This window comes from Kryptolebias marmoratus, linkage group LG22 (genome assembly GCF_001649575.2).
Source record: "Kryptolebias marmoratus isolate JLee-2015 linkage group LG22, ASM164957v2, whole genome shotgun sequence".
Classification (NCBI taxonomy): Eukaryota; Metazoa; Chordata; class Actinopteri; order Cyprinodontiformes; family Rivulidae; genus Kryptolebias; species Kryptolebias marmoratus.
Window position 1 is genome coordinate 22,039,673 of NC_051451.1, and position 63,655 is coordinate 22,103,327.

At 36.2% G+C, this 63,655-nt stretch overlaps 4 protein-coding genes across 5 annotated transcripts in view; 2 read left to right on the forward strand and 2 right to left on the reverse strand.

Annotated features, from left to right (window-relative positions):
* The window catches only part of bmp5 (bone morphogenetic protein 5), a 9,203-nt gene extending 4,601 nt beyond the window's left edge, over positions 1 to 4,602 (forward strand). Inside the window, exons 3-7 of the mRNA XM_017412754.3 lie at positions 1,967 to 2,115; positions 2,430 to 2,627; positions 3,062 to 3,138; positions 3,270 to 3,380; positions 3,523 to 4,602. Of these exons, the coding sequence (XP_017268243.1) occupies positions 1,967 to 2,115; positions 2,430 to 2,627; positions 3,062 to 3,138; positions 3,270 to 3,380; positions 3,523 to 3,672 (685 nt within the window). The 3' untranslated portion in view covers positions 3,673 to 4,602. The remainder of the gene's footprint in view (positions 1 to 1,966; positions 2,116 to 2,429; positions 2,628 to 3,061; positions 3,139 to 3,269; positions 3,381 to 3,522) is intronic.
* Positions 4,603 to 13,139: 8,537 nt separating this feature from the next.
* hmgcll1 (3-hydroxymethyl-3-methylglutaryl-CoA lyase-like 1) lies at positions 13,140 to 24,906 on the forward strand. 2 transcript variants are annotated; one of them, XM_017412761.3, is made up of 9 exons: positions 13,140 to 13,435; positions 14,323 to 14,400; positions 14,842 to 14,949; positions 15,195 to 15,290; positions 15,469 to 15,617; positions 15,719 to 15,782; positions 15,989 to 16,177; positions 23,096 to 23,221; positions 23,589 to 24,906. In XM_017412761.3, exons 1-9 carry the CDS (start codon positions 13,340 to 13,342, stop codon positions 23,691 to 23,693), a joined length of 1,011 nt encoding a protein of 336 aa, XP_017268250.1. In that variant the 5' UTR covers positions 13,140 to 13,339; the 3' UTR covers positions 23,694 to 24,906. The 2 variants fall into 2 exon arrangements, with proteins under 2 accessions (XP_017268250.1, XP_017268251.1); XM_017412762.3 differs by having other exon boundaries at positions 13,370 to 13,435; positions 14,826 to 14,949.
* A 983-nt stretch (positions 24,907 to 25,889) lies between these two features.
* Positions 25,890 to 30,471, reverse strand: gfral (GDNF family receptor alpha like). The gene is made up of 9 exons (XM_025005231.2): positions 30,163 to 30,471; positions 29,856 to 29,984; positions 29,342 to 29,497; positions 29,147 to 29,200; positions 28,722 to 29,037; positions 26,562 to 26,821; positions 26,392 to 26,472; positions 26,198 to 26,279; positions 25,890 to 26,133 (listed from the first exon to the last, which is right to left on the reverse strand). The coding sequence occupies exons 1-9, from the start codon at positions 30,197 to 30,199 to the stop codon at positions 26,070 to 26,072; spliced, it is 1,179 nt and encodes a 392-aa protein (XP_024860999.1). The 5' UTR covers positions 30,200 to 30,471; the 3' UTR covers positions 25,890 to 26,069.
* A 908-nt stretch (positions 30,472 to 31,379) lies between these two features.
* On the reverse strand, positions 31,380 to 58,779 carry hcrtr2 (hypocretin (orexin) receptor 2). Its single transcript, XM_017412898.3, has 7 exons — positions 58,377 to 58,779; positions 40,013 to 40,191; positions 37,363 to 37,606; positions 36,431 to 36,546; positions 35,206 to 35,426; positions 34,885 to 35,006; positions 31,380 to 34,554 (listed from the first exon to the last, which is right to left on the reverse strand). The coding sequence occupies exons 1-7, from the start codon at positions 58,591 to 58,593 to the stop codon at positions 34,385 to 34,387; spliced, it is 1,269 nt and encodes a 422-aa protein (XP_017268387.1). The 5' UTR covers positions 58,594 to 58,779; the 3' UTR covers positions 31,380 to 34,384.
* Between the last annotated feature and the right edge of the window lie 4,876 nt (positions 58,780 to 63,655).

Here is a 63,655-nt window from a genome sequence, read left to right on the forward strand (position 1 = left end):
GATAAAACTTGATTTGGGTCTGGATCTCGGTCACTGTCCATCATTTGGGGACCCTTAACTTAAAACTTGGCATTTCTGCAAGGCGTTACTATTTATAATTCAGTGATTTAGTATATTACTTTAGTGCAAGCAATTCTGGTACCTGATGACTCTCAGTCTTGATGATGCAAATGTATTTTGCTACTTAATGCTTCTTACACCAATGATGCATTATAAAAATGTGGTTATAACAGTTTTATAAATGGTAAATGTAATGTCAGAGACAAAGATTTAAATTAAAAACATAGCAGAAGAATAAAAGACCTAAAGTGGTAATTGTTGGGAAAAAAACAAAACAAACAAAACCATTACAACTACAATTTATCCTCTTACTAATAATGGTAAAACTATTTACACCCCAAGCTAATGTGTGCAGTCTTATTTCATTTTTTTAAAAGGCAAATACTTAATCAGCCAATGTTGTTCCTGCTTCCAGAAACCAGTCGTCTATCAGAAACTCTGCTCTCTTTCATTGACACCATGTCTGCTTTACAAATATAGTTCTTGGATAACGAGAAGTCCATTAGCAAGTTGGACACTTATGTAGCTTGGAAGGTCCATCAGTTATCACTCGTCTTGTGTTGCCTGCCAAGCGAGCCGTGTCCCAGCTAAAACCACGGGGGCCCAAAAAGTGGGGTTGGGGGTTGAGGAGAAGGGTCCCTTGGGTAAACCCATGATCACTGTTGTGCCCACCACCTGCCTGTCTTAACAATATACTGGAAGCTTAAAGCATGACATTGCTGAATACACAAGGGTGTACTTAAAAGTGGGCCCACATGTGCTTGCCAAAAAATGTGTGTGGGTGATTGAAGGGAAGATATGACTCTCCTGGGCTTTCAAAAGGTCCAAGTCAATGGACTTTGCCATCTTAAAGGGGAAGAATGCTCAGTTCATGTTTTCACACATGTTTTCACCAAGAATAGACCTTTTGAATTAGTGTTCTCAGACAGGAGCGAGACAATCCCACCGCTCAGAGCTCAGTGGGTTTCAACCTACCAGACTGAAGTCTATATATATTTTATATAAACATTTTATCAATACTATATATAGAAACCAATTTCTGTCAGAGTGGTTTTCTTTAGTTCATTCTCCAAAGGTTTTATGTGAGCTGACTATGTAGTGAAAAGGACAAGTAAAGTCATTTTTTTACAAAGAATTTGAATCTCTGATATTAGCTACCCCAACAAGAATCTCTTGCTGCTGTTCATTATGTTAAAAAATCATTTTGTTTTAGTTAAATAAAAGTTGCAATCACTATTAAAGTAGGTAAACAAATGAGCCAAATTGCTCAGTTGTTTGAATGTGAGCATTTTTTTACACATGCAGTATCTCTGTAAATTTACACCAGAACAAGTCAAATAACTACATAAGGTGAGTTTAAAGTTGCACTTCTCAGAGGAAGTTCAGCAGTATGTTCTTCATAAAAAATTATTCTCGAGTTTTATTTCACCTATAATAAACACATGAGCTATTGAGGCCACATGGAAAACCTCGAATGTCTCCAACCACTACGATGTGACCGCAAAAAACCTAACAGCTGCTGCCGTATCCGATCTGCCAGTCGAAGGGAATCAAATGCAAATTGTGGAGCAGAGAGTTGATTGATGCCTTCTGTCAAGCTTTTGCACTGAAAATACACAAAAGCTGACATACATGATTCATAACGCCTGAAATGTTTTGTGCAGATCTTGGCACACATTTTACCACAAAAACTCTGCAGCTTTTTCCCTCTTTAAACATAAACAGCTTTTTCAACTATAGCTGTAAAGCTTTCCTATCTAGAAAACATGATGAATCACATTGTTTTCACTTAAAAGTCTCTTAAAAAAGATAATTTCAAAAAGATAATGAGGTTAAAGTTTTGGCATCACTATTTCTTAGTTTCACTCTAATGCATCTTTTTATTCCCCTTTTGTTTTACTTTCAGAGATGCAGAGACTTTTTTGCTTGACTCCAAAAAGGTCCAGGGAACCGATGGGGGGTGGTTAGTGTTCGACATAACAGCCACCAGTAACCACTGGGTGATGAACCCACAGCAGAACTTCGGCCTTCAGCTCTGTGTGGAGACCATGGACGGCAAGTCAAGCTCTGATTTCATTTAAAAAAATTGAATTGTTTTTCCTTGAAACTTTTACAGATTTACTTCAAACTGAAAAAAAGATCAAGAAGCTTATATTTCATCACAGTCTACTCTATCTGCTTTTAATAGTAAACAAAATGTTGTTTAATATAACCTCAGAAAACAGTGATCACAAATAGAAAGACCTAAATCCACGCTAGTTTTTATGTTTGTTATAACTGAAAGCTCATCATGAAAGCAGTCATTAAAATATAAAATAAACCTCTTACTGTTGTTTTGAAAGTTGGATTTACTTTCTGTTTTTGCAAAGGACGAAGTATCAACATTAAATCTGCTGGAATCATCGGGAGGAACGGGCCCCAGTCCAAACAGCCGTTCATGGTTGCTTTCTTTAAGGCCAGCGGGGTGTTGCTTCGCTCCGTCCGAGCTGCCGGTGGGAAAAAGAAGAACCACAATCGCAATAAATCCAATAATCAGCAAGAAACATCAAGGACGCCAAAAACCGGAGGTGTGTGCACCGAGGATAGAATTATGATGTTATTCTTTGTTTTTATGATTTCTTTTACCTCTTTTATACCAATCATAGTGTTCTCAGAAACTTAGGAACTATTTTATTTAATTATTACCTTTTAAGCAAACTAACATATTCAGTGCTCACCAGAGAATTAAGTGTTTGGAAGGAGGTTTATTCTTTGTTTGTCAAGGTGCTAAATGTTTGTCTTCAGTTTTTTATTGTTAGTTTTTATTGAATTTTTTATTTTTTGTTTATTGAGTTGGCATATAATTATTAAAAAATCTGTTATCTGAACAGATTTCTTCATTCATAGCTTCATATAATTGCATTAATAGTCTGCATATCAATATCTCACCATCATTATCATTGATAAACATTATCATTATAATTAAGCCTTTTCTTTAAATGAATTTCTCTATTTTTTTCAGATTATAACACCAGTGAACAGAAGCAGGCCTGTAAGAAGCATGAGCTTTACGTCAGTTTTCGAGACCTGGGCTGGCAGGTAGGACTCGGTTATTTTGTATTTTTTCCACAAAAATACTGACAGGACTAAGTCAGTAACAAGAAACTACGAAAAATATTCATCTGGATTATAAATTATTGGAGGTAAATATTGTCTTTATTTGTGTAAAGGACTGGATTATTGCACCTGAGGGATATGCAGCATTTTACTGTGATGGCGAATGTTCGTTTCCACTCAATGCTCACATGAATGCAACAAATCATGCAATTGTGCAAACCCTGGTGAGTATTCTTTAGAGTCTGTTGCACATTTGTACAGTTATACAATCATGTTATGACTTCATATTGTTCCCACTTTTAAATGTGAACTGAAAACTCATTATTTGCTGGATCTTTTACACTTTGCACATATTTTCATTTCTAGGTCCATTTAATGTTTCCAAACAATGTGCCAAAGCCATGCTGTGCCCCAACCAAGCTCAACGCCATATCGGTGCTTTACTTTGATGACAGCTCCAATGTTATTCTGAAAAAATATAGAAATATGGTGGTCAGATCTTGTGGGTGCCATTAGTTTTGAAGGGGTTTAATTTATGGTAGTCTGATACGGGAAATGCTGGAAAACACATCTGCTGCAGGTGTGATGTGATGTACAGTATTATGTGTATAAAGTTTTCTCACTTAATTTATTTTTCATTTTTAAAATAGCACTGAATATTGTAATATTTAAATCTTTAGCTCAAAATTTTGATTATTAAGTAACATCTTTTAGTTTCTGTGTCCACTGGCATTAGCTTTTATCTACATGATATTTTCGAGGAGTAAACAGTTCACTGGAGTTAAAATGGTTTCTTTGTTTTTCTCATGTTTTTCACATTTTTAAATGTAATTGTGCTGTAAATATATGAGGACTTATATTTGGTGGTAAAATTATATACTTCGGTGCTAATTTTTGTATTAGCCAATATGCAATAATAGATTTTTCTATATTAATAGATTCAGAATAATGCCTAAAAATACATAACTGGGAGGTAATATTGAGCACATGGCAGATCTCAGCATGATGCTTTTAGGATAAATATCACAAGCTGAACAGGATGTTGAAAACATTTGAAGTCAAATTGGATCAGTGGGAGAAACAAATGTGTTTTCTATTATGAACTAAACTGCCTAAAGCTATTTTCAAGCTGTCTGTGAGCGTTTATACTGTCTCACCCTGTTCAAGTCATAGTTTCTCTTTTTAACAAGACAATATGTCCCAAGAGGAGATTTTTGTTTATTCTGCAATGAAATATGTATATTGTTGACTTTTCAATTCTGAAAGTTTTCCCAGTCATACCCTTTTTAACCAAGTTTGTGTTATTCTTCCAAAAACACTGTTTCTCATTTCTCTGTGAACTTTTTCATAACTAGAAACATTTTTTTGCTTCATGATTTGGGAAGCATAACTTAATGATAGGGTCTTGTGTATTTTAATAAAGGTTCTACTTAAAAAAAAAAAAAAGTTTTGCTTGGCTTTAATTTGACTTCTCAGCTTTCCCTGCTCCATTTATAAACCAAAACTAAATGTATTTTCAAAATAGCTCCAAGAATAAAAGTAACCCCCCACCCCTTCTTATACAGCCTTCCAGATGTAAGTCCTCCAGCCTTGGCCTTTTTCTTTTCTGTTTGGAGATCTGTGGCTGTTTAGCATTCTGTTGCTGGACTACCATCTCAGATTTATAAATGTTTAACAAGCATGACATAAACTGTTGACATGCTCTTGAGACGCTGTAATGCTAGTGGCTGAGTGCAAATACTAAAACAATGTTGTGACCTCCAAAGCCCGCCCAAAATGTTGGTTATCATCCATCCCATCGGTATTTATATTTTGTGTGTGGTATACCTCTGCTTGTTTGCATTTTGTAAAATTATAATTAGCTTTTACTCATTTATTTAAAGCCAAGACTAAGAACAAAGAGAAATCATGACCAAGATGGAGGGAAAGTTATTTCATTTTTCCATCTCACTCGGGATAAGAGTACTTCCAGTGGATTTGTGCTTGTTCCAGTAAAGAGCTCTGATTACAGAGTGATTTTCAATGGTCCTGGAAATGTAGGGATTAGGTAAAGGATTAATATTTATTTACACAACTGTGTTGAACTTCTCAGAAAACAGAATATGTACTGTGGCATTTTTACCTCCTCCCTTCGTCTGATTTTTTTTTTCTTGACATGGCAGAACATTGAGCAACTGTATTTGACTTAATTAAAAGCAGTGGCTCTGGCCTGCCCAGATGTTATGTGGGCTCCATCTAAAAGGAGTGTTGACATTTTGGTGAATAGAAGAGGCCACCTGCTAGCTTAACTCTTGGCTTGAGGCGTGATTTGCATTCCTGCGGCCTGTTGCCTGGCATGATTACGCCTTGCACTCAACAATTCCATCTACTGTTTTATTTCATGGATTCCTTCAAATTCAGCTACATTTATTCTTTGTCAGAAATGCAGTTACTGATATGGACAAACGTCTGTTTAAGTCAGCTCTCTTGGCTGTCAAATATAGGTTGCTGTGAATTAGAAGAGCCTTGACCTTCATGTGATCAGAACATTTTGTGGGCACCTCTGATCCATGCTGGAAAAGGTCACAGTCCTTGGTTGTTACTTTTTGTGAAGGATTTCTCATGAATTATTTATGCATCATACTTCTCAGTAATATTCAGTTAATATTATGTGTCAGAAAAACACAGTTACTTAATGTCAGGATGTCATTTCTGGATTTTTCTACCACAAACATGTTTATTCAGTTTTTTCTTGAGTGAGAAAGCAGACATGTTCATGTCAGCAGCTGCAAAAAACACATGCTTTTATTCAGCAAATGGGATAAATTCATTAAAGCAAAACCACCCTAAAGCTTTTAACAAGCTGGGCTTTGCTGTCTGTCACAAATCACAAATGCTTGATAATTCAGGTCATTCTGTTCTAATCTAAACCATTGCCAGCAGGAAGTGGATAAATAAGCACCACAAAGCTAATTCTAAACAATGACATAACAGCAACTAATCTTGTCAGACCACCGACAAAGATGCTGCAGGCCACTCAGCGATGTCCTAAACAATATGACAACCACAAATTCAATCACAGAAGATGGGTTTTATTGTATTTTGCTCTCTCTTTTAAAAAACGAGTAAATAAGTGAAAAAAGGATGCCTTAGTCATTCCTATTAGTGAATACAAATAACATAAGAGCCTTAAAGCAGACACATGAATGTAACGGACAAAACTAAGACACTAGACATTAGTTTACAATCTCAAGTCCTTTCTTGGTTCTGTGACTATCAATAATTTCATTAACTTGCATTTTCTGTGAATCTGTATGCTGAGTACCGAATGCTGAATGACTGCCAAAATATTTTGCAGAATAAATTGTTAACTGAATTGTTAAAGTTAAAACAAGCAGAGCAGAAGGTAAAATCAGCAAAACTGTTGCTGAAAGCTAAAACTAGCAAAAGCAATAGCTCAACGCTAAAATGACCAAAACCTTAGTTAAAACTGTAGCTACAAGCTCAGATTAATCAAGTCAAAATTAAAAGCTAAAATGACTAAAATTGTAGCTCAAAGCTGATATAAACAATACAGTAGCTAAAAGCTGAATGCAGCCAAATACTTGCTAGAGGTTAAATGTAGCAAATGTGTCACTAAAAGCTAAAATTTGTAAAACTGTTGCTAAAATCTACAATTAGCCAACAGCAGCTGAAAGCTAAAAAATAGTACCATGAGCTAAAATTATTATTACAATTAGATAGTGGCTAAAAGTTAAAACAAGCATAACAAGACAAAAATGGAATATGCTGAAGTAGATTTCAGAGAACAATGTTTTTTTTAAAGGAACTGAACAATCTCATTGTACTTCTTTGGAGAACATTTACTTAAATAAAATAAAATAGTTCAAGAAGTGTAATGTGTTAATAAATAATAAATTCCTAGCACACTATTCCCAATCGAAGAGAATGTTTTGAAATAGATTTATGAATGGGTAAAATAGGACAGAGTAATTTGTTTGCAAAAAAGTATGAAAAAAAAAACAGGAAAACAATAATCAGATGTAGCTACCGTTAACTCTCATTCAGACATCTTCAATGAGTGACATGTAGATTGTTTAAATCATGTTTTGATTAGACATATAAAAAATATAATCAACTGTCTATTTAGTTTATTGATACCATACTGTATTGTATTTTCTTGTGCTAACCAGGGATCCTTTTCTGTCCATGGCTGTAAGTTTATTTTCACAGTGTCACCTTGCAGTCCATCCACAAGGCAAGTGAAATTGTATCTAATAAAAATGTTGTGCAGTTTACCTAATTCATCTCCCCACATATGGTTCTCCTTATTCTGATTCTGTGGGTGGGCTGCGACTTCCATACAGCTCAATCAGTCCCTCTTGAAAAAGGAAACCCTATGGGTCACATTTTTTCATGTTGTTTGGTATGACAAGGCTGCGGCAGGACAGCGAGGAATGTGTCCTCACAGAGAGCAACACTGCAAAAGGCTGCAATGTTTGCTTGTTATTCACATATGCACATTAACATCCAGAGTCAGAGAAGAGACCATTTAGAGTCCTCAGGGTTACAACAGGCTGTTTGTGTAACAAACTGTCACTTCTCATTAACATTAGAGCTGGCACCTGTGGATTCAAGCAGCTTCTAACTATAAAAACATGTAATATATTTGCATTCCTCAGCCAATCTAATAAATACACTACAATTAAATGTCAGCTTTTTGTTTTTCTTGCGTAACTCTATAAACTGGATTTAGAGTTGTTGTTTTCCGTCTTTCTCTTCTTTCTTTCTTTTTTTTTTTTCCATGCATGCAGCCTTTTGTAAAACACATTTTCCATGACAATCCATAAAGCATGCAAGTCATTTGCGATTCTTTGTGGTTTTCTCTAAGCAATAAAAGCTCCTAGCATTAACTATGCCGGGTCTTTTCTTTATATCATTCAGGTTAGTCATGTCCTTTTGTTGCCAATCTTTGGAACAATTTACATCAAAGAACACATAAAATTAAATAAAAGATTAAGAGGTCAAATATGAACCAAAGCAGATAAACAACCGGGACATTTTACTGTTTGTGAGTCCAAAGATGAGTCCAGGGTATATTAGCCATAATGATTTATAAACATAAGCATCAAGCTATCAGGAGTTTTTGTTTTGTTTTGTTTTGATTTTCATGCTGGGCTGTTTTAGAAGAACTATGACACGTTTGGACATAATTATGAAAAAAAGGAAAGCAAGAAAGAACAAAACCAAGCCTGAAAATTTACCCAATAAACACTTGTTTAGTTCATTCAATTATGAAAACAAGTCAACCACCAGCTCCTAGTTCTTACCTTTCAAATCTTCAAACCTTTCAATCTTCAGTGTGTATTGACCTGTCATTTCTGGTACCACAGAGTTCTGTTTTGGGTTCTATTAAAAATACTCTCTCTAGGACATATTTTTAATAAATTCCATATTATGTTTACCACTTTAATGCTGACAACATCCAGCTGTATTGCTCCTATAAGAACTGAGTTCTTCAATCTGGCTGTCAGACATTACTAACTGTAGCCACAAACTATGGCTTCAATTAAACTTAGACAAAACAAAATGTCAGATCATTGATAGCATGGATCCTCTGATCAGACAGCAAATTGGTCATTTAAACTCTGCTGTTAAATCAAACTTGAAGAACTTGGGTGTTGTTGACCAGCTGAAGTCCACTCCAAACAGCTGGTCTGAATCAGTTTTTATCATTTTAGAAATATTACCAAATTAAGAAAGTGGGTGTCAAGACACAAACTGATGATGGTTATCCATGCTTTTATTTCCTGTTGTTTAAAAGATTGTAATGCACGTTTTACCATTTTTAACAAAGAAAGCCGTTGATCATCTCCAGCTGGTCCAAAAGCCTGCAGCAGGACTCCTAACTGGATCAAACAAGAAAAGCCCACATGACTCCTGTTTTAATTCTTCACTGCATACCTGTTAATTTTAGAGTTCATTTTAAAATCTTGGATTTAACGTTCAGGGCTCTGTATGGACAAGCTCTTTGCAGAATTGCAGAATTGTTTAAACCCATACAGTTTAACTGGAGCTTTCATGTTTTTATTTATCAGAATTTACTTTTCCTAAGACCCAATATGACCCAATAAAAATAATCTTTCTCAAACCTGTGAAAGATTGGTTTCAGAGGCAAGAAACAAATCTCTCTAGTAGTAAGTGTATCACCGTGAAACACACAAAGATGTCAGCAGCTACAACTTCATGCAGTTCATGTATTTTCTGGCAGCTGGGAAATTAAATTTCTCCCACCAAGTTTAAGAGCAAACTGAAAGAAATCTCTGTACTTTATGATCCAGGTGGAACTGTAATCCAACTGCTGTAAAATGTAAAACCTGCTCAGAAAATATATAGTTGCTTAGAAACATCTGCTTGAGTACCTTTGTGAAAAAGAGGTGATGTGATAATTTTGCAACTGTTGAGATTTTCTATCTTGATCTCTAGTTGCTGTAAACTATTGTTCATTGTTATAACTCAGTAAGTCACACAATCTTACTTTGCAGAAGAGGAAAATTTGTATTTTACAAAATGATACTCTGCAGTCCTTTAAATGCTCTTAGACACAAACTAAACACATCGATCAGTGGTGACTAAAAGCAAAGGGGTGCTCGGTGCTGTGATTATTGCAGAGATAATCTTTAACACACATGCTGTCTCTAAGGGCGCTGTGGAAAGTTAGCTCGAAGATGCCTTCTTGAAGGTACGTTATGTTCTGCTTCTATTTTTACACGAACCATGCATTTTTTTAAAGATGGTCATTTTTTTGTTGTGCCAGATATATATAAAAAATAGGAAAAAAGATTAAGCTTTTTTTTTACATGCATTCTTCTTTTACTTGTCTATGAAGCATCTTTTGAAACAGTTTCAGTTTCAGTTACATATGATTAGGTGGTCCTTTGCTACAGTACTGAACTTACCAACTGTATACAGCAAACTCTTTCATCTTTTCTACAGATAACTACTTTCATGGTGATAATAAAGTGCAATTTACTCAGTACCAGGTCTCACATGTTGTTATAGTTCGGTTAAACCTGTGATGTTCTGAAATGTAGAAATTGAAAACGGATGGAAGATGAAAACTGATTTAATCTGGTTCCTGGGTTTTTTTTTCTGGTGTATATCTGAACCCTTAAAACATCTTTCATGCCAAGCCGAAACCTGTACTCCATAAAGTATGGTTTGTCACATCTGTTTCTTTCTTATTACAGAAAGAAAATATTGTCTTGCTTTTATAAGCATTTTTTTCCCTAATTTTTGAAACATATTACGACTTTTGCAGCACTGTCATACCTTAAGACACTCATCTTTGCTTGGTCTCAACATTTCTGTGAAAAATCAATATTTCTCTATACTTTCAAACTACAGACATATTTACTTTTTGGGTCATGTCTGTTTGCCTAATTTACAAAACCTCTGGGACTATGTCGATTTAAAGTTCATGTTTTTTCTGCAGTAGTCTGTGAATAGAGCTAAAGTTGCACTTTCATTCATTTCACTTCTATTTGAATTAAAGGCAAAACTGTCAATCAAGAAAAAATTAAAGACAAACGTGTTACTTTTGAACAAAAATCCTCTTTTTTATTTGCTGATCAAAATAGTAAACTTTGATGCAAAGAACCACCATTTTAATTTGTGCAATTCTGTTCTTTACAGACATATAAATTCTTTGTGTTGGTTCAGTCTTTGCATACTCATCATTACAAACTTTAGAGTCTTTACTCACCTGAATAACGCTGATTTCTTCAAGACGGAAATCCCTAAAGGCCAGTGACTGCATCTGTTTTTTGTCAAGAAATCCCAGTTGCAAAAGCTTCTTGAAAGAAGAAAAACTAAAATGCTGCTTTGGATTAAGCGACTAATGAACTGACTTCAAAAAGACATCGGGAAAGCAGCTTTTTTTTTTTTGAAGAGTTTAAAAAATTTTAAGGGCAGGGAGAAAAAAACAGTTCAGTTCAGTTTAATTAACAAGTCATGAGAGTAAAGAAAGTAAAATGGAATTTAAAAGAATTGCCAATTTGTAAAAAGTTGTCTAGTCAAGAAAACTTGTGAGTTTCCCTGAATGTTCAGTTCATGTCTATTGTCTGTCCTGAGGATCGTCAGAGAAACAGAATAAGAGAGACAAATATAAAGAATTAACAGCAAGAGAGTCAGAAATATGTGGCCATTTGCTTTCAAGTATCGGTGGGTAAGAAAGACAAGAAAGAGTCACAAGCATAAAAGCACCCAACCAGATATACCTCATATGTAAAAGAAAAAAAGATAAATGCAAAGCTATCGTCAAAATGTCTAAGATGTAAAAGGAGTAAAGACAACAGAATGAGGAGAAGTGATCAGTTTGTCACAGAGCATCATAACCTAACAGGCTACAGGGCAGCCGAGGCAGCAGGGCCACCAACACCAGAGGGACTTTTTTTTATCCCAGAATGTATTTTTTCTTCCCAAACCCAAACTTGGGGCTGACACCACAAGATAGGAGGTAGTTATAGCTGAAGGCTCTACCTTTGCCCAGACATATACACCAGCAGGTGCAGAGCAGTTCATTCTGTATTATTACCCCACTCACCTGTGGATTGTTTTAGTCTTTCACCTCAGGTGGGAGAGAACAACAAGGCTGATGCTCAAAATCAGCTTCTACCCAGAGGCTGTCAGGCTTGTCTCCTCCATGCTTCACTGAACTCACATGGACCTGCTCTGTTGCCCTGTTTCTCCTCTATTGTATTTTTGTATTTTAGATATATGTATTATTAATTTTAAATTGTTAAACTGTTATTAATGCCACTGGCTTTCAAAACCAAATTTGTTTCTACGGAAACAAGAAAACAACAATTATAATAATTAAAAACAAAATTAAACCTTGAATCTTGCCTTACATTCTACTATAAGCGACTAAAGGGAACTCAAGTATAGTATTATATGAATACCTGCTTGGATTTCATGAAAACCATAGATTTTTGTATTTTGAAATAACAAACAATAAATACTCTTTGTAGTACTGTAAAAAATCTTTTTAGTAGAAATATTTTATACCAACTGATTGCATCAATAGGAATAGGTTTTTGTACAATCATGTATATGTACATGTACATCACAGGTTTGCATTACTTTAAAAAAAAACTTAAAGTAGGGCTCCTCAAACAGCAAACTGAAGCCCATATCTGACCCTAAGATTTTTTAATTTTTTGAAAATTTTTCAGTATCTACTTAAATGTCCATTTAAAGCTACTTTGCTTTATTTTTTCTGCACCTCACTGTAACGTCTATAAGTGATTAAGGGCTATGTGCAGAAAGAGATGTTAAAATTTTAGGTTTGGCAACTATAGATGTAAACCTTGAAGTCTGTTGGAAGAAAGGTTTTTTCAAGGCTGGTCATATGAGTTGCCTCCCTCCCTTCAGAAAGAAGTTGAGGTCTCTCATCACAGTGCACTTTTGTGTGGTGAAACGGGGTGAATGTGAAGGCTTTATTAAGTCCTCTATTGTTAACATCTGGGTTTCAGAATGACTCTTTCTCCAGTAAATGTTGACCTGCCTTAACGCTAGATTTTATTACATCATGAAGTTCACATTGGCAGCAGTGGCACCTCTGGCAATGTTTTGTTTTTGATCAAGCAGGCTGTTTCCCTGAAACCTTCGGCTCTCAACGGAATAAAGACGAAAGGTTAGCACTGTTGAATCAACAAGATCACAAAAACTGGCAAAATTAGGAGAGCACTTAGCCCCATTTCCTAATGAACAAATTTGAGTTACAGCTGAATGAAACCTTCTTTTTCCTTTGCAATTTTCTTCTGTTCAGATTTTTTTGTAATATTTTTCTCAGTTAGCAAAAGAAAATTATTGTATTTAAAATTGTTATATTATTTCTTGCAAACCTCCCCCACAGTACTGATTTGCCTAACACAGTTTCCTGTCACTCCCCACCCCAACCCAGTTACTCTGTTGCACCTTCCTGCCAGAGATGTGGTTGCCATAGCAACTGCTGAATCATTGTTCGTCGTCTGCAGCCTTCCTCTTAATTTAATCTTTTCATGCAGCAAGGAAGTCCAGCACACAGACCGGAATTGGCACACAGATGTGACACGCTGATTTGCTCTGTTAGTTCCATCAACCTGTGCTGTTTATCCTCTGAGGACTCTGTGGTGAAGCAGGCTGAGCAGCAGCCGTTCTGATGGGGAACATTCCCACCACAGTGAAGCACTGTCTGAGCTATGAGCAAATCATCGAGGACTACCCTTGGCTGAGACGCTGGCTGCAGGAAGAAAAGGTGGGCATCCGTTTCCTTGTTTCTAATCTGCTGCACATGCTCTGCCACGCCTCACCACCTCATGACAGAAAAGGCCTAGAAGCAGCAAAGATGGTGCTTTTATGAGAACTAGCTTTAACTTAAATCTGTGTTTACGGTCTAATATATTCATAGCAGATTTATTTATTTGTTTATTCCCAGCTACTGAAAGGTGTGCAATAATGTAATTGCCTGTGTTTTTGTCTGTCTTTTAGCAAAATATTACATAAACCACTGGATGGATTTTAATGAAACTCTCAGAAAATAATCACAGAATGTACATCCACAACTAATTAACCTATAGAATCAAGGTGATTAAAGATGGCCGCCACAGCTAATCAGTCTTAACAAACATAAAGATATCTCCAACTTAGTCAATTTTACAAACACTGAGCTAAAATTTAGTGTAGTAGTTGAGAGTCCTCCCCAACACATACTCTGAGCACTAACAGACATGCATGCCATCTTTGTTTAAAACTTTGACTTTAACTGATGGAACTGATTTGGTTGGTTTGTTAGGAAAACATCTCATTAACCGCAGGGCAGATTTTATTGAACATTTCAGAAACTAATTATTGGATGAACATTAAAAAAAGCCTAATTGAAGATGGCCACCACAGTTTATTGGCACTCTGGCAAACACAAAAACGGCTAAAACAAAGTCAATTTTACAAAGTCTTTCCAAACACACTCTGAGAACAAACAGACTGTATGACAGTTGGCTTTCAGATTTCTTGTGGCTTTGAGTTGTAAAGTTTTTCACGCTCCTGGATCACCCCACGCCAACAAGGTGGCTGCTTTTTTCAGGGTTTATTATCTTGTTGAGTGGTATTTCACTTCTTGTTCTCTGTCTCATTATATTTCTCCAGATCATTACAGAACACGAGTATCCAAAGTTTGTGAAAATTGTTGAAGTTGGACCAAGAGACGGGCTTCAAAATGAAAAGGTACATGCTGTCATTTCAGTCCCAAATTGTATCCACTTTTATAGATACCTCTGTTTACCTATACACAATAAGTCCAGGAAATTCGCTTTTTTTTTTTCGTACATAAAATAGCTCTGAACATATGGATTTTGTGCCATATTTGCTGGAAACATCTGCTTTATATTTTCTTTGAAACAGAACAGAAAAGATGGCACAGCTTCTGGCGGAGTTTTATCATTGTCTTGTTGCATACCAGATGTTAAAAAAAAACAAAAAGGGAAATTCTATCTGCACAACATGTTAGGAGAAATATTTGAAATAGTTTTAGAACATTCAAGGGCAAGATTCTGCATGTCAGATGTGTAAGAGCAGTATGACTGGCATTCATCAAAAGTAAAAAAAAAGTGACATATCGCTCAAATCAAACCCAGAGCAATCTGTTTCAGTTTTATTGTTCCCCAGGAAATTGTTCCAACAAGGGTGAAAATCGAGCTGATAGACATGCTCTCTGCAACAGGCCTTTCTGTGATCGAGGCCACCAGCTTTGTCTCTTCAAAGTGGGTACCACAGGTAATAACTCTTCTTTGTGCACAGCTACAGAGTGCTGAGTGATTTATTAGGAACCTGATTTTTTTTCTCTCATATATATTGAGATAAATCTTTTCCTGTAGTATGCTTCTTAGATGGGCTCACAGTTTTTCTCCTGTATGTAGCTGTCTTTTCATTCCCTGCCATGAATTGCACTTCATTTTTGCCTTTAAAAAGTTGTCAGATGTTATTAGGTTATTTTAATACATATTATGTTTTGTGTTTAGATGGCCGACCACACTGATGTTCTCCAAGGAATCCAGAGAGCACCTAATGTTCGGTACCCTGTTTTGACTCCTAACATGCAAGGTTTTCAGGATGCCGTAAGATTTTATTATCACTACATTGTAATTAACGGAACTATCTATATGATTTATCACTACTGGTCATGCATGTAAGATTAATTATTTTTTTTAGTTGTTGTTGTTTTTGTTTGGGCTCATACAAAAGTGATGCCTATACAGCCATAAATATTTATATATATTCAATGTCTGTTTTCAGATTGCTGCTGGTGCTACTGAAGTGGCCGTGTTTGGGTCAGCGTCAGAAACCTTCAGCAGAAGAAATATTAACTGCTCCATAGATGAAAGCATGCTGAGGTTTGAGGAAGTCATTAACGCTGCCAAAGAGCAACAAATTCCAGTTCGCGGGTTGGTATTCTGAAAGTTTAATGTCATCAGCAACAAGCACAAATCCAATATTTCACCAATTCTTTGCTTTCATGCTGATTAAAATAATAATTTTCTTTTAGTTATGTTTCCTGTGCTCTTGGCTGCCCCTATGAGGGATGTATTGAACCTCCAAAAGTTGCTGAGGTAAGACTGGAATTAAATTCATGAACTTGTTTTGTTTTGTTGCTTTTTTGTACATGCTTTTCTTCATACTTTAGAGTAGAAGTCTTTGCTTATTATGAGATTTCTTAATGTTAGTTTAACTTAACTAAATCAAACCCAGCATAATGTTAGTCTTTATTTTACCATACAATTTCCTACTAATAAGAGTGTTTTTCTTTTTTTTTTAGGTAGCAAAGCGAATGTATGAAATGGGTTGTTATGAGATTTCCTTGGGGGATACCATCGGTGTTGGGACTCCTGGATCCATGTTTAAGATGCTACAGAAGGTGATGAAGGATGTGCCTGTTGATGCGTTAGCAGTTCACTGTCATGACACTTACGGACAAGCACTTCCCAACATTCTTACTGCGCTTCAGGTAAGAACTTCTAATAGGTGACATAGCAAGTAATCGTCAAAGCACTACTCCTGTTTACCATAATGATTGGATTTTCTATGGCATGATGGTTTCATTGTGATTCTGGTAGTAGAAGCAGCCGTCGTGTGCAGTTCTCTCTGCTGTGCTGCTGGAAGCTCAGAAAGTGATGGAGAATAGCTCCTTGATACAAAAGTTGGGCAAAATAGCCTTTAAATTCTGAGAAACAAAATTGAAGGAAATGGAAAATTTCCAAATATGAGCAGTATTATAAATGCAACCTTGAACACAGCACCCCCATGACTTTTGGTGTAGTTGTGGTAGTTCCAATTGAAATGAGGAGGACCAGAGGTCAGATCAGTCTGGGCAAATAAAAACTAGTCTAACTCTTGCTGAAAGAATTTGAAAGACGTCAGGACGTTTTTCATGTTGAGGTATGTTGATGGTTAAGCACACTGATATGGTTGGAAAAGCAACACATTCACCCCACGGAGCTCTACAACATGATACATCATCATGTTGCATTATCATGTTGATCTCCACATTTAAACATTTAAAAACGCTACATTTGTGCTTTCCTTGTGACTTGGAAGTGATTTTGTAGAACATTTGCCTTCATATGCACATTCATCTTCCATGATGAATATGAATATTCTAGTAAAGAACAACAGGCCAGTTATAGATCAGTGCTTATATAAATCGACATAGTTACTCATGATGACATAAGGATGAGCAGCCAGATGTGAAAGCAGGATAACTTTCAACTTTTTTTAAGAACTTGCCAACATTGTTGAGATCACAAATCTTTTTTGAGGTTTGAATCACTTTTTCCTGCTGGAAACCATCATAAATTAATCTGCTCCCCATCCATCTTGTTAGACAGTTTCTGAGGCACAAGTACAAGTACATTAAAAGACTCCATCATTTCTTTATGGTTCAAAAGACAAATAGTGTATTTTCCACTGAAATCAGGCAACATGAAGGTAAATATTTATTGGCATTGCAGTTACACTGAAATGCATTTACTTTGAATCCAGGGATGTTTGAATGCCTAGCAAATATTTTGGAGACAGAAATTTTAATTGTTTTTGTCTGTCAGATTAATGTTTAACATTCTGCCTTGTTCAACAAATATTGTAATAACAACATTGTAATGACAAAAGTAATTTTCTGAAGTTGTTCAAAATTCAGGTGAAAAGACTGTGGGCCTGTGCAACTCAAGGGAGGAAATTGAGAACCTTTGCAAATACCACAAGATTTTCTAGAGACTCCTCAAATTCTGTTTTCCAACTAGTCTCCAGCAGTCACAGCCCAGTAAAATACTTCCTTTACTTCAACTGATGTGAACTACTAATTACTTTCAGCTTTAATGACAGTGTGTCACTTTATGACATAAATATATCCTTGCATAAGTCTGAATAGGTCAACAGAGGTACAAATAGAAAACTAGCAGTCAACAAGAGGGAGTAGGGTTAAGAAACATGATCTGAGCCTCACCTCAAAGTGAGCCGATTCACAAACTGCCAGTTGATTGAGAAAAAAAACAAAAAAACAAATATGAATGAGATATTTCCAGTGGACCCTTCCATCAAAGCACACAAGTTACAGGAAACAATGACAGTGATATGCTCACTTTCCAGACTTTCACAAAAGTGGAACTGAGCCGTGCACCTCTGTGGAAGCCTCACCGGGGGGAGTTTTTCACTACTTTGCCCGCAGCAAGTGCAAACCTGACATACACCCAGACATAAAGCAGAGGTAACTCAGATATGGCTGTATCAGTTCTCTGGAGCACATTGTCACTGCACATGAGGAAGCTCATTGGGGGCTGGGTGGGTCAGCAGATGTGAGGGGGGGCAGCACAAAGGCTCACCTATTCAGTGTCTGTTGGACAAAGCAACCGAGAGCGAGGTGGATAGAAGGGCCCTGGGGGGCTCCTAACTCGTCTGTCGCTTGGCTGTTGAACTCTGACAATGCTGTGCTTAAAAGCCAGTGGAAAATGATCCTTTCCTCTCTCGATGCTGCGGAGCATGTGATGAATGGCACTGCAGCCGCAAATTCAGCTCCAGAAGTGTTGGGGTCACCGTCATTTTTTTACATGACATTTACTAAAAGTGCAGAAGATCAAATGCATTTTTTACTGCTTAACTGCAGTGCTTAGCTTAACTGCTTAATTCCCCCTTTTTCTAGTTGATTTAAATGTTTTCTCATGTTAAAAAAAAGTGTTCCAAGATATGCTGTTGAAAGGTTTGACAATGTCCTCATTGAAAGTGGCTCATATTTTTATCATCCGCAGCCAAAAGCTTAAGGCAAATAAGTTTGAATTGATGTTTGCATGTGTGTCTTGTTTATCTGTAGTGTTAGCAAAATATCTCATGAACCAGTGGACAGATTTACATTTACAACTGATTACCATTTATCTTCTAGAGTCAACCCCATTCAAAATAAATGCTAAATGGCTATACCTCAGTCAATTTTACAGATACTGAGCAAACATTTGGTGTGGTAGTAGTAGAGCGTTATCCCTAATATATAGTCTGATTGCTAAGATTGCATACGCTGTTTTTAAAATATGATATTAGCTATTAGAGTCAACTCTGTTATCAAAGTATCTCATGAACCACAGGCAGATTTTAATGAAACTCTCAGAAAGTAATGATTAGATATGCATCTACAACTGATTAACTTTTGAAAACACTCCAATTCAAGATTACCCCCACAGGTAATCAGCCTTACCTTACACAAAAAGGGCTGTAACTCAATCAGTTTTACAGCTACTGAGATAAAATTTGGTGTGATCGTAGCTGGAAGACATTTACAACATATACTTCAAGCGCTCGCAGATCTTGTGAAATTATGCAAGATACTGAAATGTTGCATATGATTACACATACCATTATTTTCAAGGTTTGACCGAAATGGCTACAACTTTGCCGTTTTAACATAAGGTGAGATTAGTTCAAAACTCTGGTTTGAAAGATGACAGACAGCATGCATTCCTTCAAGGTGCTAGGGCTGTAATTTAAAAAATTGTTTTGAGTTTGGCCATTAGGGTGCAAAAGCAGAAGGAGACTTTGAAATTCTTCTGTGGATCATTTTCAGAATGATTCATCACAGCTGCCCCGTAGCAACAGAGCATAATAGCAGCAGAGGATATTTAGCCTACCATTTGCTCACCCATAAACAAGAAGGAAATGAAAGATTTTATCATAGTTTTTCATTACTGTGTGCCAGAACTCTGCACCACCAACTGGGAGAGAAATGAATTCCCCCAGTGCTGTCAGCCCTGAGTCACCTCTTTTGTTCCTGATAAAGACATTCCTCAGTCTTTGTAACTATTTTTTCAGGAGGTCTGTGGGGGGCTTTGTTAGAAACCTATTTGGGTAGGTCACCCAATGACAATGTATGTGCTTAGATTTCACAGGCTTGGCAGAAAAAAAAAATTCTTTCCAACAATTTTGGTTTATTGTGTACCACTGCATCTGGGGGATACAGTAGAATCTGTTTGGATCCTTTGTGACAAAAACATTCAGTCTGAAATATATTTTCTTTCAAATTCATCCATCAGGTAATGTTCAACCAGGATGTGCTGTGTGTGAAAAATACCTTTGTTTTACATTATTCAGTAATGTTGTATACTGTTTTGGTCTCAGGAACCAGTGATAATATAATGTGTGTATCTTATAATTTTGCATTACAAAAAGGCAATAATGAAAATCACAATTATTACTTCTTTAACCTTTATTTAACCAGGTAAATCCCATCACAGATCTCTTTTTCAAGGGAAGCCTGAGCCTGAAGGCAGCCTAAACATGCATGTTTTTGGACTGTGGGAAGAAACCCACACAAACACGAGGGGGACATGTGAACTCCAACCAGGGTCTTGAACCCAGGTCCTTCTTAGTGTGAGGCAACAGTCCTAACCACTAAGCTGTCATTGATGATGGAGCAGTTGTAAAATGTCTTTTTTTTATCTAAAAATAATCTCCTAAACGTTTAAAGTCCCATCATTCTTTGAAGAAATACATATTGCTCACCTCCTTTCATGCCAGAATTTTAGACTAAGATGATCTTGTAGTCTGCTGACAAATGATGAAGTTGTAGTCATTTTAGTCAAACCTTGAAAGTAACATTAAGCACAATCTCATGCAATATTTTACACACAGACACACAAACACACACAGACAGGGGCAAAAACATTATTGTCTGCCTTTGCCTTTCAGCAGTAGGAAATATTAATAACTCTAACACACTGAACAATAACACTGAACAAGAATAATTGCATACTGTTTTAAATTAATGTAAATGTGTCAGAATTATGTAAAACATTGTTTTAGAATGACTGACACCAATATAAAATGGCTTAAATGCTTTTAGAGTCAATTTTAGGTCATTTCATTTTAGTCAATATTAAAAACAAATGCATTTTATGGTAATTAGTAGACAAAAAAAAGAGAAAAATAATATTAATCACAGTTTTTTCCCAAACTATGTAGGCTCTATAACTAAGTTTTTTTTTGTTTGGTTGTTTTTGTTTTTTGTTTTTTTACAAAATTATAACTATAATTCAATTTCATTATAACTATAACCTGGTAAAAGAAGGTGTATTTTGTGTTGGTTTTCCCACAATTTTATGTATTAAAAAAAAATAAAACTGCAGTTTATTTTGTTTTTAAATTGTAGGCTTGTTTTTGGTGGTTCTCTTCACTGCCCTTCGGTGCATGAAGGTTTGCTTTTTTCTTTTTGCAAGCTTTTTTACGCATTCCTGGAAGGAAGTGATACATGTGTCAGTGGTGGATCTCTGTCAGGTTTCTTTTAGCCCCTCAGTTTATGCAGTGATGGGTGAAGTGTCAACACTCTGAATGCTCGCTCTTTTTGTTTGACGCAGTTTTCAAACCAATTTGGGAGCATGTCCATCTCCAGCCTCCTTCACTCTGAGTTTAAAATGCCAACAAGCTTATCCCAAATCATTCAGGTTTGAAAATGTCCCTTGTCTTTACCCAGGGATGGATTGTTTTTACATGGCCACAGCTCAATTATTATAATTTTTTTAACGCTGTGTACACATCTGGTTTCTGGGCAGTGTAAACCTAACTGAGCATCGGAAAGCTCAAGCTGCTGACCACCAGTTCCTGTATGATTAGAGTCCAGGAGTACAGGACAGACACGCTGCTGAAGAGTAACCTTACAGTGGTGGAGGGTGAAGCGAAAGGATTGGCATGGGAGATTACAACTCTGTGTTTATACTAGAAAAAATTCTGCAGAGTAGAATATCCTCCTCTGGCTCTCTCCAAGGTCTGGAAATCTCTCGCTCTGCACACACCAGAGCAACACACACACACACACCTCCTCCTCTGCCTTTTGCCAACACAAACAGCAATTACGGCTGGCTCAGACAAGCCCTGAAAGAAGCAGGTTTTTGTCTGGAGAAAAACAAGGAACCAATTAGCACCATTGTTCCAAAATAGCTGTAGAGGGTCTTTTTTTAATTTAGCTCAACTGGTCCTGCACCACAGGGTGGACGTCCTGCTGGTCTTGCACCACAGGGTGGACGTCCTACATGACCCGGTGCCACTGAGAGGATCAGTGCGTTCATTTAGTCTCTTGGTAGGATCCTCTGACATCTGGCTCTGACATGGAAGCTGGAAAACAACTTTAATATTCTCATGATGACAGTCCCAGGGACATGTGGAAAACATCCTGAGACGTTCATAATGACTCAAAACTGGAGGTCTGGCCACAGAATACAGGACAAATTCTGCTGTTAAGTCTCCGATTATGAGACGTACATTCAGGCAAAACTGCATGATGTATTTTTATTATAATGTTATCTTTTGTGACTGTGTGTGTTCATTTGCCTGTACCATTGCCATAATATCTCATGAACCAGTGGTCAGATTTTAATTAAACTCTCTGAAAGTAATCATTAGATGAACATCTATGCCTGATTAACTTTTAGAATCAACCTCATTTAATGTGGCACTTAGCAAGCTAAGCTAAAAATGGTTGTAACTCTACCAATTTTACAAATATTGAGCTTAATTTGGTGCAATAAGAGTCATCCTCAACACATACTTTGAGCATTAGCATATCTTGGGGGGGGGGGGGTATGCATTCCCTCAGAGAATGCTAGACTTTAAATTTACAAATTTTGGTGCCAAAAACATTTCAGCAGAACCCTCAAAGCACTTCCTCGGGTAGTATTTTGAGAAGTTTTTAAAAGCAATCAGTTCAAAAAAGCAACTGAAAACACCATTATTATGCAAGTAAAGATGAAATACATCCCCGTAAAAAAATATATATGTATTTGACCTCTGACTGTTCACAATCAACATTTGATTGATGATCTTGATTTTGATCTCTCAGTGGGCTAAATATACAGTAAAGTAAGCAAAATTTAAATTACACATTACTACATTTTTGTTCCCAGTAAGATCTTTAGAGAATAGATTCAATTTTAGGCAGAATAAACTATTTAAAAAGCTCTTCTGCGGCAAGAGCTGATTTGTGGAATATTTTTAGGAGGAAAAACTATGTGGGAAGAAAGTAAATCTGTACGGTTAAAGAGCAAAGTAGTCCTGTAAAAACACAAAGAACCAGATGGATCAGAAGCATATGAAATGTTCTGTTCCACATTTATAATATTCTGCTCTTAGGAACAAGGCCATAATTATGTAGTGCTGGTGGTTAAAGCTGACAGAGAGGATGACTAAGCCAAACTGTGGGACTTTCTATGCCCACTCATCTTCAACACCAAAGCCCACAATTCTCCAAAACAGCTGTAAAACATGACCGCAGGTCTGGCAAGGTGCTCTGCATCGGACAGAACAATTCCAACAGAACAAGGATCCTTGTTCCTGAGTTTAACAGGCGGTGAAGTCTGCTCGGAGGTGCTGAATGTCCCTGTTGTTTGCCTCTCAGATGGGAGTCTCAGTGGTGGATTCGGCAGTGGCGGGCCTTGGTGGTTGCCCCTACGCTCAGGGTTCAACTGGCAACGTTTCAACAGAGGATGTTCTTTACATGCTTCATGGCATGGGCATTCAAACAGTAAGGATGTCTTCACAGTCCACTTTGTTGACAGATTTGGCATATTTTATGTGTCTATAATCCCAACAAAACCAGAGTCATACAACTTTTTAGAGCTTATTTACATAAACAGATTGCTCTGCAAACATTCTGCTTCAGTAATGTTTATTTTATGGCTTTACACAACTTGTGTAAGACTATGGTTGCTGCACACATGGTGCCATGAACACTTTAACAATTCCTACCCCTGCTGGTGAAATATTTTCACTGCAGTTTACTTTTTTAAATGTACTTATTGCACACATGCTTTTAAATTTAAGGTGAACCATGAACTTTTGAAATTATTTTACTCTGGTATTGCAAGATTTTTCCTTCTTTTTCCCCACAGGGTGTGAATCTTAATAAAGTGATAGAGGCTGGTGACTGCATCTGCAATGCTTTGGGCAGACAAACCAACTCCAGGGTTGCCCAGGCAAAAGGCAGGACTTTGTGATGAGTCTCTCTGCAGAAAACAAAAACAAACAAACAAAAAAAATCTGATGTTTGACTCTGTTTTTTTTAAATGACTTCCTCTAATTTTTTTTCTTTCAATTTTATTGTTAAAGCTTCTCTATTTGAATTTTAATTTTTCTTAAGTTTGACCTGCATCAGCCCCCTAGATATTTTAATTTCCTTTTTTCTGTTCATTGTTGTAGTTGTACAGTTTAATTAGAGATAGACTGATTAATTGGCTGACCAATCTTAATCAGATGATATTGGCCACTTTTATAAAGTTGGCAGTCACTCATGCCTTTATATTCTAAATCAATTGCCAAAAAAGAAGAATGAAGATGCAGCAGCTGCTGCTACAACCAGCTTACTGTAGCCCACAGTTTACATTTTTTTTTTTGAGTGAAAATATTCTTTTATATATTCTCTTCTGTAAAATATTTTTGCCACAGTGTACAAGGTTTTGTAAGGGTTGTGAAATATATATTTATTTAAGTTAAACATGAGTCCAGAAACCAGAGCTTTTTATTTATGATGAATCTTTAGATTAATGACTTGCAGATGAACTCACAGAGTGTGACCTTTTCAAATGCTGCAGTATCTAATTCAATTTTGGGACCCTTTCACATTAATTCATCTTTGACAAATGTGCATTATAAAGGTCTTTCACTTTTATAACTGTGCACAGCTCAGTGGCCTTATGCGACACAAAGCAGACATATTTTGGGTGCTCCTTTATGCACTTTAAATGAGAAAATGCTCCTATATCTGCTCAGAAAGGGGTTTCCACAAACTACCACAGCTCAGACCTGAGAAGTTTTTGCCAAAGAACATACATTATTTGTTATTTATGTATCCACCCTAACTGAAGCTACTGGCAGGGATGATCATATTTTAGTGTAATGTCAAGTATGTTTTAATTTTTGCAAACCCTTTCTGTCTGTGCCCTGAGATGGACTGGTGACTTGGTGTACCTCGCCTCTCACCCAGTGACGGCAGGAGACGGGCACCAGCTCTTTATGCCCCTGACAAAAACAAGCAGATAAAAAAATGGATTGATGAATGTTCTGTCTGTTAACACTCTTCTGTCTTATCTGTAAAACATGATGAAATAACATGATATCATAAAGGAAATCTGTCTCTGGCCTTTAATTTGATTTTATCTATAATAAATTCGGAAAACTCAAGTTTATGGTAAATGTGGATGAGAAAATTAGGTAAAGTGGAAGTTAATAAAAATCAGAAAATTAAACCCATTTGACTTTAATGAATAAATTTGACATTTTATGGGAACAATTGCAAAATCATTTAAAAGAAATGTATAAGGTAGTAAACTACTGGTGTTCTTACAACAGTTATCTGACTAAATAAGGTTCTTTATGTCACGTTCAGAAATATATTTTGAAGAACACTGTTTTGTGCCTACATTGAGTTTCAGGAGATTGTATTTGTATTCAAAGAGTTGACTCAGCTGGAAAAATCTGACCTGGGTAATGAGCTGGGGACTTTTTCTGAGGAGTTTCCATGTTTTCCTTGTGCCAGTCTGAAGATTTGCAGGTTAGGTTGAGTGATAGATGTGAATGTAAGTGCTGTCTTTCTCTGTGTGTGTGTTAGCTTTAAAATGGATCGTCATCCTGTCTGAGGTGTACTCAAAAAGAGAGAGAATATCTTGGTAAACAAAAATATAATCTTGCTGCTAAGAAGAGCTTGTTTTTATGAATGAAACTAGTATTCTTTGAAGGAACACATATTGCTCGCCATCTTGCACGAAAAAAGTTTTAAAGAAAATGATCTTGCACTATCTGTTAGCACCTGAACTATGTGATGAGGAGGACTCTTCAATACTGCTGTACTAATTGACTTGAAAACTGAATTATAGTCATTTTTTGTTTGCTAAGGTCAATGTACTGTCATCTTGAATTGAGTGGTCTGACATTGTATTTTTTACAGATATTGAGCTAAAATTTAATGTGGTAGTAGCTGAGATACATCCTCAATGCATACTTAAAGTGCTGATTTGTTGTGGAACAAGTTTATTTAAAATTTTAAAATGCAAGGTGGCAGGCAGTATACATGCCTTCAAGGAATGCTACTTTTTAGTAAATATATTTTATTCAAGCATAGTCCATTATTCTTGGTGGCATTGCCCTGTGTTACAAAAACCAGGGTACATTAAATAATGAACATCATCATAATGCTCCTCAAGTGAACAATTTATTATTACCATTATGTGGTGCAAAAGTAAAGACATTATCAAGCAATATCAGTGAGTTTATTCAAGAAAATTAAACTTTCCTTAAACTCTAGATTACACTTTAGATTTGACATTGTGAATAAAGTTTCTTAACAGGCGAACTAAATCAACTAGAAGACATTTGCATCACAGGATAACAAAATTCCTCTTCCTCGAATGGCCAAGTTTTATTTTACAGCTCCTTTTTAACCTGCAAAAGGTAAAATATTAAAACATAAAAGGAAGTTGCATCCGCTAAATGTTGAAATACTTACCAGATTTTGCTGACAACAACCAGAAGCAATAATATAAGGATTCCTGCAAGTAGCAAAGCTGCAAGAACATACAACAAATTATCTGAAAAGATAAAATAATGAGGATTAAATACAATCATTTAAGTTTGATAAATGATCATTAATATGAACATGCTAAAACTAGCTTCAAGTGCTGAATTTAGAGATAAATGTACCAAATGACCATGTGGGATCATCTTCAGATTCATTGCTTTCAGGTGGTTTAGAAGAAACAACAACATTTTCCCCCAAGCTCACTGAAAAACACATAAAATCCATTCAATTTCTTCCAGTAACAACACACTTATTCATTAAACAAGCTGCTGTAGATATCAAAACTACTAACTGAAGTGCCTTCTGTTATGAAATACATCATGAATCCTGGTGCACATCAGGAGATAGTCATCGTGAACTCCTTTACATGTACAAGGCTGGTGAAGCACAGTGCCTAAAGTATTCAGGAAGGCCTTTTTACATTCAGAATCTGCACCAAGGATGTGAGCTGGATTCATCAGGGTGAAACATTCGTCCACTTGGAGATTTCTGTCACTACATTGTGTTTCTTCAAGGTTCCAACATTTGTCTTGGAATGTTTTTAGCAAGTGTCTGAAAAATTCAAAGAAAAAAAAAAGATCATGGTTTCATGGAGCTATTGGATCTTAGACTTATTACAGACAATCATATCAGACTTTTAACGGCATTTCTTAGTAAAGATAGAATTAATAAGGTCTGAAATAAAAAAATATTTCCAGCAAAATTATGTCTTCAACTGATCACACAGCTTTTAATATTGTCATATAATTATTTTTCCAGTTTCTTGATCCTGTATTATCAGGACATGCTGGAGCTTGTCTAATTAAAAGGTTTTCAGAAGGTTAAATGTCCCCTCATCAAATTATGTAATAATGTGCTTCAAAAACAATTTTCAATCAAGAAAACATTTGGAATATGTGAAAATAAATACTATGACTATTGGTAAAAAAAACATTACAAGCCGAACTGCTTGTGATGCTATCAGCTGCTGCCATTTACATATAAAATGTAAATTAAATTTAAAATTGTTCGTTTAAAAGTGCTTCTTAAATCTAGTTCTGTACAGTAATAAACTCCCTGTTCTTCACTGCTTTGCTGCATCATCTGAATTGGACATCTTTCAAAACTTCATTAATGACAGGCAGTTACAAAAACAGCCACTCTTCCTAATCTCACTAATCTTCCACTTATAACATTCCTGCCAATCTGTTTCCTGCTGTAAACATTTATCTCACAAGACTCTTTATGTTTCTAGTTTTTTAAGTTATCAAAGAATTTTCTAATTGCAGTTGTGTAAAGATGGTATCAGCAGCAGCTATCATCTTGGATCTCCACAAGGAAATGAGAAAATATTTTTATTGATTCCAGCAATCTCACTATCATTGGTACTTTTAACTAAAGCCCAGGTAGGCACTACAGCTCAGAGTAGTGTTTTCTCTGTTGTAATGGCTCTAATAGAATTGTCTTTTAAAGTCAAATATGCATACAGTTCTCATACAACCTTCTTTTAAGCCAGAATCATGGGTACTAGAATATTGGAGCTCCTATACTAGATGCTTTCTGACCAGAGGAGACCACTTCACAATCCATTTAATCAATTGTGGTGGTTCACATCCCCATGTTTTGGTTGATTGTAGCCCTTTTATTCATGTTTATTGGGTCTTTTTAGCTCCTGCTTCAGTAGCATTCTTGGATCAATAGGGACTCTCAAGTGATATAAGGGGATGTGACAGACCCATAGATAAAAGTACATTGATTGGCTGAGCTAACTGAATGCTCTTCCAGCACTAGCACTATTAAAGATACATTTGCATTGCTAAAGCCAAAGCTACTTAGCTGCCTTTGTTGTCTGCTATTATGTGTTCTTCTACAGAGCAGACTGATCTGTCAGATGAGTTTTGGCTCTTGTAACTCCTTCTGAATGTTTAGAGTTTTCTCAAACTCTGCTTTAAGACTTAAACCAACAACCCACAACACAGGTAAAAGCAAACATGTAGACCATTCAAACTGCACCATAGTGGAGCTAGTAGACCCACAAAGAGTTTTTAGAACTGTTTGGTATGAAAGCAGGTGTTGGAAATGAGTTGTCATCTCCCGTCCTCTTGAATCCCTTGTTAAGTTGATTTTTGCTGCTTGATTCAAGACATTTTTTTTTTCATACCTGGCTGATGCAATTTAGCTCTTTCAGACTATGTTGTGGCACAAGCATTTAATCTTCATTACACAATTTGCATTTAATCTGACCCGTACCCTGTTTACCATAGCTTTTTTAACACTGTTTAGTTCTTTTGTAAGTCAGAGATGTTAGATATGTAGCTGCCAGGAGAAAGACAAAGAGGAAGGCGAAAGAGGAGGTATTTGGATGCAGTTAGAGAGGAGGATGACTCTCTGTGGCGACCCCTGAAAAGGGAACAGCCAACAGAAAAAGAAGAAGTTTTTGGTTGTTTTTTTTTTGTAAAACTAAAGAACATACCTGCATGTCCTGTCCTGGACACACTGATCAAGTCTTTCCTGGCAGACCAGGGTTTCGACTCCACATGTCCCACTCTGCAGACCAGTTTTCATGAGCAAACAGTTGGGATCTGAACCCTCACACTCACACATCACTAGCATCTCTGCAGTTTTTTGGGGCATGTTTCCATAGAGCTGCTGAATTTCACGCTGACATCGGTCGTTGTCACACAGCTCCACTGTACATGCCCGAAGAACCGGTGTGAGGTGCCTGTTGCAAATCAAATCACTCACACAAGCAGCAAATCGGTCCACGCAGGATCCAGAACCGTCATGCACTGCAAGGAACAAGAATTAATTTTCAAAACACTCAGAAATACATTTGCTGATGAACATTTCTATTCATTATTTTTGTAAATGATGTTCTCATAATTGCATAATTATTACCATTTTCTATGAAACTGCTTGACTTCCAGTCTGTGCTCCCCTTCTGATGAATTACTGTTTAAATAAGACAACACATGACAAGCTCAATTGACTCAAACTATAGCACAGGAGTCTTTGCTCACATATCAGATCACCTTCAGTAAACAATATTGCAGGCATGAGTGCTTAAACCAAACACAACAGAAAGTTCTGCACCTGGCTTTCCGGAGCATTGTTTGGCCAACTCTTGTACAGAGTCACAGAGCTCCTCCTCCCAGGAGCACACACACCCTCGCAAGGATGGAAATTGGTCCAGCGCGGTGTGGAAGGTCAAGTTACAGACCTCTGAGCCCTTTATTTGACACGCTTCATCTTAAATATCACAAACACAAGAGGGAGGCAGAAAAACGGGATTTTCCATGAGCTGGTATGACATCTTATTTGTGCAACAGATGTTCATCTTGTGATGGCTGTACATGTTTGCAGCTTTTTCCAGTCGGTTGTTGTGGTACATAATCTAAAAGTCAAAACACCTAAATTTTTCTATTAATATTTGCACATATTTTACTGCAGGCTGTTGTCACATTTAAGTCACGCTTCATTTTTTTTATGAGTTGATCTACTTGAGAAAATGAATTCACTTTTACAATGTCACTTGAACAATTTAGGCATAACAATAACATTCAATTTGCAGCAGCAGCAATTTAAATGACTAAATTGGTATTTTTACCTTCACAGCTGCCAGTCAAAACCGTTTGTTCATGTCTGCATAAATCTGACATGCATGTTTCTACCAAAGCCAAACAATCAGAAGTTGGAGATGAAATGCTGATGCTGGATATCTGCAGGAAAACAAACCCTGAAAAACACATTCCAATCATTTATGTTTTTTAATTAGACATGTTTTGCATTGCTCTCTAACTTACATACAAATTGTTTCAGAAAAAGTATTGATGCAGAAACACTTCATTAAAAAATAGTCTGATATACACCAGATATAGAATATTTATGCATTGTTTCCACTTATTGGTACTCACCAAAAATGACCGCAGCCTCCTGATGTACCAGCTGCATGTCGGCTGTTGTACGAGAACTGAAGCTTCCTTCCCTGCACCTGATCCGGTCCTCTGTGTGGTTTCACAACTGAAGCTGTGATTCACCCACAGTCAACAGCTCGTAACACATTTATAGGAGGTTGTGCCCTCACACAGTCTCATAAAATTATATCCACCAAAAAAAAACGACAACACAGACCTCAGAGTACATCGTTCTTAGGCGCTTCGCTCTGGTGAAATCACAGAGCCTGTGAGAGTTTCTCTAAAAGCCACTTTACCACTGATTACCTGCTCATCTGCATATCCCTGAATAACTATTATTTTCTCCTCTCTGTTATTCTCCAAACATTTACGCATCAACACAAATTTAATCTCCTGATTCACCAGTTACTGATTTTCAGAGGTCAGTGCTGTTTGATATAATATTTTTCTATTTTTCTTGTCTTCTATCTTTTCTCACTCTGTCCAGTTTAATGAAAGAAGCACTTTTTATTGTTCTGTTTTTTCTTTTAGGAGGAGAAATTGTTAGTTTTCAATACAGTGATTAAGGAACATTAAATCATTTATTCTTCAATAGAAATGATTAAAGTAATCAGTCTAGTTTTCTTTAAAGACAAAAAATGTTTTGTATTTCTCATATCGATAACTGCATTACCTGCAACTTTTTAATCTATATATTGTTTTGGCCTTGAGGCGGGGGTTGGTCTTACAGCATGTGGTTTAGGTTTTGTTTCAGTTTTTCAAATATGTCTTTAAAATTAGTGCTTATAGCTGTGAACCCAATTTGAGATCAACCCACAAATCCTTTGTTTAACATTTAATCCATTTTTATGATGTTTTAAGTTTCTTTTTAATGAGAAATGATGGGCTGGATGTTAATTGTATTAAGTAAGCAGTGCTTTGTTTTGCCTGCTAAGGGCTAAAGTTACAGTTTAACAGCTTAACAAAAAAGTTTTTATTTTTATTCTATTTATTTAGTTTGAATGTCACTCTTGTATCTATAGTTATTTTTGCTGGGAGCATTTATTTGCATTTGGAAGTGTAGACTGCACACCTCCTGTGCACTTTTAAGTCATGTCCTGTTATGGGGTGAATAATTTACAGCCAAGGACAAAGTTTAAAAAAACAACATATTTTAAAAATATTTTATGTTTAACCTACAACATTGAAGGAAAAATAATTATTACAGTGCTCTAAAAAAATTGCAATGACAATATAGTTTATATAGATTAAACAGGCAGGATTAGCTGCAGAGATGAAAATACTAAACCTGGTTAACATCACTGACTAATGTTCAGAGAAACGTTACACAAAGCCAAACTAATTTATTCATCAAGCACGTAAAAAATGACAAAAGTGATCAAACTGTTGCACAATCAAGACAAGTAAAATTAAATACAGGTCAAGTGAAAACTCATAAAACACAGAAAATACAGAATCACATTTTATATAACACAGTACAAAGAACAGGCAGACATTAAAACAATATAAACAGTCTGAAACAAACAGAATCTGCAGAAAACTGGGCTTTCAACCCCATAAAGAACGGTAACCCTCCCGTGGCCTTCGAGTCAAATTGACCCAAAGTTACAAGGGCTTCTCTACCTCTCTTTGTCTCTCTCGCTCTCTTTTGAGGGCGTCAGGGGGGTAAAGATTCACATTCAAGTCAAAATTTAAAGCAATAACATCAAAAACCAAGTAAGAATCCAGAACAATACTGATAATTTTGAATATTTAAAGTCTACAAGGTTCCCAAATTCAGTTCAGTTCAGGTTAAAGAGCAGATGAGCAGCACGGGTTGAGCCACAACCACTGAACAGAAATCAAACCGGCCTTTTGAGGTTAATTTTTTTCTTTGTTCTCTATGATTGCGACATGACTTGTCTGCATGTGATCTTCTATTTCTGATTTCGTTTTTTTGTTTAACTGTCAAATGATTCATGTCATTTTTGTCCCTATGTTTTAGCGAGAGCAGTGATTGAATTGATTATTACTTAGGTGCATTTGCTGCACTAGTTATGATTTCCTCATTAAGTACCTGATGTATTGTATAGTTTCACATCAGGTCTTATAGGTAACTATGTTGAACACTTCTCTGGGGACAATCACCGCAGTGCAATGTGTTCATTTACCATCTGTCTGCTTTATTAACATAAAAAAATCTTTTTTTGGAGAAAAAAGCTTGTTTTGGTTTATAATAATGCTCAGAAGCTGCGTTGATTTTTGACAGCACAAAGACCACATGCTGCACATTGTCAAATTAAAGAATCAGTGATTTTGTGATTAAGCAAACAAAATAAATAAATTGTGCATCTTCTCTTTTGCTTCAGAGTAACATTTAAACCTAAAAACTTGAATCAACATTCAGATTGAAACTGTTTCATTGTCAACAAACATACTTCTAAAGTAAGGCCTTTGACCCATGACATTAAAAAAGTGAACAATAAAGGCCTTTCCTGTAAGAGACAGCTTTTTATCATGATTTGATGTGTAATCTGGAATAGAAAAACACATTCTGCATGTCAGTCATTATTTTACGGGAAAAAAATGTGCATTTTCATTGTAATATTACAGTAAAACAAGTTAAAGGTACTCATTGCAAAGTATGAACTCAAACTTAAAAATAAGTTAACCTGAAGTATATCAAATGGTGCAGTTGGAAAAGGTTGTCCAGATATATTGAATGTAATCCTGAAATGCAGGTCCTGTTTCATTGTAAACAAGGTCTGTTCCCTACACAAACCGGTTGTAGTCTGTGTAGGTAAACACATATAGCCAGTAAGTTTAACGTTTTACCTATTTTCAGTCACTTTAGCTCTTTGCATAGGTAAACAAACATGTGGCAGGTGGCATCCACCCACAAGTTCTACTTACAGTTTTTAATTGAGAACAAACTAATCATCAATATGAACAAAATGTTTTGCAAATTAAGTTTATAAGTTTTTTGTCTGGTTCTCATGACTTTGCAATTTGTTCCTTTAATGACTCATAAGAAGAAATACATTCAAAAGTGCTTTTATTTCCTGATATTTACATTTCATGATCAACATTTGAGTAGAGAAAAATATTGATTTAAGAAAGGACAGCAATGGAAGATGAGTTCAAGATATTCACAAACATTTTTCAAATACATAATCTCAAACTCTGTATGAAATAATCATAAACTGCAAAATCAGTGTTTTTGTTTATGTCTCGTATTAACACTTTCTAAAAACTAAACCTTACAAAGTTTTTGTTTTATTGTAATTATTGTTGTGTTTGTTTCTCTTTCTCTGTCAGGAGTTCCACAAAATTTGGATTTTTTTCAGATGTCAATAAGATTATAATAAATTGGATTAGCAAATAAGACAATATGACAACACACGGCTATTTGAAGAATCCATTAAAAATAGAATTATTTCTCCTAAGGTACGTTTTCATTATTTAATTTGTTTAAAACCTTTATTTCCCCCAAAACAAAGTATCTTAGCTCACGTTAATCATTTAAAAAATTTGTTTTATTCTTTTGAAAAATGTCCTATTTTTCACACCCATTCACTTTCCCTGGATCTTAGTTTTAAAATATTCATTAAAAATATATTTTAAAAAACACTTGCCAGTTCCACTTAGACGTCCCCAGTTTCTTTGTTCATTTGTTCAACTACTTTCATCTATTATAAAATAATAAAACAAGATAGTCCTGAAACTAATATTTTTTGGTCTGCTAAAATTTATTCTGTGACTGATGACTAATTTCCATCATGATGAGACACAAGAAAGCCAACATGTTCACTTTGGAGATGTTCAATCTTGTCAAGTGAAAAAAGCAACTTTTATACTTTTACTGCACTTCATCACACATAAACAGGAATTTAAACAGAATATTTGTGAACACATGAAAAACATAAGTAAAGGCTTTCATATACAATCAAAATAGTTTGTCATAGAATAGAAGAATAAATCTTGGCATATTAAAATACATATGAAACATTAAACACCAAGCATCCATCCATGATGTGTCATTTACAAGAAATAGACTTTTTAAATTCATTTAGCAGGGATTGTGACTGAAATGAGGGACTAATCAGTTAGCTAGAAGTTTAAATTTTCTTGTGACCTTGAAAATAAACATTCTCTTGAAAAGTCCTTTGTGTAAATTACATATTCCACATTTCTTCCCTAACTATCCCTGTGTCCTTTCACCAGAAGAACCTGGATTGAACGACTACACAATCTGATCGGATAACCGTGACAGGTTGTCCACATTATTCACTTGAGTCGACAGGGACTTTCGGCTGTCCGTGTTCGCTCTGGCCCTCATCCTGTTTTGTTGGTTTTTCCGTTGACCACAGCAGCTGCAAGAAAAGGCCGATTTGAACTCTTCACGGAACTTCCCTGGGAAATTAAAGAAGTCTGAAATCAATGTTTAAACTTTCAATATGAATCAGAAATGCTGTTGCATGTAAGAATGTTTTTAAACTTTAGGTTAGAAAAATGCATTCTGCTGCTTTCCATGTAGTAATTAACAGATAACTTGTCTCTGTCATATTGAGGGCCACAATTCAAAGTAAATTTGATAAATTTACTTTGAAAGATTAATAATATATTCTAAAATAGGGGCTCTGTTGATGCCAAACGTTTCACTAGAGGGCAGTAATGAGCTTACTTCTTGTTATTTATGAATGAAAGTGCAAGGGAAAAAGAAAGAAGGGCTTTTAAACTCACCACTCAGGAAATTATAGATGATAGGATTTGCTGCACTGTTGGCATATATGAGCCAGTGTGAGAACGTGAACCATGCGTACACTGTTTCTCGGTCGTTTGTATTCTTGAAAGTCCCGAAGACTCTGGAGGAAAAAGTGATGAAATCGGGTAAAATCTACCTTTACATGCACTGAAAAACAGAGCTTCAAATAAACTGCTTCAACCACTAAGATAGGCGAGAAGCTTAAATATAAGTCCTGATCTACTGCACAAGTGCTGTTTCTGCAGTGTTTGTTTTCTGGCTTTGGATCCTGTAAACAAAGAAGCTCAAGGCATTATTACCTTTTCATGACATTGAGCACGCTGATTGGTAAGTAGCACAGAGCAAACACAAAGAGCACCACCATCAGCATGCGAGCTGTTTTACGCCTGGCTCGGACCTGTTTGATCTCAGCACAAACCGTGCTGGTCCTGACCCGAACAGGTTCTCCCGGTCCTGAAGTCTGAGCTGAGCACCGGAGAGTCCTCCACTTCCTCTGAATCACTGATGTGCTTCCAGGAATCTGTTGATTAAACATATGCATGTGTCAAGCACGAGAAGCCAGAGGACTCTTGCTTCACGGCAAGAATAATGTTTACACACAGCTTTGGGAGAACAGGGACCAACTACACAGCAGGATTTGGGGCTTAGCAAGGCAATTTCAGGTCTGGCTATGGATTTTCAGTATTATGAAGATGATTAACTCCTTATCTGGGCACATTATGGTAACATCGGTTCACATAAAATAGACAAAAATACTCATAAGATCTTCTCTTTCCAGTCTTTCAAAGTCTAGAAATCATTTTAACTATTTTACTCATGAACTTCATTGTTTAGATAATAGAATTAAATGAAATTCATGAAAGTGTGAAGGTTTGCACTTGATACCTTAATAAACTGCAGTTAAGCTTAAATACCTTTCAGTAAAATCTATGCAAAATTAAAAAGAAGGTCATTCTTATCAGATTTCAGATGCTGCTTGTCTGATTGCTTGTTGGAGCTGTGTTGTCAGATTTCATTTCTTTTCTGACTTGAAAACAAATTAACACTGTAAGTGTGACAATTGAAAACGAGCAATAAATTTTCTGAAGTGTGATAAGAAAACAACTGCAACACATTTCTTAAATAGAGCAGCTGTAATTTTCTCCTAAGGATGATTCATTCTCACACACTCAGGGGTTTTATTTATTTATTTATTTTTGTATCTTTCTTTAATGGTTTTAGCTGCAGCAATTGTGCTGCTTTTAATCAAAATTCCAAGAATAAATTCTCAACTTTTTAGGGGAGGTTACAGTTTGCTCTTATCCCTCTTAATTATGTGAATGCTGACTTATCATTTACACCAGTTTTTCTGTTTTATTCTTGTTTACTATTATTATTATTCCATATGTTTTTTGCAATCCAACGACTTCTCCATAATTTGTGTTTTTTTTAACATTTCATATCTTAAAAGTACAATAATTTTTCTTTATATAGTTCAAACATTTGATGAATCATTATTTAACAAAAAAGAAATGAAATGCACACCTGTTGACACCACAGCTTGTGGCAGATCTGAATGTACGCCAGGACCATGAGACACAATGGAGCAAAGTATGTGACGATGAAGAACCCAGTGTGGTACACTTTTGGGTAGATCTCAGCTGTGAAAAGATCAGGCAATATAAGTACACAACTCTGTGCCCAGTCACTGAGGAAGTGGAGATAACTGAGTCAGAAAGAAGCTGATTATTATTGATTAATAATGAATGGCTCTTGAATTGCTCTGAACTGAGGATTGTAGGGTTTATAATTGACTGTCTGGAGATCAGACCTCCAGGTTCACTGTTCAGTGTGAAGGGAAACTATTAATTCACAAAACGGTGTGTATAACTGGTGAAATAGAATAATGAATACTTCAAAATTAATTAAGCATTAACTCAGAACAGTTTGCTGAGCAGGACAAATTTATAGTGACACCTGTATTAGTAATGTATTTTGATTAAGGACCATTCATTATCAGCTTGTTACCTACTTGTTTCACAGTTAAAGTGCTTTATTTCCCACTTTACTGTGAAATCATTTAAAAAGAACATTTGTCTGGTACTGTTTTGGCATGTGTCACTTTTCTTTTATTAATTACAATTGTAAAACATTCTGTGTTTCATAGACTGCCTGCAGGCATAGAACAGGTTTAAAAAGTAGTTTTTCTTTGAGCAATTTAATGACAGATGAAACCTGATTGGCTCACCTCATAAACACCAAAAACCATCATCTTTTGTATTTTATTTTTTTGGTTAGGAGTTATACACATCATATTGTACTCATTTGAAAACACTCAAGAAAACAGGACAAATGTGACTGTAGTTGGTCTTTTCTTTGCCAAATTGTTAGTCTTTCAAGTCAACCTGTGCCTTTGGCAAAAATTGAAAAACTACAAAATGTTTTCAGATGATTAGGGGGGATTTGTCAGAACTGACCTCCCCAGTGTTCGTCACACACTGTGAACAGGCTGGTCTTGTTTGTAAGTTCGGGCAGCAGGCTGCTGCACTCCATCACAATGGCCTGAGGGATCATGATGATGCACGACACCACCCAGATGGCAACAATGCTCTTGCGAGCCCTCTTGGCTGTGCTCTTGAACATTAGGGGGTGACAGATAGCATACCAACGATCCTGGGCAATGCAGCTCAGTGTTAGAACTGACACAGACACAGAGATGGTCTGCAGAAAAAAGGAAGAAAAAAAATCAGAAACTGAAAAATAGATGACATTTTTGTTTGCAACAGTGATACACAAGAAAATCACTTAAACTTGACATAATTTATTTTGGTGAGTTGAAAGACAGTAGTAACATAGGAGGAAAATTCAACAAAACATCAGACTCTTTTTGACAAAGACAGTTTTTTTTGGTCACTAATAAAACAGGTTCCAGTGGAGGGCAGGGGGGGGTGAAACAACACTGAAAAGCCCAAACAAAAACTGGTTCTGATCAGTCCTGTGGAGAAAAGGTTGATTCTTCAGCACATCAATGCCCTATTTTTATTTTATCTAATTTACACTTTTTCATTTCAAGACTAAATCTGAATATCTGCACTTTTTATTCTACATAATACAATTACTGACTTGAACATTTACTGAAATCAAGCACATATGTATACATCAGAGTCGTAATTACCAAATAATAGTTTCAAATGATCTCTTAGTACTTCAAAGTCTTACATGCGAGGGCGCCTGAGCCCATATTTTCTGGGTTAAGTCAGTCTGATAGTGAAGTCGTGGGGATCAACACCCCTCTTCTCCACATCCTTTCTTTTCCTCTTGATGGAGGACAAACTACACTCACCACTATCTAAATTACACAGCTGCCATGGTGTATAAAGCACTTGGGGAAATTGGACCAATATAAGGTCTGTTGCTGAATTTCAATGAGTGCATTCAGTTCCGAATTGTCATACTAATTTCATATGGAAGTTTAAAACCTGTGTTCACTTCCTGTGGGAAATAAATGTTCAGCTCAGTTCTTTTAAGAAGTCTAATATTAGGATGCCACGTGCATACTAAACCATATTTACTGGCTAATCGAAAAGATTAATTTAAAAAGGTATACAAATGAGCAGAAGAAATAGTCTTGCAACAGCAGAAAGGGGGAAAACCATCACACAGTTTTCTGTGTAGGGGTCCCAAAATGGCAGAAAACAGTCAAAATCTGGACTCAAATGAATGTTCTGTACATAGATCAGTTGTTAAATTTAGTAGAATAAAAATTATATCATATACAAGGCCACATATGGCCACATATTTTTCTATCTTTGCCCACGAAAAGCTTTAGGCCTGAAAGAAGACAAGCATAGCTGTCGCTAAACAAGAATTTAAATATATTCTGTAGTTTGTGAAAACTTCCTTTTGTTCTTGTGCAGTTAGGCAGCAAGTGAAGCAGTTTTCTCAGAAAGCTGTTCCAGTCTTTAGTTTACTGTCCCCAGAGTCTCTGTTTTCTGTTAATTCACTGAGTTGGCTTGAAAATCTGAGGAAATTGTTGTCTGGGGAAAATAAAAGAAGCTTCTCAGAGCCTTTTACTACTTTATAGCACTTCAATTATTTTAATTTTCAAAGTGCTCTTCACTTTCTCAACAGATTACACACTCGCCAATTTTTGATAAATGTACTTCATTTATTTGACTCAAAAGAGGTGAGAAAGTTCAACAGTAATGAGAGACGTTGGTGTTTTTTTTCTGTTTTCTGTTCTTCTTTGGATGTCAAGATAATTCACTTGGGGTCAGGACATTAACCATTTCCGCATCCCCCATCCTTCCAGAAACACTGAACAAATAAAAGTGAATGAATGATTATCTTAAATGTAAATGGTTCATACTTTTATGAAGCCTTTGTGACCTCACCAAGGTTCTGCAAAGAGCAAAGGTTTCTTATCTACCTTTTTCATACAAACCCACTCACTGCTTTCTGTTATTTGTTTTACACTCTCTGTATATGTTATATCCTCACTCATACACCTACTGTATATGTAGATCAGGAGCAGTGATGGGAACTGTGCCTATGCAGGGACACTCTAGCACAATGCAGGGCTTGGTACTCAAGACCCAGTTGTCCCAGGTATAGGTTTGCCTGAATGATTGTAGTTTAAAGGAAATGAAAGGAGTTGTTGGGAAAGGTGCAACAGAAATAAGACATGCAATGCACTATAATTCCCTTTAGCTACTTGACTTGACATTAGATAAATTCTAAATTATAAGTCTTAAAAAAATAATTATGATTTGCAGTATATGTCACTTCTGCTGCACCCTGCTTTGAACATATTCAAGGTATTACAGATCTGTAAAATGAAAAAAACGACACAGCTTTGGAAACCTATGAAAATATCATAAAATTCTTTGCCAGTTCAATTGAGGTCCTCTTATGTTGTAAAGAGCATCAGGAGGAATTTATGATAACAGCCATCGTATGAAGGACACAAACATAAACAGTGTTTTTGGAGGTCAATGTGAGCATAAAGACCTCTGAAGTAGCTGCTAATAAAGATGTAGAGCTTTCATACACATTTTCCAAGTGAACTGGTATTGATCAGTTTTTCTTCTACGCTACTTTGAAAACACAGCTCAGTTATTTTGTTACCTGAAGATAAGGGACAACTTTGCAAAGAGTTTTCCCAAAGAACCACGTCTCTGTGATGTCGACCACAAGGCTCGCAGGCAGGCAGATGATGGTGACCATCACATCCGCGAAAGAAAGGTTCACTATGAAGTAGTTGGTCACCGTGCGCATGTGACGATTCTTCCACACTGCAAAACAAACTGAGACAGAGATGCACAGTCAAAGATGGTTCCACGACTTGAGAAAAGCAAATATTTAACCAGCAGAGCAAATTTAATGTGTACCACTGACATGAAGGCTTGCTGTCAATCACAGAGTTGAAATTAAAATTTTATTGCATTCCAGTTTACTTACTTGTTCAAGCTGCAAAATATTCATCAATAAAAAAGATATCAAGAGACGTTTCATCGACTTAAAAAAGCAAAGTTTGTGAAAGTGTTCTTATGTGCTTTTCAAAATGACACAAAAGTATGTTGATGCACTAAAATATTTATATACAGTACTAGCATTTTTCTGAAATAGATAAAGGACAAGCAGTACATTGCTAAAGTTTTGAACTTTTAAACTGCATCCCATCAGTCTTCCAAAGAACCAGACTTTCTTATAATCTTTTAAAGTGCTGTTGATCCATAGTTGCTCAGGTTATTTGTTCAGGCTTTCTGCTCAAGACCACTTTAAAAAATTGCAAAAATGACTGGCTCCTTGGAAGCACAGTGTAAATTAATGAGAAATGATGTAAGACTTTTGCACAGTAATGTAGAAAAATTTAGGCAAGCTGCAGAAACCTACATTTTATTTTGATAAAAATGCATAACCCTTGTTTTGTTTCATAGATAAAAAGTTATGGATGCGTGGGCTTATACATTTTAACATCTTATCATACAGGCTCTGATTTATTCTAATTAAAAGGGTAACAAAAAAAGTAAATACTTTTTATTTTGATGTTTTTAATTTATGTTTTTGGTTTTATTTTGTTTTTTATTCCTGCACCTGTTTAACCTGTTATGAACCAAAAGTGTGCATTAGATAAAAACTTGAACTTGACCCACAATCCCAAATTTCTAATTGCACTTTTCAGCTCCAGTTAGTCTTTATTTATTCTCCTTCAGCTGAAGTTGTTTTTGGAGTAAACAAATTGCACTTTGAACTTTTGTGCACCTTGCTGAGTTTATCCCAGTGGGATTTTTTTTCAAGTTTTTTCACAACAAACCCAAAGCAGAGCCTTTCCAAGTCACCCTGCATGACCTTGAAATATGCAGCAGGTGAGCACTGTGTGGTCTGAGAGAAGAATGAAATGTTTGACAAATGGAGCCAAAGTTTCATCTATATTGTATATTACTGGCAGCCAGGGCATTACAGGACTGTGTGTGTCGATAGAGTGTGACAAAAACAATGGCAGCAAAAGGTGAGACCTGGACTTGATGGAATACAGCCTCACTTGTTAGTCTAGCAATATTTTTACTAAACATATCCCAACTTGTTCAGATGGGTAAAAGAACAGCATTATTGCTGTGAGTTTCTTGTTGAACACCTGAAAACCACACTCATTTATTCACACAAACATTTATATAGACTACATTCTTATCATACATGTTCAGTGAATGCATCAGAGAACATGTGAAGACTAGTTACCCATGCATTTAATTAAACATAGTTGTTCAAAGCCACACGTCCTGGTAATTAGACCATAATACTGTTCCTACCCCTTTTTGGGTGAAAATATTTCTTCATTCTGTCTGACTGTAAACACAACTTATGAGCTGTTTGATAATATAACAGCAATAGAAAATCTCTGCAGCTACCACCACACCTAATCTTAGCTTAATATCTGTAAAAATGACTGAATTATAGCTAATTTGTGTTTCTTATGGTCAATTAGCTGTTGCAGCCATCTTGAATTAAGTTGACTCCAAAGGTTGATCAGTTCTAGATGTACATCCAATGATTACTTTGTAAAGGTTTGATTAATGGCTTGCACTTATATAGCGCTTTATCTAGTCCAAGGACCCCAAAGCGCTTTACACTACAATCATTCACCCATTCACACACTGATGGCGGTAAGCTACATTGTAGCCACAGCTGCCCTGGGGCGGGCTCACAGAAGTGAGGCTGCCATCACACCGGCGCCACCAAGCCCTCTGACCACCACCAGCAGGCAAGGCGGGTGAAGTGTCTTGCCCAAGGACACAACGGCTGAGACAGCTGGAGCGGGGGCTTGAACCAGCAACCCTCCAATTACAAGACAAACCCCTACCTCCTGAGCCACTGCCGCCCATTAAAAATGTATCTGGTGGTTCATTAGATATTATGCTAACAGACAGACAAACATACACACAGAAGTAATCATGTATGTTATTAACTACCTTTCATGGCAGCAACAGCATTATGTTTGTTTGAAGCTGTTATTGTAGTCATTATGCCATTTTTATTTGGTGTATTAATGTTTATGTTTCAGCCGCATAACTGGTGTACCAAGTTGTTGTTATTTTGTGGTTCAAAAAGTTTGGGAAACACAGTAACAGTCTAATGTTTTTCTGACATCACTTTCTCTGTTACCAAGACACTGTTTTGATTCTGTGTCTGGTGTGAACTTACAGCAAAGTAACTGCATTGTAATGAAGTGATTACCACAGAGGTACAATAGGATGCCGTCTATCACCGTTTAACCAATATAACCTCTCTGCCTTGAAGCAACAAATTTCTTTTTATTGTCCCTCTTTCTTTGAAGAAGTACAAAAGAATGCAAAAATTATTTATTAGTTTTTTTTGTTTATATATAGTTGCTGTACAAAATGCCTTTCAGCAAGGTCTATGCATGATACTATTCCTTTTTCTATTTTGTCTTGGGTATTTTTATAAAATTTGTTTTGACCCAAAAGGTGATGTGGTTTTTCAGAGGTAGAGAAAGTAACATTAATTTTTAATATGTGATATAGATGAAAAAAAAAGACTTCTGAGTGAAACAACAACTCCTTGTGCTTGGAAATGTGAAGCAACATGATTGTATTATCATTGGACAGAACTTGTAATTCCCTTACTTATATCACAACTGCCATTATATATTCTACTAAAACTGATAAATATGTTCAAGCAGGTACTTTTGTATTTTGTTACTTGTGCAGTTGGCACCACCATAAAACTGCTCTATGTTGACTTGAGGTCAAGTCTGTGACACTTTAATTAAAAATAGTTTCCCCTTAACACAGTGAAGGCTGTTTGGTGGGAATTTTAATTTGATCCTCTGTGTTTTCAGTGCTCCTGGCTCATCTGTTTAGTGTTATTACAACGTTATACTTCAAACCTGCAGGGGAATACTTAAAGAGGAAGGAAAGTCTAGACTGTGACTGGATTATGTGCAAAATCAAAACAGAGCAAAACATAAAATAAACATGTCATTCTGAGCAAAACTGATTATTGCTTTAAACATGCAATGATATGATTGATTTATCCAACTTACATTAAAACTCAAAGTCACTCAAAAATGAAAAATGCCAATCATGATATTTGAGTCTATGTTCAAACAGCTCTGATTTGTTTTATACTACCAGTTACTGTAAGTTAGAATGGGAAATGTTTTTTTTCTACTGAGCAAAGCTTCAACATAAACATATCCCATACCCTTTCACAAAACTTGTACCATCTTAAAGAAACCAGTCATAAAAGATAAAATCCATCAAATCTATTGAAGACGGGCTGCAAGGAGTCTTTTCATTTTTGCAATTCAAGCAATGGAATTCTCACATTGTTTAAAAAATGTGTCTAAGGAGCTGTAAAGTACGGTGGGTTTGTTTAACTTTGCATGGTGTGTGTTATGAGTCAGATGTTTGAACTTAATGTTCAAGGATGAGCTTGAAATACATAGAAATAACCAAACTCACAAAACTTAAGAATCTTATCTTTTCTGGAACCCCAAGTAAGCCTGAAGATTGGCTGCAACTTGCTCAGCATATGTTGTGAGGCATTTGAACATCCTCAGTATGTGATGCAAGTGCACAAAACAAGTGCTTTAGATCTTGAGATTCAGGAGAAGCAAACCAGTGGCTACTTTCTTCTTCTTTTTTGATTGGTCATTATGTATGTTAATTTTGAGCTGCTGCTGCTCAGGAGGAGAAGCTCGAAGGTCAATGCTTAAATTTCCAACTACTTAAGGGAGTATGCATGATAAAGTGTCAGCTGGACAGATTTAAAACACCACATTATGCTCAAGATGCTCAGTGATGTGTAATTATATGTATGTCAGGGAAATGCACTCAAGAAATGCAACTATCACAAATAGCATGCATGAATGCACTTTAAGTGAATAAAAGGATCAGAAAAGCATCATATTAAGTGCATTCAATTTAAAAACTAATTAAAAAGCTATCAATTAAAGACTTCTACAAACTGTAGTTCTTTTTGCTTGAATTTGTTGTTGAATAATTAGATTTATTTGAGATATTTTTTTCAATTCCGATGCTTATATTGTCATTGCTATAACAAGAGGTAAAATTAGTCATGCTGTTGTTTTTGTTCTTTATGCAGACATTATCCTGCTGAAATGAAAGGACTGCGTATTGCCCGCCACCTTTCATGCCAGAGTTTTAGACTTAGCTCAGTTATCTAACCAGTTATAACCATTTTAGTCAAACCTTGAAAAAATGGTTTGCTCAACCTCATGCAATATTGTGAGATGTCACACTCAGAGTATGTGTTGTGAACGACTTTCAGCTACTACTGCATCAAATTTTATTTGTAGAACTAAATGAGTTATAGTCACATTTGTGTTGGCTAATGATTATCTGAGGCAGCCATATTGAATTGGGTTGACTACAAAAGTGAATGAGTTGTAGATGTACATCCACTGATTACTTTCTGAAAGTTTCATTAAAATACATCCAGTGGTTCATGAGATATTTTGCTAACAGACAGACACTCGAACATACACACACACACAGACCCAGGCGATAAGATTCTTATTAAAATGCTATGCTCCTAACTTAAAAGAATGAGGAATAAAACCTTAGATTATCTCTCGTGGCAAGAAAAATTTCATTTTTATTTTTTACAGACAGTCAAGACTGTTTTGATGTCACTTTAATTTGTGTGGTTGATCTGCCAATGATGAAATCACCATATGTTGACTGCATGCTTTACAATATAGAGGTATGTGTTCACAGAATGTCCATAACCTTATAGGCCTGTGTATATAGAGGTATCACAGAGGTAAAACGTATCTAAAAACCTGCAGATGTGTACTGAATTACATAAAGAGTAAAGTATAGACTGTGACTGAACTTTGTGCAGCTTCAGGGCTTTGAATGAGATGGCACTATTTGTTTTTATTCAGTCATCAAATTTGCATTATATCCTCATATTACTAAAAAAAAGTTTTTGCTTGTCTAAAGGAAGCAGTCTCTGTTTAATCGTGTTTGATCTGCTTTATGTCAACAGTCAGTGTACGCTGTAATGGTTTCCTTTGTTTCCGTTGGAGGAAGCTTCCTTTGCTCCTACATACACAGAGAGATTACAGGCTCTGTCACAAAGTGTGTGCAATCTTTTAAAAGCTACTTGAAAAAGAAGTGAATCATTTAATTGCATCTCTTGAGAGCTTCAGAAACAAGGAAACAGCACAGATGCAGCTGACTTGAGTCCAACTCAGGTATTTAAGCGTTTAACCCAGAAGGTCTGAACACACAAAGGAGCAAGGAGCAATTAAGCACTAACATAGGTGCTGAACCAGGGGAGCTAAATGGGGTCAGAAACATATGTCACATGTTAAAACTCTGAGCCATGGATGACTTATTAATCCTATGTGCTCCAGTCCAGTTTTAAATCAATCTTTTTCATTAAAAGTCTTTATAAACAGTCACTGACAGCCTCAAACAAATGCCTGCCATAATACGACAAAAAGGATTTATTGCCCTTCAAACCGAGGCGAATTTGCTGTTGCAGCACACCTGCTGTTCATTAAAATAATTTCAAATCAAATGTTATCAAGCGTAAAAAGCTATTTTGTGTCTAAGAAGGTTCACGGAGAAGAGATGAGAGTAAAATGTGTTTCAGTAAAAAAAAAAGAGGGTTTCAAGTTTTTCAGAGGTGGGTTCAATGGGTAAAATGTCAGTTTATATCAACTTGTCTCTGCTTTGTTTGTTGATAAAAGAGAGCAAATAGGGCCCAGGATTAAAACCACCGCCCTTGTATTTGCATCCATGTCTTAGAAATCATGTGATGGTGGTTGGACTGATCCCTGCTGTCTCCTCCTTGTTCTGCTATCATTCAGCTCTTCAGTAAAGTCCCTCTCAGTGCTAAGTCCATTCACTGTGTCCCATTTTAAATAATAATAAAACATTCAAAGATTAAATCAAAAACATTTTATTTCTGATTATTCAAAAGGTTTTTACAGAACTGCATTAAACCGCAAGGACATTTCAGACAAAGGACAAAATTTGATTTAAAAAAAAAGGTATTCTATTAATTTAATTTGCTGCACAAAACTATACATTAGTGGATCTTGCCATTTAGCAACAAACTAGCAATAAACTAGACTTCAAATACAGCAAAACACTGATTAAAAATCTGTTTCAGGGAGCTTTTGATCAATGACATAAGCTCCTGATCAAAGTCCCCTTTCCATTATTTCATCAGGACCTGGACTTTTATCATAGCTGACCTCAGGTACACTGAACAGTCATCACAGAGCTAATACAAAGAGACAGACAACTCTGCACTCTCACACCTACAGGCACAGGTTGTATAATGGGAAAGAAAAACTGAGCAGCCCTTAATTCATCACAAGCCATCACTCATGTGCAATACATGTAATAACTATATTTTTACTCATCACTGCCATGTCAAAGTCAAAACTGTACAGTTTTAATGTTTAAAATGTTATTAAGTTTCTGTGCTGAGACTTAGAAAAGTGTCAGACTCAAGGACAAGAAAAAATGATACAACTGAATAGGTCATACTTATTTGCCAAAGGCAATAAAAGTGAGTATGTTACAGTACTTCAGAGATGTTTATTTTTTTAATTCCTCCCTTTTAACCATGCAGGAGCTTTCATTAAAATCATTTTCTCTCATACATCAACTGTTTACCTCTGAGGCAAGAAGCCAAAGAAAATCCCGTCCTGCTTTTCAATTAAGTATTTCATCTTTCCTATCGTCTCACTTATTGTTCCTTCAAGGATTCCTAGGCCTCTATATCAATCATTCTTTCTCACCACCAAATTCAAATCAGGAAGAAGTTGAGACTTATGACATCTATACTACAAAAAATGGGAAATGAAAAACTGACACAGGGTATCAATGAAAAATTGGTTTTATAACCCCAGCAACAATAGGTGCTTTAGAAAAATTATCTTTAACTGAGGTAATGGCCTGTGGACACCCAGATTCTTATCATTCAAATAATTTTACTCTGTTTTAATGACCCTGGTGGATCACTGCAAGCCATTACACATAAAATTATATTTTGCCTATAGAAAGAAACCAGTCAGTCATTTTATTCAAACTGTTTTTGCAATCAGAGACACAGCCCAAACTGAAAGTGTTTTAGCACAAAGGTGCATTTTTTTCTCTTTAATAATAATATTAATATAAACACCTAGCCAATCTGTCTATCTTCAAGAGGTTGTGTTTTCTGGCTTGAGTGGAAGAGAAATTCTAACTCTAAATGTCATAATTACCTGGTCTCAGTTTGCTTTGGGACCCAGTTTAAAAGGTTACCCAGATCTGTTTTCCTTTGGTTGGTCAGCTGCATCACTAACCAAGTTAGTACTAGTACTAACAAAGTTCAATTTCATACAAACAGGAAGTCTGGATTTGTCCCTCTTAGTCCACTAATTTGATTTTATCGAAAACTTACCTGTAGAAACATGTCTGTTTAGCTGGATTGTTTTTGGTTTTCACTTGCATTTCAACATGATTTGTTTACCAAATCCATTCCCATCAGTTTGGCTAGCTAGATTGTAGATAGTGTTTCTTAACCAACCGCAATTTTATTTTCACTACTCACCATACACACTGACCGCACAGCGGATATCTTTTTTGCGTTCCCATTCACAAATCCAAATCTTTCTTTTGATGATTGCTAAATCAGCGTGGACAACCAAACTCCCAGCTCTATTTGTACCAACAGTGACTGAACCACAGTTTGGTCAGGGACTGATTTCTTTTTGCACAATGTGATATCATGTCTGTGTGCTTCCTGCAACACAATAGTTAATGTTGCTCCAGCATTGAATTGACCAATCATGCTGTTGAAGTCTTTTCAAAGGGAGACAGAACATTGGAAAAGTTTGCCAACACAACTTGATGTTTTAAAAAAAGGCTTTCTAACATGTTGTAGGGTTGAGACAGGGTTCATTTTAACCCAAGGTGTACTTTATTGCCAAAATATTTTTTACTTGACTGAGACTAAAAACTGACAAATAAATTAAAGTTACATTCAATGAAGAACTGCATGGCGCCCACCACACTTTCATGACAAAGTTTTAAACAAAGATGTCATGAATTTGTTAGTGCTCATAGCATGTGTGTTGGGAATGACTCTCAACTACTACCACACAAATGTTTAGCTAAATTCCTGTAAAAATGACTACGTTATACAAATTTTCTGTTTGCTAAGGTCCATTTGCTCAGGTCAGCCATCTTGAATCAGGTTGACTCTAGAAGTTAATCAATTGTAAATGTGTATTCAATTATTACTTTTTGAGAGTTTCATTTAAACACATCCAGTGGTTCATGAAATTCTTCTGCTAAAGAATAGTTCAACTAACATACACATGCAATTACATAATCGCTATACCTTTTACAATGGTAGGCAATAAAAACATGATAAGAAAAGTAAAATAAACAGTTCAGCATGTACTTTTGGTCAAGACATGAACCTAAATGTACTGCATAGAATTCTTGTGTTTGAATCATTTATTTGCAACAAATCTGATGTAGAGTTTCAGAGCCATTTTGATTCAGACAGTGTTAAGCAATGATAAAATAACATTTTTACCATAATTATGTTTTTACACAGACAAGCAAACTTGGAAACAGGGCTTGTATTCAGCGTTCTTTCCTCCGCCAGTGAAGCAACAACAAAAAGTGTTCTTTTTCAAATAATTTGCTTCATTTTTACACCATCTGGCCTCTTGGATAAGGTTAAGTAACATCCAGCAGCAGTATAGATTAGTTAGATTGTGGGTGAATCCGAGCCTGGATTGTTGTCTGTCTCCCAGCAGCCTCTGCTCCTCACCAGATGATAACTGTAATAGTCTAACAGAGGTCCAACACTCTGGGACCCTAAAATATAAAGTTCTATATCGAGAGAATGGATCTATGGATGGAACAGGCTTAAACACATTTCTTCATTTACAGTCTATTCATCAATGGTACTCCTTGAAGAAATGCCTATCACTGGCCAATTTACATGCCAAAGCTTTAAACAAAGATCTTGTGTGATCTGTTAAAAGTGCATGTTAGGAATGACTCACAGCTTCTCCCACGCCAAATTTTATCTCAATACCTGTAAAAACAACTGAGTTATGGTATTTTTTTTATTTTTTTGTATTTGCTATTGGTCATTTAGCTGTGGTGGCCACCTTTAATTGGGTTGACTCTGGAAAGTTAATTCGTTTCATTGTATATTCAGGGATTACTTTCTGAGAATTTCATTAACATCTGTCCAATGGTTCATGAGGTATTTTGCTAACAGACATACAAAAAAATACACACACAGAGACACAATCAAATACCTTTTATGGAGGTGGTGATAAAAATTGTTTGAAGAGACAGCTAAGAGGGCGTTATTTCAGTGACAGAGATGAAGACTGTATTTTGTAACCAGGGGGAGAGTTGCTGCTGCTGCTCTGCCTCATCTGTATGTAAGCTTATTTCTTTTTATACCACAGTGTTACCAATAATGAACTTGGTCATCGCTGCTTCAGAAAACTGACATGTGGTGTCAGGATTTATGAAAAGAGTCAATTGTGTGACTTTCTCTGTCAGTATGTGACGGCTGACTGATCTGTCAGCAGCTATATTACGTCTGTTCCATCATTTAACAACCTCTAAAACAAAGACACAACATTTAAGAGATTAAACCTTTAGTTAACGCTATGATGAAAAGAAAAAAAAGGCATTATGCAACCACAATAAACCTAGCATGTTGGCTTGGAAGGTGTATTTCTTTGCATACTTGTGATTGTGTGTGTCTCTGAAAACAAAAAAAAAGACTATTTTGTGTGAACTCAACGACTAGTCTGCAGACTTTGATTTGTAGCACACAATTTTCTGATGTGAAAATAAATGTTATCCTCCATATAAAGAGACAGCAACAAGACTTCCTATTGTGGCAGGATGAAGCCTGCCCCTAGGATTGAGGACACCTGGTACCTAATTACCTCCTAATGGGTCTGGAGTATAAAAGGGATGCTCTCACCTGTTTGCTTGATGCTGGTATTTGATCACACTTCAGGGAGAAGGTCGCTTGGTTGGCTTGCAGTGGTTGTAACTTTATCATCAGTAAGTAATGGGTTTTTTTTTCTGTAAGATCTGAAATTGCTGCTGGTTAATTCAAATTGCTTGGATTTAGAGTTTTCCTGGAGCCTCCGGTTGGAGAGTCGGGCGTGGCAGTAATTTACCCCCCCCAGTTCCCTGTATTTGGGTTGACCTCCCCGTGCTGGTAGGCTTCAGTCTTGTTCACTTGTATTCAAAGTATGCATTGCTTGTGGTTTACTTTCACATCAATGTATTCTATTATTTAGCAATGGATTTACTACAGAAATTGTTAAGATGATCTATATTTTATAGGATTACACGCTTAAAAAAGGTGGAACGAAAAGCTGCAGCAGTCTCTTTTTCTCTGGACAAAAAGCTTTTGTCGACCTATGCTTAGACACAACAGGGAGCTGTTGTTGGAAATAAAAGTCAACTTTGAACAGTCTGTGAAAAAAGATACACTTCTTGTTAGGGAGCAGCAAACTGCAGAGGAGGCAGCCAACTGACCGGGTGAGGACGCACAAAAAGCAGTAGGCTAGGAGAAGTAAATTGGACAAAAGAGCAGGTAGCCTGCACAAATCAACTTTACCACTGGTTTCTCTCATCAACACTTAGTCTTTGGAAAATAAGATGGATTATCTATGGGTTGCAATTACACACACGAACACCCTGCACAAAGTTAGAGAATGCTGTGCATCTGTTTTGACTGAAGCCAGACTCCATGGCAACTTCTGTGACTCAGTATTCCAGCTAAATGTGTTCACATCTTCGCATGCAGCTCAGAAACCTCTGGTGCACTGAGCTCAACAATAAGCTCAAAGATGGAAGTGGTTTGAAAGCATTGGAAACTTAGCTCCTTTGACTGCTGTCAGCTGGAGCAAAAGAAAAAGCCAAATGCCAGTACCACAGTGCCATAGAGAGCCACAAAGATTTACTCAAACAGTAAGTGTCATCAGCACTCTGGACCATCAGATGTGATAAGTACTGCTCCCTGTTAAATATGCTGAACTCTGGAAATGACAAAAAAATTTCCTTCTCATTACTAAGAGTAACATACCAATTTTTTTAACATGAAACCAAACCCACTGAATCATATCTGGGTACAACACTCTGGTTTATTTTACACATATCACTTGTTTATTTCAACATAATATCCTCCTGTGTGTATCTGCTTATTCCAAAATTTGTTCCAAATAATTGGACTTAACATCTAATAGAGCTTTGTACTTTTTGATGGAAGGAAAGTCTTATCCTTTTAAATTCTAAAATTTCAGCTCTAGGTTTAGTTTGTGTCTTTGGGAATTATTTGTGTGCATGTTCACTTTTGAAACCAACATAATTTCCATATTATAAAAAATGCAAAACCCTCACATGCACAAAAAACAAGGTATTTGTTCAGTCTACCAAAAAGCTTTCCTAAATATACAGACCTCAGCAGAGATAATTTCAGAAAACACAAAAGTCAAATGCAACAATAATCAGAGGAGGAACCAGCTGTTGCACATCCTGTTGTGAACAAACTGTCAAGCCAGTGGAGCAACATGCTGCTGCCGGAGGCAGAATATGTGTGAAGAAACATGAGTCATTGCCATAACTGCATTTTGACTTCTTCTGCAGAATGTCAATTTAAGAATGCTGTTTGATTTTAAACCAAAAATAAATCATGACAGAGTTAACCAGATCCAACATGTTGAAAAACACACATAGAAAAAAGTAAACTTTGCAAAATCTAGGAAATTATTTTTATACCTCCTCACTGACAACAGCTGTAGCCTGGAGCATGCTTTCAGGTTTTCTGTCTGGTCTATTCTCTTAAATGTGATATCTCAGAAACTCATTTGATGTTTTCTCTTTCAAATTTTACACATTCATTTGAAATAAAGAATAAAAGGACTCCGCAACCTCACATATTTTTATTTACTCAAGCATTCCTATTTTAATTACAACCACATTTCAGACTAAAGTATGTTTGTAAATAATTAAAGACATTTAGCAGTTTGTATTGTGCAAATAATACTGTAAAAATTATCACTGAAACTGAAGAACAAATCGTGACTATTAGTAACATTTGGCTGGATATTAAAGTGACACTGATATTGTTTGCAGAAACTGTATTTCTGTGAGAAGGATTTTTTTTTTATTTGAAGCTTCTTTGCAGCAATACTCATATTTGAATTAATATCTTCTGATGCTTTCCACCTAATGTTTTTGGTAAAATCTATTTAATGTTGCCACTATAGAGTTTAGGGATTCATAGGTCTAAATTGCTAATTGGTTAACTGGGAGAAGTGAAAATCCCATTTAGCTGTCACCCATAGAAACACATATAAATGTCTAAATCAAGACCCCTTGAGCTTTTTTCACAATTAAATGAATAACATTTCTCAGTCAAATAAAACCCAAAAGATATGTAGCTGCCATGAGCTGAAGTTCAATAGCTGTTAGAAAAAGCTTTGTTTGCCTGCCACAGAACAAATAATGACACATGAGCAAACTCATGATTAAGATGTGGCTTATTTCTATTTGTACATTAAAATTACCACCTTTGCTTTCCTAAAAAACTATGTCATGTGGTGGCAAAGAAACCAGGCTCCTTTACCTGAAGAAATCTGCATAAAATGTTGGGATTTGATGTTTGTGGTGAGGACCCCCCAAAAAAAGACATAAGGGCATAAAACTTTACAGAGGCAGACAAGGCAGCAAAACTTCACAAAATACAAACCTGAGCACTCAAAAAACAACAGCCTGAGAAATAAACAGAGCAGGCCTCAAGTGTGGCAAACAAGGATGTAAACAGTAAGATCTGACAATTAAGTAAAGAACCCCGAAAACTGTAAGAAACCTGGGAGGGTCATTTACAGATGAGTAACAGGTGAGCTGATTGACAGGTGAGGGGCAGCTGTGTTATGAGATGGAGCTGGAGTGAGGGAAGCTGATGGAAATAATGAGCAGGGGAACACAAGTAAAACAATAATAAATAAATAAAAAATCAGTAACCAGGAAACAATAACAAATGACTAAAAATACTCAGAATACAAAAAACTGGATCATGACATAAATAAACCATTGCAGGATGTAATGGTATGTATGTGTTTGTGTGTTAACACTACTTTGACCTCTTACTATATTGATTAAATTCTGTGAAACATTAGCAAAATGAACCATTTGCACTTTATAATTGGCAGCCAACGGCCAAAAAGGCAACGCTATTGACTTCCTTTCATCTTTGTCATTAACCGTGGCAGACACTGATGCTAATTAAGCCTACTGTAGGCTGAGACTTTACTTTTATTAAATTTTGTGAGTTAGACACACTGACATTGGACAGTTTGTTGGCTGCTCATTACAGTTACACCAAGAAGGGAACAAGTTAACAAGTCTAACATTGTAAATGTTGGAATAAAATCAACTCATTTCCCATTTGCCATTCATCTCATTTAACTTTCCTTGGGTTGTAGAAGCACATACTGAGAACAAGGATGTACATTTAATGACTTTATGGGTAGGCATTTTTTATGCAGCTTATATCTCACTGCACTAATAAGTAGACTAACAAGTAACACTTAAAGCATTGAAAAAAAAGATTGTTTTAATCTGCACTCATAAGGATTCACTCTGAGGGGAACGTGTGTAAATAGCTTTAAAGACTGAAAGAGCCTGGATTCCTATAAGAAACTTACAAAGAATTTGTTCTGGACAAAAAAAGATTTCCCCTAAAAATAGTACATTGTTTATGCTTCACCTTTGTTTGTTTTCACAATTTGCAAACATCAGTGTGTGTCATGTATGAGGTGTGACATTGCATTAGAACAGTGGTCTTCAATTAAAATTCAGCAAGGTCCGCCTAAAGAAAATTTTCTCTAGCAAAGGTCCAGAATATATGTTTTTCAATTTTCTTTAAGTGACAGCTGCACTAGTTTTCTTTACTCACCAGATTGTCTTTTCAAGCCTGTACCTCCCTGTGAGCTGACAGCTTCTCTCTGCTGAGAGAAAATGCAGACCCGACGGGGGGATTTCCGTGAATGTTGGGTCACCTAAAATGAATTATCATAAATGCTATAAAAGCTGCAACACCTAAAATGAATACTTTAAATGCTAGAAAAGCTGCACCACCTAATATAAAGTAAAATAAATACACAAAAGCTGCACTGCCTAAAATGAATACTTTAAATTGTAGAAAAGCTGTTCCGCCTAAAATAAATTATTGTAAATGTGGGAAAAACTGCAACACCTAAAATGTTTTACCCTAAATGATAGAAAATCTGTACTGCCTAAAATGAACTACTGCAAATGCTGTATTGCCTTGAAGAAATAACTAAAAATTATAGAAAAGCTGTGTTGCCTAATGAATTGCAGTTAATTGGTGGAAAAGTTGGGAAACTTTTTATGTGTATTTTAATGTTTCTACAGTGATTTATATTAGAAATATGACAATATTATATATATATATATATATATATATATATATATATATACAAATATACAATATTTTTACTTATAATTGAAATCTAACAATCCAATTGGGTTCAAATAAAACATTATTTGAGTGTGGATCCAGACAACTGTCCAACTCTTGGGGACCCTTTCATTAGAAGATAAATACTCATTTAAAACATTTAATGGAACCATTAAAGTGGTCTTCCCAAAACCAAAGCTTTTTTTGCTTGTGTGTTTTAGTCCAGTATTTAGATAATGACAAAGTAGAGCTGGTTTCTGATTGATATAATTGAGGCTGCTGCTATGCACCTTTGAAAAAAAAAAAGCTGGCTTGTTAGCTGCTAAAAGTGCTATTAAATTTACAAGGCTGTGTCTTTCTTTTAGGCTGTTTGGTGCAGTGCAGCTACAGAAAAGAACAGTAGGTCTATTAGAGCCACAAGGGACCTATTTTAAACGGACATTCATTTAATAGCTGTTTAAATCATGGCAGACTTAAGGAAGCAACTGTTAGGAATTGATAGAAGCTTTTGAATATAACAAAAGCAGTTTTACATATTCTGATGAAATATTTAGTTTAACTTCACATGGTGCAACTTGGTCCATAGCTCAGCAGAGAATACAAACACTGAACACTTTGGACCTCATTATAAAATGAACACATACCTTTAAAGAGACTTTAAATACCTTGGGAAACAACACTACTAATAGAAAAACATAAGTTTTATTTTCTATTCAGAGAAGATGATGATGATGCATGGGGGAATGGACAAACACAAAGAACAGCATCTTTCAACATAAAATTGTGACTTTCTTAAATTCATAACATTGAAACATTCAAAGAATAGACAGAATTTTGAACATGACACGAGGCTCATGATCAAAACTGAATGGCTGTTGAACATGGTACTTATATGGTACATACTTTGTAGCTAGATTCACAAAATCTTTCCCATGCAAAAAAGACTGTATAGAAATATAACCAACACTGCAGCTGCCTTCCTGAGGTGAAGTGGAAAATTACCCTAAGGATGAAAGTTTTGAATTTTTTTTTTGTGAAAATTATGCAGGCTGCATCCTCCACACTGGGGAAGAGGGACAGTCTGGTTTCTTATCATCGCACGCTTAAAGCACCAGCATGTATAACAGTGGTGGTGTGTATTTTGCACAACATACAAGCAACTGCACATTTGTGTACACTCCAATTGTTCTGAACTCCATAAAAAGGTTTTAGAGTAACTGAAAACACTGTTTTGGATGGAAGGGTTTGCTTGTTTCAGCAAAACATTGCAAAACCAAATCCTGCATGAACTCAAATAGCATGGCTCCATAGTAATGATAAAAGGGGGAGAAAAAAGTGGAGGTCAGTATTAAATTCAAAATCTGTGTTTACTTTATAAAAACAACAAAAAAGGCAAAGGCAATAAAAATAAAAATAAAACCGCCAGGCCTGAGTAAGAGCGGGATTTTCGTACAAAGACCTGAAACTCTTGAGTAAAACCATGATGCAGATATCTACTGGAATGGATAATTGGGAAGTGAGAACAGGTGAGATGATTACAGATGCCTGCAGACTTTACAGGCAAGTTAGAAAAACACAGAAATTAATACTGAAAATACTGCTAAACAAGAAAATCCGAAGTCCAAAACAGAGGAACACATATTATACCAACATCAGACAAAGTGGTCATATTATTTTGCTTAATCTTTGTATAAACTGGAATAAGTTCATGCAAACCATGGAGTGAGACTGTGGCTGAATAACTTTAAGAAATTCAGTGACATCTTTGTTGTGGAATTTAAATGACCTCCAGAAGAATTTTGTTGCAATAAACTGACACTGACAGACGACAGGTTTGTTTTAAAAGCCCTGCTGTTTGTCACAACCAGTAGTTTTTAGCTGTGCTTCCTCGCTGACAGGAGACAATTACAATGACATTTTGTCAGCTCCAAAACGACTCGGGTGTCCTGATGAAATGTCTTGAAACACCTTGTGTTCTGTCGGACAGATAATCAAATGCTCCATACTATTCGGAATCGTTGTCAAACTGAGTTAGTTTATAAAACGTCTGACGCTGCAGCTCATTCATAAATGTTCTGGACAAAGGTTTTTCTCTATAACTAAAAGCACTTGGTATAACAGGTTAAACCTTGCTTTAAAGCTGAAATGCTTTTCTTCGCAGAGATATTGAAACGCTTCATGGTTGGTTAGATGGATTGATAGTATCTGATAGCTGCAATTCCCGCTTGTGCATGCCTTTCTTATTTTATCTGATCATTACATGCACAACCTGTTGGAAATACAGTCTGATATGGACAGAGGTCAGTTCTGCATGATGTAATGAAAATATATATCTTTGAAGCTGTCTACAAAGTCTTTTGATGCAAAAGAAAGCTTGAAAGAGGTTTCATTTGGATTTAAATGACTCTTAGCATCTTCCTCTTCATTCACAAGAAAGAAAACTACCTGAAAAGTTCATTTTTCTGTTTTTTAACATGCTATAATTTATCATTAGAAGGACAAAATAATGTTTCCTTGAAGATTTTTTCATTGATCTTTCTTAGAGGTACTGTAAATTCTTAAAAATAATAATTTAAGCTACTTTACTTCTTGGAGCTCTTATTTAAAATATTTTTACCATGGATCACAGCTTCAGCTGTGAAAGATGAAGAGCAACTCTGATGTCTGCTCTACATCTCTGCAAACAGAGAGATCAGACAGAGGGGTGATGTGAAGCTTCATGCCAAGGCCCCTTGTTACTCAAAGAAATAAATAGCTAAAGAAGGGGGAAAAAAAGGCAGAAACCCTAAATAATGTGAACAACATGAGCTCATAAAACAACCCTCTGGAGTCAGAGCTCAAACACTCAAACTGCAGATCTGTGACTGTGACAACAGAGCTTTAACAGGAAGATTTCCACAGGGACACAAAACGGAACTGAGGAGCAAAATGTCTTATCTAATATTTAACATTGACCACAGAGTTAAATGACTGAATCGATTCTGCTCACAGGAAAATTGAGCATGACTCAAGATTTATTGGTTCCCCAGAAGCACAAAAAAAAAACGCAATGTAGGGAGATTTAAGAATAAAAAAAATGTATTATTTTGTCAAACTCGTGCATAAATCTTACTAAAAGCTTATTAGTTATGCTGCTGGAAAAAAAAAGTGATTTTTTTTTAAGGCTGCCTTTCAGCACACCTTATCTGATGGTTTTGAGCTGTACTTTGCCGCACTGAGTGATGCGCTCCGTGACTTACAGACGCCTCTCCATCACCAGCTGCGCAGCTGAGATTGTCACCTTACAGGAAACCTTAAGATTTGACACCTCTCTGGGTTTACACTTGATTTTTTTAAAGTAACAAAAAGCAATTTTTTTCAACAAGTTGTGTAAAAAGTGCAACCAACAGATTTTACAAGACTTGTTACGCATGAATGGAGAGAGTGCGTGCGTTTAGTTCTAAATAAACCCACTTACCAAGAGAGTTTCCGATCAGTGAGACGAAGAACACAATGATATAAGCCACGATCAGAACCCACTCGTACTCCTTGGGGTGTAAGTACTCCGTCCAGATGTATCTCAGAAGTTCGTCGTCGGCATCCATGGTGGAGTGCGCGTGTAGGTCGGTGCTGTTGGCCACATGGACGGGGAATTTACAGTCGTCGCAATCCGCATTGCCCGTGATACCGGACATCCTTTTGGAGGTTTTCTGTGCACTGAAGTAGCTTCAGGACAGCCGCGCGTCTGCACCGATGGCTGGCTGGAAACAAGGACGCGGCACCGTGCTGCGATGAGAACGCGCACCGCCGACTTCGTCAGAGTGATGATGAAGATGATGATGATGTCCCCTGTGTTTCCTCCCACGGTCACTGCAGGGTCAAACAGAAGGGACGCAGCAGACTAACGAGCCGAGCCTAAAGGATAAACGTGGGATCTGGGGGGCGGGGGTGGGGATGCGGGGTCACATGGGGACCAGTTGAGAACTGAACAAATCCTGATCTGCTGCGGTTTGTGTGAAAATGATCCGAGGAGAAATATTCTGGTTGGACACATCCCTCCTGCTGATATACATCAAAAATTGTGCTGTAGGTTTCTGTTCATTTGCAAAAATCAAGTATCTTGATGTGTGTCAAAAAATAATTTGTGAAAATGATGGAATGAAACATCCAATAACTCTAAGGCCTGTTTGGGTTATTTTATTTCATCTATATGTCAGAAAAATGTCTTTTTATATTAAATAAATCTTCTTTCTTTCTTTCTAGAAAATATCCCATGAACCAGTGGACAGATTTTGATGAAACGCCCACGGGGTCTACATAAACAACTGGCCACCACAGCCTGCTGACATTAGAAAACCCCAAAAATTACTATAATTAAAATTTGTTGTGGTTGTAGTTGAGTGTCATCCTCAACACATACAAGAAGTGCAACACTTTGATCCACATCTTTGCCTGAAAAGTACACATTGATTAAATAAATGGATTAATTCTGTCTATAGTTACTAACATAATGCATATTTAGTCATTTGTAGTGTTTTTGTAGTATTATTCATATTACTTTTTTTAATTGTTTAATGATTGTTTGATGATAATGACTATCAGCAACCAACAGTTCTTGTGGCAAAATTTTTAAAAGTCTAGAGTTTATAAAGCAAAAATACCTGCCTTTTCTATTTTAAAGGTCACTGAGAGCTTGACATACCCTTTTATAAAGATTATCTTTGTGTTGGAAGCAATCAGGAAGTATTAATTGTATCTTGTCTGTTCAAACCATTAAGAAAAGTGTAATTTGATGGGGGGAAAGCACATGAACTTTTGAGGGTTTATTGATTTATTTGACTGTAACTTCATTATCAGCAAACAGCAGGAAGTTATTTTTATGCTAAGATTTCCATTGTTAATTACACATATTAATTTCCCCTAAACCTCACACCATTTTGACACAGCTATCACAAAAAGAGGGACGGCTAAGGTAATTGCTAAAGATGATTCCACATTTAGTTTGCTTTCATAAGGAGAAATACATGTTGGTCAGGAGCCTCACAGATAACCATGTCAGGTGGATGAGACTATTAATCATAAAGAAAACAATAAAAGGTGATTTATTGCAGCGAAAATGTCAGAGACCTGCTAAAACTAAGAGTGTGGCAAAGGTAAATTTTTCTCAACAAAGGAGTCTTGGGGCTTGACAAGTGAACAGAGGATTGCAGCAGTGACTTTTGGCTGCATCCAGTGAACAGCAGGTGATGTTGAGCTTTGGCTCAAAGCAGAGAAGAAAGGATGGAGTTGGATTCAATAATGCAGGAAAAGCAGGGTTCCAGAGCAAAGAGGCAGGGATTCTCATGTGAGGAGCACAGCTGAGGACTTAACTTTCAGTGGTGGAGGATCTGTAAGAAGAACAGGGCTCAGCATTAGCAGAGGGGGGAAACAGAGTACGGAAAGATGATAGCAAAAAAGTTCAACTTAAACTCACTATTATTGACAGACTGTGGAGTTTTTGATCTGACAGTGTGGATTGCAGTTCAGAGCAGGTCTGTTTTGGTTGCAGCTGCTGGGGTTTTAGTCAAAAGAAATGTGTGATTTCCACACTACAATACAGATGCTCAGAAACTGAATGAAGGCTCAAGACAAGCAGAATGAAAAGTGAAATGGGGTGTTAGGAGACCTATGGGTAAAGGTTTTTAGAATAAAACAGACACAGCAAATGTTAAGTAAAATAATATCCTACATTCTGACGTAGCTTTTAAAAAGTGTTTATAAGTTGCGGGGTGGGGCAGTCATACAGCTGACTAGTTTGTCTCCTACAATGACAAGAAAATCTTTAATTTGGACAATCTGGAAGCTTTGTCTGTTACAATTTATAGACTTATTCATTGCCTTGCTAAATGCTACACCTGTTATTACTAAATACAATTTCAGGTACTTTGTGAGCAACAATAAAATTCACTTTATTCTGGTACCTATCCGAAATGAGCACTCTTCATGCTATTGCGCTGTGATAAGAGAGTCAGCATGGTTGCTGTGCTGAGCCATTTGTCCTGATAGTCCTGTAATAAAAACATGTTGCAGTTACATTGTGTTTTCACGTTTTTTCTTCTATTCTGTACTGAACTCTAAAGAATATATGTAATCAATTTACCGGCTACCTCCTGGTGTTTATTTACAATCCAGGTAATTGAAGATAATCAAGATGTGTCAATAATTGTTTTGTAATTGCATCTCAGCCTTTTGAATTGTAATCAAATTTAATCATGAGGTGCCTAAAGATTCCCACCTCTGGTAAACCACCTTATGCTGGAAACAGGTCTACTAACGAGGGTTGTTAAAAATGAGTCATGCAAACACCAACATTTTTCTGACAAAGAAAGAAGCTAATTAGTTTCTTTGAAAGTTAGCCTTTATAATTTCTCACATGAAGAGTATAGCAAGCATAAGTAATTGATGAATGAGTGGATGATTTAATTATTGTTTTTTCTTTTTTATATAATAAGCAAAAGATTTTGCTTTCTTGGTATCTAATCATAATAATTTCTTTTATACCAAGACCCACATTGGATTTTTTGTTTTTTTATAGAAGCAGACTTTAGTACATTCTGTCTGTCTTCTTATTACTTGCTCACTGCAGCTTTATTCTGAATTAAAATAACTCCATTGTTTCTGAAGTTTTGCTTGTGGCTCACAGCCTTTTTTATATTTAGACTCAACTTTCATCATTACTATCTAATATAACCAATATATTGTCCTACAGAGTTTGACAGAATTTGTAGTAATTTAGAAATATTTCAAACTCTGTAGTGCATCATCAGGGCTGTAGATTACATTAATTTTCAGTGTCAACTGAAGGTTGGTGCGTAAGTTTTCTCTAATGAATGAATTCTCCGGTGTTCATTTTATTCCTCTCATGTGGATCATTAGAATTCGTAGTGGGCTCTCTAAAGGCTCGTGTTGCATATTCAAGGCAGATGTTGACTCTTTGGGTAGTGAGTGACATGGGTTTGAGGTGTCCATCGTCAACATCTCTCCTGTGCCCTAACATGTAACTTAACATCAAACCACAGTTTGTTCCAATATTACCCTGAACTGCAGGATTTCAGAGCCCCCTATGAGGCTTTGAAGGTCTCTTTTGATGACAACCTGCTTTGATTGCTGACAGTTCATTAAATGGACATCATCACTATTGATGGTGGCAGTAAAGAAACAGTAATCCTGCTGAAACACCCAACCAGGCAGAAAAAAAGAAACATGATAAAACATTGAAGATACACAGTCCAATGCAGGACTCTTACTCAAGCCTTCTGGTGTAAGTCTTCACCTTTTCCAGCCCACCACCATCTTCCATATCTACATTTCTAGATGCTGTTGTTAAGGATGAAATTCTGATTTACTCAGCCAACAATGTTTGAAGGAAAGAAGTTACATATCATAGGCTTGGAGTGGTAGTTATTAAAAAAAAGCCTTTCGTAACCTGATAGCATTTGACTTTGGTAAACTCGCGCATGATGAACCGCTCATTGCTGTTTTTCCTGTTTGCTTACCTGTGTAAACTTTTCTGAGGTAAGGCAGGGGATTTTTCCACTGCATCTCATCACAGACAGTTAAAGTAAAACACATGCGGCTTGATTGGGAAAAGTTTGCTATGACTTTTGGTAGAACTGCAATGCAAAAACTGAAAAAAAAAATAATGATAATAGTGAAGAATGGGACTTTACGGAAAAATAAAAACATCCTTCTTTGGTACTCTCAGGTATACTTTACAGTAAAAACATCATTCAAAATTTAAACAGTTCAAGGAAAGTTGGACTTTACATACCTAAATGACACTTTGATATCTTTCATGGTTTTTACACAATCACAGTCTATGATTTTTGGAGATTTTTCAGTGGAAAGTTCAGCTGACAGTGGGGATGTCTAAAGTTTCAAAACCTTTGCAAACAAACTCATTTTCCTCCTACAACTTTCTTTGGTACATGTACAAATTAAACATCAAAATGTACAGATTTTTTTTTATCATTATTCACTCAGTGTGTCTCTCACAGCTATAGGTTTTCTCTCAGAATCCCCCAGAATACAGAGTGGACACCTAAGCTTCCAGACTTCAGATATATTATAGTTTAAAATATTTTTTTCAAAACTGGAATTTTTACTTTGTCATATTTCTAACATAAATCACTGTAGAAACATTAAAATACACATGTGTGACCATCAACAGCTTCATTTTTTTTTACACAGCGCCTGTTTTATTGAGGCCTAATTTTCTCTCCGTTTTCTGTTTGTCTCTCATAAGTCAGGGAGTGACAGACATGTGTGTGGTTACCATGGTGACCATAATGAGCTACTGGCAGCAAATGTATTATTTCTTTTGATCTTGGTTCTCTTTATATTTCCTATATAGTTCATACATCAAACAAAGACATTTTTATCTTAGTTTCGATTCTTACAAAATCAATGTTGGAATTTTGGACAGAAGCTGCAAAGGCATCCTTCAAAATTTATTTAGAACTTCTCCAGTAAATTATACTATTAATTTTGCACTTGAAAGAAATGAGCTGTATTTATCCAAATAGCTCACGGTTGTTGATGAGAGGAATGATCTCAGAAGTCAGTCTTCATGAAGCCTAGGCGTAAATTCAGACTGGAAGACCTGCTTCAGCCTCACCTGCATCTAATCGCTGCGTCGAGCACCTCCACTCCAGCCTATCAGCATCAGACCGCGCCTCCATCTCAGCCCATCAGCATCCGACCGCGCCTCCAGTGTAT

Excerpts from the sequence above, each read along its gene's own strand:
- hmgcll1 (XM_017412761.3), top strand. The coding sequence starts at position 13,340 with ATGGGGAACATTCCCACCACAGTGAAGCACTGTCTGAGCTATGAGCAA. Across the intron at positions 13,436-14,322 it reads GCTGGCTGCAGGAAGAAAAG|ATCATTACAGAACACGAGTA; the intron begins GTGGGCATCCGT and ends ATATTTCTCCAG. Across the intron at positions 14,401-14,841 it reads ACGGGCTTCAAAATGAAAAG|GAAATTGTTCCAACAAGGGT; the intron begins GTACATGCTGTC and ends ATTGTTCCCCAG.
- gfral (XM_025005231.2), bottom strand. The coding sequence starts at position 30,199 with ATGCAGCTGGTACATCAGGAGGCTGCGGTCATTTTTG. Across the intron at positions 26,473-26,561 it reads TCATAACAGAAGGCACTTCA|TGAGCTTGGGGGAAAATGTT; the intron begins GTTAGTAGTTTT and ends TGTGTTTTTCAG. Across the intron at positions 26,280-26,391 it reads TGATCCCACATGGTCATTTG|ATAATTTGTTGTATGTTCTT; the intron begins GTACATTTATCT and ends TTATCTTTTCAG.
- hcrtr2 (XM_017412898.3), bottom strand. The coding sequence starts at position 58,593 with ATGTCCGGTATCACGGGCAATGCGGATTGCGACGACTGTAAATTCCCC. Across the intron at positions 35,427-36,430 it reads ACAAGCTGTGGTGTCAACAG|ATTCCTGGAAGCACATCAGT; the intron begins GTGTGCATTTCA and ends TTTAATCAACAG. Across the intron at positions 34,555-34,884 it reads CATCTATAATTTCCTGAGTG|GGAAGTTCCGTGAAGAGTTC; the intron begins GTGAGTTTAAAA and ends TTAATTTCCCAG.